The sequence below is a fragment of the Vidua macroura genome, chromosome 29 (genome assembly GCF_024509145.1).
Source record: "Vidua macroura isolate BioBank_ID:100142 chromosome 29, ASM2450914v1, whole genome shotgun sequence".
Taxonomy (NCBI): domain Eukaryota; kingdom Metazoa; phylum Chordata; class Aves; order Passeriformes; family Viduidae; genus Vidua; species Vidua macroura.
In genome coordinates this window covers 2,837,286-2,900,881 of record NC_071599.1, presented here as the reverse complement: position 1 = coordinate 2,900,881, position 63,596 = coordinate 2,837,286, and the positions used below count along the sequence as shown (strand labels likewise).

Sequence of the window (63,596 nt, the reverse complement as noted above, 5' to 3'; positions counted from 1 at the left end):
GGGCGCGGGCTGGAACAGGGGGTGCGTTCCTGTGGCTGAGGAAGGGTCCCGGGGCTGGGGCAGAGTCCCGGGAATGAGGAAAGGTCCCAGGGTTGGGCTGGATCAGGGTCCGGAACCAGGGCAGGATCCTGGAACTGAGTCCCGGGCCAGGGCAGGGTCCTGGAGCTGAGGAGAGGTCCAGAATCAGGACAGGGTCCCAGAACTGAGTAAGGATCCAGAACCAGGGCAGGGTTCTGGAGCTGAGGAGGGGTCCGGAACCAGGGCAGGCTCCTGGAGCTGAGGAAGGGTCCGGAACCAGGGCAGGGTTCTGGAGCTGAGGAAGGGTCCGGAACCAGGGCAGGCTCCTGGAGCTGAGGAGGGGTCCCGGGCCAGGGCAGGGTCCCGCTGTGGCGGCACAGCAGAGCTCTCGGGGCACGTGGGTTCCCTCCCGCCCCACAGCCGGGGGTCCCATCGGCCACGGGGCCGGGGCCGGGCTCGGTCGCGCCGTCCAGCTGTGTTTCATTTCCGCAGCGGCCGTGGCCGTGGCCGGAGGCGGGGGGGGTGGGGGCTGCGTCCCGCCAGCTGGGAAGGATTTGTGGGGACATGGGGGGGGGGGGAGAACACGGGTGACCTGCCCATGCTCAGGCCTCAGCCCCCCACAGTGGAGCCCCCCCCATCTTCTCTCCCAAATTGGGGTGACCCCCAACAGCTTTGGCTCCTGTGTGGGGTGAGGGTACCCGACACCCCCTCCCGGGGTGCATCCCGGGCACCGGGGAGGGGGGGAACATCCCCAAGCAGCCCCATCCTCCCAGGAGGGGCTCTGGGGCACGACAGCATTTTGGGGGGGGGGGGGTCCCACGGGGGTAGCGGGGCAGCCATGGAGCTCTGCCTGGGCTGGGGGAGCCCCGCAGAGTTTGCGCTCAGGATTTCTGCGGTTTGTGAGGATTTTTGCCGGGAAGGGGGGGTGCGGGCGGTGGATGGTGCCGGATGTTCCCGGAGGCTGAGCCAGCTGCTGCTGCCCTGGCACCGGCACGCGGCTCCCCACCCGCCTCCCAGAGAGAATCCGTGCCCTTCCCAGGGGTGACCGGCGCTCCGGGGGGGGTTATTTAGGGCCAGTGGTTCGCCTGCTCGCCCCAGGGCTCCACCGGGATGGGAGGGAGAGGAGGGTGGGGTGCAAAGGCTTTATCCGCCCTTCCCTGCAGAATCCCTTCCAGATGTGGGGCTGCCGGTGCTGCCGTTCACACCCCAGCACGGTGCCCAGCACGGGACGAGGGGGAGTTTGCAGGCAGATCCCACCCCAGACCCCTCCTCCCACTTATCCTGGAATGGAGATGCTTTTTTTTTTTTTTTTTCCCCATTTTCCCCAGATTTGGAGCAAACCCACAGCACCGCCCCTCCTGTGACTCCGCGATGGGGGGAGGCAGGTCCCTGGGGTGAAGGGGTTGGAGTGACCCTTCACCAGCACCCCCTCCCCGAGCCCCTGTCCCTGTCCCTGTCCCTGTCCCTGTCCCCTGGGCACGGCCCCGGCGCTGCTGTAGGTGAGGTTGTGTCAGTGCTCGGTGAGAAATCCTGTTCTTCAGGGGATTAGGGATGCGGCAAGCCGGGACTTGGCTCGCCGGCCCGAGCCGGAGGTTCTGGGGGCACGGGGGGGGATGTGGCCAGGAGGAGGGGGGCGACGGGGACCTCTGTGGGGCCTTTTCACCCCAAATCGGAGAAGAAGCCTCTCTCCTTCCATTCCAGAGCTCCTGCTGAACCAGAAACGCCATTTCTTGCTTTTCTTGCCCAGAACCGGCCCCGCGGCACAACCTGCCCTTCCCGCGGCGGTTCCCAGGGCTGAGAAACCTCGGGAAATCCCTCGGCGCTGTCACCTGGCTGGGAGCGGGGTGTCGCCTGCCCCTGGCAGCTCACCCCCAGGCCGGCTGCAGCCCCACGAGTGTGCACGGACACGGGCGTGAGTTTGTGTGTGATTCTGTGAGTGTGTGTGTTTGTGTGTTTGTGAGTGTGTGAGTGAGTTTGTGTGTGATTTTGTGAGTGTGTGAGTGAGTTTGTGTGTGATTCTGTGAGTGTGTGAGTGAGTTTGTGTGTGATTCTGTGAGTGTGTGAGTGAGTTTGTGTGTGATTCTGTGAGTGTGTGTGTTTGTGAGTGTGTGAGTGAGTTTGTGTGTGATTTTGTGAGTGTGTGAGTTTGTGTGTGATTCTGTGAGTGTGTGAGTGAGTTTGTGTGTGATTTTGTGAGTGAGTTTGTGTGTGATTTTGTGAGTGTGTGAGTTTGTGTGTGATTTTGTGAGTTTGTGAGTGATTCCGTGAGTGAGTTTGTGAGTGGTGGTGTGGCTTGTACATGTGTACAAGCGAGCACGGGCACCTGCACACGCCCGTGCCAGCATCTCACCTGTGCAAACACGCGTGCCCTGTGCACACTCGGGGGGTGCGGGGAGATTTGGGGGGTGCACGCGGCTGTGGGGGGACGCACAGAGATCAGGGGGTGCAGGCGGCTCGGGGGAGGGGGGTACAGACAGATTTTGGGGGGGTGCAGCAGCTCCTGGGGGCACAGCACATGTGGGGTGCAGGCAGTTTCGGGGGGCACGCTGGAGATTGGGGGGAACCAGGGAGATGCCCCAGCCTGGGGGGGGGGCGCAGGGAGGTCAGCAGGGTGCGGATCTCGGGGGGATGGGAGGAGTTTGGGGGGGACAGGCAGAGCGGGAGGTGCCTCCAGCCTGCGCCCCCACGGCAAATGGGGGCGGGGGGCTCCCCCTGGGCTCTCAGGCCGCAGGTGAGCGCGGAGCCCCCGCGCCGGGGCCGGGGCCGGGGGGTGGGACCAGCCCGGCGATAAAACGGCGGCGCGGGCGGGACGGGACGGACGGACGGAGGGAGCCAGCGGCGGGGCCGGTGCCGAGGGAGCGGCGGATCCCTCGAACCGCTTATTCCCCCCTCGCTCCCCTCCCTGCGCCCCCCAGGCCGGCAGCCGCGATGCCCAACTTCTCCGGGAACTGGAAGATGAAGAGCTCGGAAAACTTCGAGGAGCTGCTGAAGGCGCTGGGTGAGTGGATCCCCGCTCCCCCTCCGCGTCCCTGCGGGACTCCCTCGGGCTGGGGTGTTCCCCCCATCTCCCCGTGTCCCCTCCAAATCCTCTTCCAGCCCGGCAGTCCCGGTGCCCGGAGCCGCCGTGTGCCGGGGGGATCCCTCTGCACCCCCTTTTGGCAAAGCTCTCGCGCTCGGTGCCCCACTGAGGAGCCGGAGGCACGAGGGGGCCGGGCAGCGTGTCCTGCTCCCGAGGGATCCCATACGGCCTCTTTCCTGCCTCAGTTTCCCCACTCTGGTGCTCCCCCAAGCATGGACCCGCACCACCCCGGTCCCCTCCGCCCCCCATCCCAAAAGCTCCCGCGGGCTCACCTGCCCCAGGGACCCTGGGTACAGCCGGAGTCCCCAGAACCAGCCCGGGCAGGACCCCGCTGTTTTGGGGTCCCATTCTCCCGGGCCTCCTCTCGGGCCCCTTTGCCCCCCACGGCGGAGCTGGGGCTCGGCTGAGCGGGGGGTGGGGAGGGCCAGGACTCATGGCGGGGGCTGGAACTGGGGGGGGGGGGCACAGGCCGGGGGTCCCCGGGGCTTTGGGCAGGATCAAATCCAGCTCCCCCACTGCTCCCCTCCGCCTGACCCGCTCCTCGCCAGCCGGGGAGCTGCCGGAGCAGAATATTTTCCAGGTTAGGGGATACGTAACGAATATTTCAGGATAATTATCACTTTCTTGGGTTTCACTCCCGATCCCCCGTCGCCCCTTCTCCCCGCCCTGGCCCCGCTGATGGAACCGGCTCGGGGAAACCTCAGCAGGAAAATAAATCTGCCAGCCCCCCCGGAGCCCTCTTCCTTTCCCACGGCGCGAGTGGGGGCTCCCCCCGGCTGGTCCCTGCGGGGGCTGGGGGCTTTATGAGCTCCAGCCCCCCAGACTGACCCAGCCTCGGTTCCGCTCCCTTTGGGGGCTGTTTCTTCTCCCCCACCCCCGTCAGCATCATGTGGGGGGGTGTGGGGGGCTCGGTTTCGGGCGTCCCCCCGGTGTGAATCAGGCCTGGGGGTGTTCGTGGCCATCGAGGGGACCCCTCAGGGACGTGGCCCTTCCCACTGCAGGGAGGGGGTTCAGCTCCTGGAGCCCCCCCCCGGCCACCCCGTGTCCCCCCCCTTCCTTTGTGCGGGGACCCTCTCGGGGGGGTCAGTTCACACCCCGAGGGTGACACGGGAACAATGTCCCCAAAGAGCAGCTCCCCGTGCGACAGCCGGGGGCTCCAGGACATGATGGATGAGCCGCCTCTGGAGCGGGGACAAAGCCCCAGCTGCCCCGCGGTGGGCGAGGGGGCTGCGGGGGGGAGACGCGGGACCCCTCGGGGGGGGAAGGGGGGGGGGGGGGTCACGCAGGTCACCTAACACAGAGCTCGGACTGGGGCCCTTGTCCCCGCTGTCACCCCGCTCTGGGCGAGCCCTTGCCCCCGTCACCCCCGTCCCTTCCCCCGGGCGCATCCGGCGCCAAGCCCAGCATCCCCCCCCGCCTCCCGCCCTCTCCAGCAGGTAACGAGAGCCAGATGTGGCCCAGCGGTGGCCGGGGGGGGGGGCTCGGGGTTGCCTGGAGCCACCTGCAGCACTCGCTGGACCCGGGGATGTGTCGCTGCCAAGGGCGGCGCTGCGGCCGCGGCCCCCCCCCCGGTTCACCGGGGACGCCCCGGGTGCGGAGGGGAGCTCGGTGCCACCGTGCCGCTCTCCAGGCGTGAACGTGATGCTGCGGAAGATCGCGGTGGCGGCGGCGGCGAAGCCGGCGGTGGAGATCCGGCAGGACGGGGAGAGCTTCTACATCCGCACCTCCACCCCCGTGCGCACCACCGAGATCCGCTTCAGGGTGGGCGAGGAGTTCGAGGAGCAGACGGTGGACGGGCGGCCCTGCAAGGTGTGCGCGGGGCACGGGCACTGCACACGGGTGTGAGCGTGGGCGTGAGCGTCAGCGTGTGTGAGAGTGTGTGAGTGAGTGTGAGCATGTGTGTGAGTGAGTGAGTGAGTGAATGTGTGTGAGAGTGTGAGTGTGAGAGTGTGAGAGTGAGTGTGTGTGTGAGTGTGTGAGTTTGAGTGTGTGAGAGTGTGAGTGTGTGAGTGAGTGTGTGTGAGAGTGGGTGTGAGTGTATGTGTGTGAGAGTGTGAGAGTGAGTGTGTGTGAGTGTGAGTGTGTGACTGAGCGTGAGTGTGACTGTATGTGAGTGAGTGTGACTGAGTGTGACTGTGTGATTGTGGGTGTGTCTGTGAGTGTGACACTGTGACTGTGTGATTGTGACTGTGTGTGACTGTGTGTGACTGTGTGAGTTTGTGAGTGTGACTGTGTCAGTGTGAATGTGTCTGTGTGTGATTCTGCGTGTATCTGTGTGTGTGTGTTTGTGTTTGTGCAGGGACACGTGTCTGTGCACACACACGAGTTTGCACACACGTTTGGCACGAGGGCAGGAGCTCTCACGTGTGTGTGTGCACAGCCACCTTCTCCCCGCAGCTGCTTCCCCTCCTCCTGCACCCCAACCTCTCCTTGTGCCCCTCAAGCCTTTCCTGAGCTCCCCATCCCCTCCTGCATCCCCCAACCCCTTCCCTGTGCCCCCAAACCCCTTCCCTGTGCCCACAACCCCTCATTGTGCCCCAACCCTTCTCAGTGCCCCCCAACCCGTTCCCTGTGCCCCAATCCCTTCCCTGTGCCCCCCAACCCCTTCCCTGTGCCATCAACCCCTCATTGTGCCCCCCCAACCCCTTTCCTGTACCATCATCTCCTCGTGGTGCCCCCCAACCCCTTCCCTGTGCCCCCATCAACCCCTCATTGTGCCCCAACCCTTCTCAGTGCCCCAATCCCTTCTCAGTGCCCCAATCCCTTCCCTATGCCTCCAGCCCCCTTCCCTGTGCCCCCAAACCCCTTCCCTGTGCCCCCCACCCCCCCCCGGTGCCCGATGAGCCCGCACACCCACCTGGCACAGGGACGAACGGCCCCGTTCCGCTGCCGGGGGTGGTGACAGATGCCCCGGGGCGGGCAGGGGGTGCCCCGGCGGTGCCCACATGCCCACCCAGCGCTGCCCTCCGTCCCCCCGCAGAGCTTGGCCAGGTGGGAGAGCGAGAACAAGCTGGTGTGCGAGCAGCGGCTGCTCAAGGGCGACGGGCCCAAGACGGGCTGGTCCCGGGAGATGACCAACGACGGGGAGCTCATCCTGGTGAGGGGGGGATGCGGGGCCCCGGGGGCAGCGCTGCCCGCTGGCAAAACTGCCCCGGAGCGCGGTGGGGCGGGGGCAGGAGCGGGCACGGCCGCGCCCCTCACCGACCTTGCTTCTCTCCTTGCAGACCATGACGGCCGACGACGTTGTGTGCACCAGGGTCTACATTCGGGAGTGACCCCCACCCCCCGTCCCCGCTCAGCTGACCCCCTCCCCCCCCAAATCCGCCCTCCCCCACCCCGTGTCCCCTCAGTCGGTCCCCTGCACTCATCCCCCGGCCGCGGGGAGGGTGCTGCATCCCCCCGCGGGGGTACAGCAGCGAACCCCCTGTTTTTTTTTGGGGGGACACACACACGGATTTCCCTCCCTCTGCAGGGCGGGGTCCTCCGGGGGCAGCAGAGTCTCCTGCTCCGGCCCCGCTCCGCCGCGCTCGGGGCCTGGCGAGGTGCCGGGGTGCGGCGGGGGGTAACGCGGCCCCTCCCTGCCTTTTGGGCTGGTTTGAGCTGGTTTGGGTTCGGGCTGCTGTTGGTTCCCGCAGCCCCCAGCCCTGCCCCGCGACCCCTCCCCAGTATTTATTTGTGAATATGGTACCAGACGGGAACACCAAACCCCCCAGCCCGGGGCAGTGCCAGGTCCCAGCCCCCCCCCCCCCCCCAGGGTCCAACTTCTCTCTGTTACCTCCTTTTTTAATAAATGTCCTATGAACCCCCCCCGTGGTATCCCTGTCTCTCCTGCTGGCCCCACTGGCACACAGATCCCACACCGTGGGACTCTGGATCCCACATCCCAGATTCTGCGCTCTAGATCCTGCACCCCGGATCCCATAGCCTGCATCCTGCACCCCAAATCCCACACTCCAGATCCCACACCCTGGATCCTGTGCCCCAAATCCCACACCCCAGATCCCACACCCTGCATCCTGCACCCCAAATCCCACACTCCAGATCCCACACCCTGGATCCTGTGCCCCAAATCCCACACCCCGGATCCCACACCCTGCATCCTGCACCCCAGATCCTACAGTCTGAATTCCACACCCCGGATCCCACACCCTGGATCCTGTGCCCCAAATCCCACACCCCAGATCCCACACTCCGGATCCTGTGCCCCAAATCCCACACCCCAGATCCCACACCCTGGATCCTGTGCCCCAAATCCCACGCCCCAAATCCCACACCCTGGATCCTGTGCCCCAAATCCCACGCCCCAAATCCCACACCCTGGATCCTGTGCCCCAAATCCCACGCCCCAAATCCCACACCCTGGATCCTGTGCCCCACATCCGCTCCCCGGCCGTTGCGCAAGGGGCCGGGGGCGAGGGCGGCAGCCGGGCTGGCACATCCCGGCGTGGGAAGCGGGTGGTGGCTCTGAGGTGACCGTGGGGTGACCGTGGGGTGACCGTGGGGCAGGGAGGGCAGCGTGGGGCTGGGACGTGTGGCTGTGCCTCAGCTCTCAGCGTGAGACCCCATCCCGGCTGGGGCGGGGGAGCCGGGGGCACCTGAGGGTTTATTATGTGCGTTAATTAATTTTCGGGCTGCCCGATAATTGCCCTGCATGGGATGGCATTAATTAGCCCAGGATTCCGGGGCTGTGAGCTGGGGAGGTGCAGGGAGGCTCGGGGTGCAGGGCTGCCCTGCCTCGAGGTTTGGGGTGCTCCTGCCCCCCGTTCCCTGCCCAGCTCGGCTCTCCCAGAAGCGGCCGGGACCCCTCGGGGGCAGTGCCCCCCACCCGAGCCGCTGTGGGGCAGGTGGGGGGCACTGCCCTGAGCGCGGGATGGAGAAGGGAGCCAGGGCTCAGGGTTGGCTTCACCCCCACGCCCGGGGTGTGATCCTGCACCCCGGGAGCTCGTCCAGGAGCAGCGAGGGTGGAATTACACCTTCCCTGGGGAGGAGGAGGAGAAGGAGAAGGGGGAGGAAGGCTCCGGTATCTCCAGGTGGACACTTGGCAGGCTCCCATCACCCCTGGCGCCGTTCCCAAAGCGCTGCCAGGGCCGTGTCCCGGCTCTCCCGGGGGTGGGCGCAGGAGCCGGCCCCCTCCCCACTTCACCCGAGCGATCCCGGAGACCCCGGGAGCGCCAGGGCCGGGCGGGAGCAGCCGGTAATGGAATCCAGCCGCCCCCCCGGCTCCGACGGCCTCCCCTCGCTGGAGGAATATCCGCTTTCCCCCGCGAGCCCTGGGGACGGCTCCAGTTTGCCTCCGGCCGGGGGGATCACTGGGGGGGCTCCGGGACCCCGAGAGCGGGGAGGGGGGCACGTCTGGATGGGGAGGGGGCTGTGGCTGCCTGCGCTCCCCCCCCGCAGCGGCCCGGGGGTCCCGTTCGGCTGCTCCGGGGGGCTGGGGGGGGGCTCCGGGAGGGGCAGCGGCGGGAGTCGCCCCTTCCCCGCAGCACGGCCGCGGCTCGGCTGCTCTCGGAACAAAAGCGAATTCCTCTGTGCGGAGCTGGGGAGGGGGGGGCTGGGATGGAGGGGCCGCGAGTAACCCCAAAAGTGCTCTGCGGGCTGTGCCCCCCTCCCATGGCTCCGCGTGGGTGGTGTCGAGGTCCCCGGCGCCTCTAATCCGGCACTAATCCTCCCCGGTGACCCCGGTGGCCCCCGGGCGGCCCCGCTGCCCCCCCGAGCTGGGGAGGGGGCCGGGCTGGCCCCTCGCCTTTCATCTCCGGAGACAAAGCGGGGCCCGGCCCCCTCCCCGTTCTGTGAATGCCCGACCCTGGGGGGCCCTGGCCCCTCACCCCGGAATTTTTCCGTGCATTCTCTGGAAGCAGAGCTTGGGCTGGGTGTGGGGGAGCTGCATCTCATCCCCCCCTGCCCCGGAGCCATCGGGAGGGATGCGGGGGGGGGGGGTTCGATCTGCCTGAAGCCAGGGGGGTGCGCTGGCTCCTGCCCTGCCGGGGATGTCCCTGCAGGGGACAGGGGGACGGGGGGACAGGACTCCTCGGGCTGGCTTGGGGGGCCACCCCGCTCCGGTGACGCTGGGGATGGGGTAGAGGAGGGAGGCTGAGCTGGAGGAACAACACCCCCACACACAGCCCCTGGGAAGGGACCCAGCGTGACCCCAGCCAAGCTGTGCCCCCCAAGGGCTGGGGTCACCCCCCCGGGCACCCCCACAACCTCCGGGCCGGCCGCTGCCCAGCTCGGAGCCCACCCGGGCTGGTCCAGGCTGGCTGCTAGGCATCCTCCCCCCGCCCAGAACGGCCTGACAGGAGCTGGGCACAGGGAGGTGCCAGCCCCAGGGGGGGCTCGGCCCCTCACCTGCCCTGCTCTCCGGAGGGGTCTCTGGCTGTGTGACAAGCCTGGGGACCCTGCTCAGTGCCCGGCAGGGCTGGGGCAGCACGCAGCCATCGGGCCACGTGCCCAGGGGGGGCTCTGGCCCATGGCACAGGGTCCCTGCCCCTGAGGGGGGCAGCTCCTTGCAGCCCGGTCTCGGGGGTGCCCCCATCGAAGCGGGGTGACACGCGTGTCCCCGGGCTGTCCCCACGGCTCAGGGCAGCGGGGACGCTGACGCCTGGGTGGCTCAGCAAGGCGTGGTGAGCCCCGGGGGACAGCGAGTGTCACCTCCTCGAGCCCGGCAGGCCGGGGGCTGCGCAGGAGCTCCCCCCTTCCCCCCCACTCCCCTCGGCTGGCGGCCGGCCAGCATTGTTCTCCTGCCTCTGCCTCCTCCTCCTCCTCCTCTCCCCCTCCAGCTGCAGCTGGCGCCGGAGCTTTCCTGGGCTCTAGCGGAGGGGGAGCCTCTACCCCCAGCCCCACAGAGCCCCCCGGGCTGGGCTCCCCTGGGGGGGTTCACCCCCATCCCATGGAGGGGAGTCTGGTCCAGCAGCTGCATGTGGAGGGGACACGGGGGGGGGGTTATGGGATGCAGCTTGGCCCCCCCAGTAGGGTATTTTTTTGGGGGTTCCCCCTTAATAGCTCAGCAGCCTGGCTGTGTGCCAGGGCTGGAACCTCCGATGGGGTGAGCGCAGGGCTGAGAAAGGGGGGCTGAAGCCGTTTGGGGGGGGTCTCCAGGGAGGCTGAGACGATGCAGAGGGTCCAGGAGGGTAACTGGGGATGGGTTCTGGAAGTGACAAGGACCTGGGGGTATCCACGGGGTCAAGACTGTGTCAAGGACAGAGGGACAAGGGGGGGTTGCAGGGCTGGCAAAGGGGGGAAAGGAAGTGGGGCAGACCCCTGCCCAGGCTTGGGGTCCGTGTGTGCTCCCCTGCTGGAGCAGGAGGAGCTGGGAGCAGCCAGGGGCAGGGGAAGGCAGGATCCGGCACCTCCCGGTTGTGTAAGGATGGGGAAACTGAGGCACACCCGGGATCAAAGCGGGGCAGAGTCACTGCCCCCGGGCTCCTGCTGCCCCACGCTCAACCCCACACCCTGCCCCACGCTCAACCCCACACACCAAGTTGGGATTCGCGTTTAATGCCAAGTACAAAGTCAACAACCCCCCCTCACCCCCCAAAAAAAAAAAAAAAAAAAAAAAAAAAAAAGAAAAAACTTCTAAAATTCTTCAAAAAATAAATTAAAGAGAAGGGACGGGTTCCCCCCCAACCCCTCCTGTCCTGTGCAAAGAGAAAAGAGCCACCCCCTCTGCATCCCAGGCCTGAGCCAGGCTCCAGTAAGGAAAGAAATGGGCAAAGCAAGGAGCTGGGGGCCCGGGCAGCAGGCCCCCCGCAGTGTGGGGCTGGGAGAGGGGCACCCCCAAAGGGGCAGGCAGTTCCCCTCCTCCCCACGTTGGCTCCAGCACAAGCTTGGCCCCACCACAACAGATGGGGAAACTGAGGCAGGGGCAGCGGGTACCCCCTCCTCCTCTCCGGCCAGCGCTGGGATGTGCCCACCGGCAGCTGGAGCCCGCCCCACGCCCCCCAAGCCCCCCGCCCACGGCAGCCGCGGGGCTGGAGGCGAGGCAGGGCAGGGCAGGGCCCGGGGCTCACCCGGCAGGGCTGGGGGGGCTCTGCCAGCTGCCGGGGGGGGGGGGTGGGCAGGGGAGGTGAAGTGCTGTCGGAAAGGCGACCTATGTACATCCCTGAACGTGGTGGCTCCGCCAGCCCCTCCCCACCGCGCGGCCCCGGCCCTGCCCCTGCCCCCGGGGGCCTCCCCGCTATGAGGTCTGGCACTGGACGTGCTGGCGCATCCCGTCCTCGAAGTCGTCCTCGTGGTAAGCTTCTCCGGCGTAGGGCCGCCGGCCCGGCCCGCCGTGCGCCGTGTAATCGCTGAGCTCCACCTCCTCCGTGTCCTCCGTGGCCATCACCTCCTCCTGCGGCGGGAAGAAGGCCTGCAGCTGGCGCAGGCGGTCAGCGGGGAGCCAGCCCGGCTCGGGGAACTTCACCTGAGACCACAGAGCGGGCGCGAGGCCGCGTGAGTGACCAGAGAGTGGACGGCAGCAACCGGGGAAGGGCAGAGGTGGGAGCTCCCGCCGCCCTGCTCCAGCTCACCTCGAACTGCAGGATGAGCTTTCCTTTCTGAAAGGGGCTCCTGTAGACAGGCATCCCCTCGTTGGGGATACACTTCAGGTCCCCAGGCCGGATCACGTCACCTGAGAGACAGAGAGAGAGGTGAGGGTCACCCCGCGGTGCTGGCAGCTCCTGGTGTGTCACTCACAGGTGCCTCAGTCCCCTCACCTGGCGGGGAGGACACGAGCAGGGTGCGGTTGTCCAGGGTGCGGATCACCTGCCGGCACCCACACAGGGCGTCTGCCAGGCTGATCTCCCTCCTGACAATGAGGTCGTCGCCACTGCGCCGGAAAACAGGATGTTCCTTCTGATCCAGGACAATGATGATGTCCCCGGGCTCCAGGCCGGGCACCTGGTCCCCTTCCTCGTGGAAGGTGATTTTCTGCCCATCCTTCATGCCTGTGAGGAGCGTGGAGGAAGCTCAGAGCCCGTGGGGCACTCTGGGGTGACCCCGCTCCGCGCTCAGCCCCGGCTCACCTTTATCCAGGTGCACGCTGAGGATCTTCTTCTCCCGCACGACCTTGCGGCCGTTGCAGGTGAGGCAGCAGTCCCGGGGCCGGATCCACTCGCCCTGGCCCTGGCACTGGGAACACACGGTCTGGATCTGCTGGATCATGCTGGGCCCCAGCTGGTGGATGCGAACCTCCATGCCCGAGCCGTGGCACTTGGGGCACCTTCTCTGGGCGCCCTCCCGCACCCCGCAGCCTGTGCCGAGGGGGGCAGGGGGTCAGACAGCGGGGTAGGGGGTGCTGGGGCGGCCCCCCGGGCCCCGCAGCCCCTCACTCACCCCCACACTTGCGGCAGATGATGTTCTTCTGCAGGGACAGCTTCCGCGTGGAGCCGTTGTACAGATCCTCCAGCGACACCGAGAGCTGGTGCACCACGGTCTTCCCTGGGCACAGGGGAGAGCCTGGCTCAGCACCAGCCACGTGCCACCCCCCGTGCCACGGCCAGACGGGCGCTGGGCACACTCAGGCTCACCGGGTGAGCCAGTCCTGCTCCTTCCTCAAGGACGGAGGCCGGGACACGGACAGGGACAGTTCCACTCCAAGGCCGGATCCTGCCGGCTGCCCCGGGGCAGTGCCGGGTCCCCAGCGTGGGCAGGGCAGGGCTCCCACCCCAGGGCTCTCAGCTGCCCTCCAGCTGGAGTGGCTGGGATGATTCCCTCGGCCTCCTAATTGCCCTGCTATTAACTCGTGCCATCTCAGCAAGAAGCGCCGTGGCGAGTCACCCTGTCCCTGTGACCCAGGCCGAAGGCATGCCAACAGTCACCGGGCTGGCCCCGCACGCCCCGCGTCCTGCTGCCACCCCCGGGGCCCGTGACTCAGCCCCAGCCCCGGGGCCGGCGGGGGAAAGCCGGGACAGGGACAGGGAAGGGCCCTTTGAAGAGAGGCAGGTGGAGAAAGTAATGAGGGTGGTGAGGAGCTGCACCGGGCTGTGCCGCAGGGGCAGAGACAGCCTGGGGAGCCCGCTTGGATCCCCTGAGCCAGTGCCATGCTGGGCACCAGCCTCCTCTCAGCCCACGGTCCAGGCAGGGCTGTCACCCCTGAGCCAGTGCCATGCTGGGCACCAGCCCACCGACACACGGGGTCCCAGCAGGGCTGTCACCCCCCGAGCCAATGTCACACTGCGTTTGGGTGCCAGCCCTCTCCCACATCATGGCTCCCTGCAGTCCCTTGTCCTCCTAGCCAGGGCTGTGCTGGGCACCAGCCCCAAGAGGTGCCAGCAGGTTTGTCACCTCCTGACCATGCTGGGCACCAGCCCCCTCCCACCAAGAGGTGCCAGCAGGTTTGTCACCCCCCTGAGTGGGCACCGTGCTGGGCACCAGCCCTCTCCCACCCCGGGGTCACGGTGAGTCCCTCATCCCCGTACCTCTCCTGTCTGCCCGGCCGCGCATCCTCACTCCCCCTCCAAAGAAGAGGTCGAAGATGTCCATGGGGGAGCCGAAGCCGCCGCCTCCCCCGCGGCCACCCAGGCCACCTTCCTTCATGGCCCGCTCGCCACCGCGGTCGTAGAGCGCCCGTTTGTGGGCGTCCGACAGCACCTCGTAGGCCTGGGAGATCTGCTTGAACTGGGGAGGGGGAGAGGGGCGGTGAGGTGGGACACGGCCGCCTGGGGAGGGGGCTGGGGGGGGCCGCACGTACCCGCTCGCCCTCGCTGGGGTTCTTGTCGGGGTGGTAGCGCAGCGCCAGGCGCCGGTACGCCCGCTTGATCTCGTCCAGGCTGGCGCCCGGCCGCACGCCCAGCAGGTCGTAGTAGCCCGTCTCCTTCACCATCTTCCTGCCCGTGACGCGCTGGCACGGGACAGAGCCGTGAGCCTGGCGCCGCGAGCTCTGCGTGGCCTGGGACCCCCGACCTGGCCCACGACAGCCCCCCCCCCCCCCAAAAGCTGATCCCTGCTCTCCCCCTGCACAACCCTACCTCAGTTTCCCCCCCCACAGTGGGACAGGCGGTGGTGACAACAACGTGACGGCCAGCCCCCACACAGGGCTCCTGCGAGTGTGTGCACGCCTGGGGGCGGACCCCAACTCCCGTCCCACCGCGGGACCCCCCCAAAAACGCTTTGATCCCTGTTCTCCCTCACGCACAGCCCTGCCTCAAGCGTCCCCCCCCCCGCCGCAGCAGCATCCCGCGGCTGTCAGGGGATGTCTGACCCGGCTGACATCCCGCTCCGCGGCTGCGGGCACAGCCGGGCACCGCACGGGGCTCCGGCACGGAGGGGCGGCCTCGGGGGTGCCCCTGTGCCCCCCCGGCCCATGTGCCGCAGCCGATAAGCCCCGCGTGGGGCGGGGACGTGCTTATCTTGGGACGGCGGCGGAGCGCCCGTGAGCCGCGCACCAGTAAATAAATAAGCGCGTCCCACTCCGCACCGGTTCGCCGGGACCGGAGCCGGCTCCGTCCCCCGGCGACCCCCGGGGCGGGTCCGTCCCGCCGGGGCCAAGGCGGGATCGCCGCGGCTGGAGCTGGCGCTGTCCCCCGCGACCCTCGGCTGGTACCGGGACCCTCGGGGCTGGGTCGGTCCCGCCCGCTCCGACCCAGGACCCCCGCGCGGGGCGGCTCCCGGGGGTGCCGAGGGCGCATTAGCCCGGTGACATCCCGTCCGCAGCCGCGGAGGCACCCAGCCCCCGGAGCGGCGCGGAGGAGCGTGGCCCGAGCGCGGCGCTCACGGAGGAGGGGTCGCCCCGGAGCCCCGCAGGCCCTCGGGGTCATCCCGAGGAGCCGCCTCAGGGCTGCGCGGGCCGGGCCCGCCGCTGACACCGGCGGGGCGGGGCGGGCCGGCTCCCGCCGGGGGTCGCGGGGAGGGTGGGGAGGTGCCGGGGGTGGGGGGTCCGGGGGTCGCGGCGGGGTCCCGGGGCCGCCCCCCCCCTCCCTCCCCTCACTCACCGCCGCCGCTCCGCCGCCGTCTCCGAACTCTCTGGAAGCCGCGGGCACGCCCCCCGCGCCGGCCCCGCCCCCTCCGCGCCGCACGCCGCGCCCATTGGTGGAAACGCCCTCCTCCGCCCGCCCATCACCCCGCAGCCCCGGCGCTGATTGGTTGTGGGGGCCGTCCTTGCCCGCTCCGGGAGGCGGGGCGCCGCTTCGCGTTGCGATTGGCTGAGACAGCGGCAGGGCCTGGCCTCGGGGTTGAGCCCTTCTCCCTCATTGGCTGGGAGCGGGTGGCCAATCAGAGGGAAGAGTGGGAAACGCGGGTGCCGCGCGCGTCCGGCAGGGGGCGCGCGGGGCGCGCGGAGGGCGGGGCAGTGGGCGGGGCCGAGACACAGGGCGGGGCAAATAGGGGCGTGTCCACGAGCGCGGGTGTGGCAATGGGCGTGGCAGTGCCAGGGGTGTGGTCTGGGCGTGGTCTGGGGGCGACATGGGGGGGTCACCATGAGGGTTCGGGGGTGCCGGGGTGGGGGCACCGGGCGTTCTGGGGGGGCTGAGGGGTCACGGGGGAGGCTCGAGGTGGTCCCGGGGGTTTTGGGGGGGGTCACAGGGGCCGTCCCGGGGGTTTCGGGGGGGTCACAGGGGGTCCTGAGGAGGATCCTGGGGGTCCCGGTGAGGGCAGCCCGGGGTAGGAGTCACGGGCACTCCTTGAGGGGTCCCCTGGCAGTCACAGACCCCTCCCGGGGGGGGTCACAGGGTGGTCCCCGGAGCTCTGGGGGGGATCCCCAAAGGGCGATGGGGGGGGCCTGGGGAGCTGGGGTCTGAATGGGGTCAGAATTGGGGGCTGGGGTCTCTCCAGGGGTCAGAACTGGGGGGCTGGGGTCTGAATGGGGTCAGAATTGGGGTTTGGGGTCTCTCCAGGGGGCAGAACTGGGGGGCTGGGGTCTGAATGGGGTCAGAATTGGGGTTTGGGGTCTCTCCAGGGGGCAGAACTGGGGGGGCTGGGGTCTCTCCAGGGGGCAGAACTGGGGGGCTGGGGTCTCTCCAGGGGTCAGAACTGGGGGGCTGGGGTCTGAACCGGGGGCTGGGGTCCTCCGGTTCCCTTTGTCCCCACTCAGGGGGCCGTGGGGGGGGGGTCAGGGTCTCTCCTCCAGGGCTGCTCAGGCATTTCAGCCCCCCCAGACCCTGGTGCCCACCTGTGCCCCCCCAGTGGGCTCAGGCCAGGCTGCCGGGGCCGCTGACCAGTGACCCCCGGGGGGAGGAGGAGGAGGAAGGGGAGGGGGAGGAGGATGCCAGAGGTTCTGGTGGGGTTTGGGGGTGCTGGGACCCCCTGTCATCCCCTCCCCTCGCCCTGCTGTCCCCCCCGGCCGTGTTTGGCCAGGCTGGGCCCCTCTGCTGCTCCCGGGGGGCTGCGGGGCAGGCTCGGGGGGGTCCTGGAGGGGATAAAGCCCCCCCGGCCGAAACCCAAGCCCCGGTGGCAGCTGCTGCCCCAGGCCAGGGAGCCCCGGGCCAGCTGGCCCCGGAATGCGGCAGAATTCCGGCCACTGCTGCTGCCCCGGGGGCTGAGGCAACGGGCGGGGAGCAGGCTCTGGCACGGGCTCCCCGAACTGGGAACGGGCTCCCCAAACTGGGAACGGGCTCCCCAAACTGGGAACGGGCTCCCCGAACTGGGAACGGGGTCCCCAAACTGGGAACGGGGTCCCCAGACTGGGAACGGGGTACCTAAACTGGGAACGGGCTCCCCAGACTGGGAACGGGGTCCCTAAACTGGGAACGGGGTCCCTGAACTGGGAATGGGGTACCTAAACTGGGAACGGGCTCTCCGAACTGGGAACGGGCTCCCCGAACTGGGAACGGGGTCCCTAAACTGGGAACGGGGTCCCTGAACTGGGAATGGGGTACCTAAACTGGGAACGGGCTCCCCAAACTGGGAACGGGCTCCCCGAACTGGGAACGGGGTCCCCAAACTGGGAACGGGGTCTCTGAACTGGAAACAGGGTCTATGAACTGGGAACGGGGTCTCTGAACTGGGAACAGGCTCCCCGAACTGGGAACGGGGTCTCTGAACTGGGAATGGGGTTTCTAAACTGAGAATGAGGATTCTAAACTGGGCACAGGTTTCCCAAACTGGCAGTGAGGTCTCTGAACTGGGAATGGGGATTCTAAACTGGGAGTGGGGTTTCTAAACTGGGAGTGGGAATTCTAAACTGGGAGTGGGAATTCTAAACTGGGAGTGGGGTTTGTAAACTGGGCACATGGTTCCCAAACTGGGAATGGAGTCCCCAAACTGGGAATGGAGCCCCCAGCCCCACTGTGGACGCTGATGGGGACAAGGGACTGGAGCCGAGGGCCCTTCCCGTCCCCTCCCGTCCCTCCCGGGCTGGATCCGGTGACCAGCGGTGACTCAGGACTGGCTGTGGTCACATCCTGTCCCCCACCACGTGCCCCCGGGCTGGCACCGCGCCCCAGCCCTCCCGTGGGCCCTGGCACCGGATCCCGGGGCTCAGCTTTGGCACAGGGCTCGGGGCCAGCCCTGGGGTGGGGACACAGCCCGAATGTCCCAGTGCCACCCGTGCCGGGCTCCAGCCGTGCTGCCTCACCGCCACACTCGCTGTGCCCGCTCCTGCTGTCCCCCAGCGTGGGGGGGGTGCAGATGGGTGTCCCAAAATCGGGGGGGGGGGAGGGCTCTGGGGGGGCTTCTCCTCTCCCCATCCTTGGCTCATCCCCTTCCTGCCTGCGCCTGCGCCTTGGCAGGCTGCACGAGAAGGGAAACTGAGGCACGGCGCTGGTGTGTGGGAGCCGGCCGGGGTTTTGCCCTTTCCTGTGTGCCCGTGTGCCACGCCCCATGTGCTCCTGTGCCACACCCATGTCCCCGTGCCACACCCCGTGTGCCACACCCGTGTCCCCGTGCCACACCCCGGGCCGGGATTGCCGTGCCAGGGCGGGGCCGGGGCTCCCGGGGTGCCGCTGTCCGAGGGGGGGAAGTGTCCCCTGGCACCCCCAGTTGGGGGCAGGTGACGGTGCCGGGATGGGCTCAGGGGCGGGCTGGGACCCCGGGACCGGCAGGGATGAGGAGGGATCACCCCGGGAACGGGAAAGCATCGCCCCGGGGATGGGGGTGCATCCCCGGGGGTTGGGGTGCATCCCCGGGGATTGGGGTGCATCACTTTGGGGAACTTCATTACCCGAGGGATTGGGGTGCATCGCCCCCGGGGATCGAGGTGCATCACCCCAGGGATTGAGGTGCATCTCCCCGGGAATTGGGGTGCATCACCCCGGGGATTGGGGTGCATCACTCCGGGGATTGGGGTGCATCTCCCCAGGGATTGGGGTGCATCACTCCGGGGATCGAGGTGCATCACTCCGGGGATTGGGGTGCATCTCCCCGGGAATTGGGGTGCATCGCCCCCGGGGATCGAGGTGCATCACCCCGGGGATTGGGGTGCATCTCCCCGGGAATTGGGGTCCATCTCCCCAGGGATTGGGGTGCATCTCCCCGGGAATTGGGGTCCATCTCCCCGGGAATTGGAGTGCATCTCCCCAGGGATTGGGGTGCATCACCCCGGGGATTGGGGTGCATCACTCCGGGGATCGAGGTGCATCACTCCGGGAATTGGGGCGCATCACTCCGGGGATTGGGGTGCATCACTCCGGGGATTGGGGTGCATCACCCCTGGATCGGGCAGCGCTGTCCCGGGGATCCATCACTCGGGGCCGCCCCCGCCGCTGCTGACGGACGGCCCCAGGCGCGCATTCCCGGCGGGGTTGCCCCCGGGCTCGGCCCCAGGCATCCGCAGCGGCCTGGGCTGGCAGCAGCTGCCGCCGAGCCGGGGCACGGCCGCTCCGCGGGGTCACGGCCCGGCAGCTGGGCGAGCCCCCCGAGCCGGGCCAGAGCTGATTTTAGCCCGCGGGAGCTATTCCGGGCTCTGAGCCGGGTGAAGGGCGGGCCAGGGGGTGACCGAGCCGCCTCCCCCGCTCCCGCGTGTCCCTGGAGGTGCCACGGGAAGGGACGGTGCTGGTGGGGAGTGGCGATGCCCCCCTGGGGGTCGCAGCCCACCGCCCTGCTCTGCTCTCCCGTGGGGATTTTGGGGTCCCTAGGGATTGTCCCCGCCGCGAATCCCCCTTGGCAACGCTCTGGTGGCCCCGGCGTGGCTCCTGCTCGCCTGCATGTGGCATCCCCCAAGGGCTCGTTTTGGGGAGGGGGGAGCGCCCCTCCCGCTGTATTTTTAGTCCTTCCCTTATAAGGCTCCCATGAATTTTGGGAGCTGAGAGCGGAATGAAGTCATCGCTGAGGTCATCCCGCCTCATCCCCCTCCCCGTCCCGGCGCGGGCTCGCCCCACAGGGAGGTTTTTGTGTGGCCTCCATTCAAAGTCCCCTCGCCCAGCCTGGGAGGAAACAAAACCCTTCCCTGGCTGGCGGGGGGCCAGGCTGCGGGGGGTGGGGGGCTGCGGGGGGGACTCCAGGGGCTCTCAAAGCTCCAGCCCAGGCAACAATTGGCAGCTCCCCCCGAGCTGCAGCCCCCCAGGACCCCCTGCCCCCCTGCCCTCTGCACACCCCTGTGCCCCCCTGGTGCTCCTGCCCAGGTGTGAGCAGGGTTTGGGTGTAGGGCGCATCCATTGCTCTTTCCAGCCCCCCAAAGCAGCGTGGTGCCCCAAATCTGCCTGTGTGCACCCGGCTGGGGGCCCTGCTTGCGTCTGATGGAATTTGGGGTCAGGGGATTGAGCTGCAGCCCCAGCCAGGGCGCTTATGGGGTGACCCAGGCACCCGTGTCCCCCACAGGGTCATGTTTGGTCCCCCCAGGGTCATGTTTGGTCCCCCCAGGGTCATGTTTGGTCCCCCCAGGGTCATGTTGATCCTGTTGTGGTCACACAGGGCTGAGGGACAGTCCAGGTCCCACTGGGAACACTTTTTGATCCCACTGAGGACACGCTTTGTCCCGTCAGGGACGTCCTTCACCTCGCTGGGAACAGGCTGGGTGACATCAGGGACACATTCAGCTCTGTTGGGGACACACTCAGTCCCACCGGGAACACACTCAAGCCCTTTGGGGACGCACTCTGTCCTCTTGGGGACACTCTGTATCCCATCGATGACACCTTTGATATTGTTGGGACACGCTCAATCCCTCTGGGGACACATTTGGTCCCACCAGTGGCACCCTTGCTCCCGCTGGGACACGCTCAATCCCTTTGGGGACGCACTCTGTCCTGTTGGGGACATTCTCGGTCCTGTTGGGGACACACTTGGTGCTGGTCCCATCATACACAGCCCTTCCCAGATCCGGAGCCTCACCAGGGCTCTCTCCCGGGGCTGCAGCCCCCGCGGATCCCAAAGGCCCCGGCGATCTCCCCCACCCCCCGGCTGACTCCCAGATTTCGGCACTCCCTCCCTCCCCTCCTCCTCCTCCTCCTCCTCCTCCTCCTCGCGGGGAGGAAGGGGCTCCCCCTCCCCCCGCCATCTGTCCCCCCTCATCACTCTGTCAGCAGCGGCTGGAATGTGGATTCATTTCGGGAGGAATGTCACCCCCCGCATGGCGAAGCCTGGCCCGAGCCGTCTCCTCCTCAGCATCCTCCACCCTTCTCCGGGCCCGGGACCCCCAGCTCTGGGGACCCCTCGGGGGGCGCTGGGGGCTCCGGGGGCGCTGCTGGAGCCGCTGCCGGGCCGATGCTGCCCAGGCAGCCGAGGTGTGATTGAACGCAGGCTCGGCGCCTGATTAAACTCATCAGAAGGGGATTTTTTTTTTTTTTTTTTTTTCTTACGGGGTTTGGAACCGTTGGAGTTTCACCTTAAAAGGAATCTGTCGCCTTCGGGCAGGGGAGGGGGCCGGGGGCTTTCGCAAGGAGGAAAGCAGCTAAATGTTGGGTTCTTATCGGTCCTGGCTCTGAGCATCCCTGGGCACGGGAATCACCGAGCTAAATCGGGCACGGGGACAAGCGCCGGGGCCAGCCGGGCGGGCAGGGCTCGGGGACAGCGATGCTGAGCACACCCGTGGGGGCGAGGCTGGCGAGGCCCAGCGATGCCAGGGCCACCCGAGTCACCGTGTGCCCTCTCCCGCGGTGACTCAGCCCTCTGCCCGGCATAAAGGAGCCCGTTCTTCGCCTGCCGGCTGATTTATGCCGCTCTCCCCCACGCCCGGCTGCACAACGGGGCGATTGAACCCCCCCCACCACAGCCCCCCTTCGGCTCAGGGGGTCCCCACGGGGTTCCGGCAGCTCCCGGGGCCGGGATGTGCGGGTTGTTCCGCGGGCATGCTGCCCACATCGGGCAGGCACGGCGGCTGGGGCTGTTGGCTCCTGCCCCGGGGCACTGGGCTGGCATCCCGTCCGGGGGGAAGCTCCGGGCCAGCAGCGAGCCTTGAGTGGCATCTGTGGAGCCGCGGGGATGGGGGAGCATCGCCTCGGGGGGGTGACATCGCCCTGGGGGTGGGGGAGCATCGCACCGGGGATGGGGTCCATAAACCCGGGGGGCTGCATCACCCTGGGAATGGGGGAACATCTCCTGGGGGGCTGCATCACCCTGGGAATGGGGGAACATCTCCTGGGGGGCTGCATCACCCTGGGAATGGGGGAAGCTCCTCTTGGGGACATTGCCCTGGGGGGCTGCACCACTACAGGAGTGGGCCAGCACCACCCCAGGGATGGGGGCCACGTAACTCCAGGCACGTGCGTTGTCTCAGAGATGGGGCAGCACCGTTCCACTGACCCTGCCCCCAGCCCATGCTGCTGGATGGCCACAAGGGCACTTTCCCAGCCAAAAAGCAGCCTGGAAGAGCAACCCCCCCCCAAACAGTGCCCTCCCCTGCCCCCCCAGCCCTGCTTCCCCTGCCCCCAGAGTGAGGAGAGCCAGGCCCTGAATGGGAGGATGAGGCTTTATTAAATTAATGTCCAGGCAGTGGATACATCCAGCGTGGCTCAGCCCCCAGTGTCGGGTTGGGGATGGGGACCCTGGGGTGATGTAGCCCCAAAACGCCGAGTCCCAGGGTGCACTTTGGGGGGGTCCCTAAACTCCAGCTGGACGTCCTGCGACAAATACTGGGGGAACTGGAGGGGGAAGATTGCAGGGAATGGGGAAACACAGAGTTTAAATTAAATACAACCACGGCAACCCACCCAAGAGGAAGCCCAAAGTGAAGCAGGGGTCCCAGAGCAAGCATGCGAATTCGGGTGGGCTGCGGGGGGGGGGGGGAACGGAACTTGGTGCTTCTTCACTCTGAGAAGGGGTGCAAAAAATCCACACAAACATGTTAAAAACCACAAGGAGACGGGGAAGCAATAGGAGGGGGGTGGGACAAGTGGAGGTACTGGGTTTTGGCAGGAAGGGGGCTACCAGGAGGTTGCCCCGGGCTGCTGTCACTCATCCCCTGAGGACCAGGGCTCCTGCTCAGCCCTCAGCTGACACGCTGGTGGCTGCTCGGCCGTGAGGCACAGGACATCCTCCCCCAGAGCAGGGGGCACGGGGCTGGGCTCGGCTCCACCATGCTTCCCCCTCAGGGTGGCATCCCCCAGCTTGGTGGCGGTGCCACCTCCAGGGGTGGGGGCCCGCGGTGGCATCGCCAGCGAGGGCTCTGTGGTCTCTGTGGGGAGCTCCTGTGCTGGGGCTGCGCTGGTGATGCCGTTCAGCACCTCCTCGCTGAATTCAGCCAGGTCTTCCAGACTGGCCTCCCGGTGCAGCCCGTTCTCAGCCCGGGCCAGACCCTCCCTCTCCGGGGCCACCTCCGGCGCCTCCTGCACTGTTGGCTCCTCCTCGCTGGATGAGGCAAACGAGGAGTCTTCCCCTGCATCCCGGGAGAGCTCGGTCCTCCCAGGACCCTGCCCACCCTCTGTCACCCTCATCCCCATCAGCTCCTGGTTGAATTCCAGGGCCTGCTCAACTATTTCCAAAATATCCGAGTCCTTCATGATCTCCAGTGGCACCTCTGCAGGGAGAACGGCTGTGTCAGGGATGTCCGGAATCACCTCTGGGAATCCTCCCTGCCCCAGTGCAGAGCCCAGCTGAGGGGGGCTGGCCCCAGGGGGCTGCTCGTTCCCGGGTGAAGGGGGGCTCTCCCTGCCCAGTGCTTCCTCCTCCGTGGCTGGCTGCTCTTCCAGAGGCTGCTCTGCTTCACCAGGCGCTGCCTGGAGCCCTGCTGGAGGGGTGGCCGTGTCCTGGAGAGCCGTGCTGGGCTCATCCTCATCTTCCCCCTGCTCCTCCTGCCCTGCCAACCCCAGGGTGCAGCCTGGGAGGGTTGCTGCTCCACTGGCATCCCTCTCCAGCTCAGCTGTGGTGTGGAGCTCCTCGTCTGATTCAGCAGCCAGACCTTCTGGTCCCTCCCATGCTGCAGTGCCTGTGGCACCCTGGGCTGGCTCAGCAGAACCTCCTGCTGATGGTCCCATCACCCCGAGACAGCTGGGATCTTCTTCTGGGCCTTCCTCCAGCCCAGCAGTGTTGTCCTCATCCTCTGGCACCTCCAATTCTTCAGTGGGCATCTCCATATCCTCATCTGCTTCCGCAGCAAGCTCCTCGAGGTGCTCTTTGCCCTCTGGCACTGGAGGTGCTTCTCCAGGAGCCCCCAGATCACCTTGGCTGCCTTCAGTTGCTTCAACTTTAATTTCTTCAAAGTCCTCGGAGATCTCAGCTTCCTCTGAGCTCGACACCTCTTGGTTGGGAGCAGAGACCATGAAATAACCTTCCTCCTCCTCAGCACCCTCTGCCACAGCAGCCCCCTCTGCCCCTGCCTCCTCTTCAGGGCTCTCTGGCATGGTGGGAGTTGGTGGCTTGTCCCTCCCTTGCAGCCACCCTTCGCCCTCCTGAGCTGTGTCACTCACAGGCGCTGTCTCCGAGGTCTCCTCGGTGTCTGGGGGGTTTGGGCTGGGTGCCCCCCCAGCCAGCAGCTCCCCCCCGTAGAGGTGCAAGGGCGTGCTGTCTGGCAGTGTGTCCTCCAGCTCCACCCTCCTGCCGCTGCCCGCCGTGGCCTCTGGGTCGCTGGGGGCCTCCTCCAACGCCCACTCGCCACTGTCACCTGGCACCTGCCTCAGTGCCACCAGCTCTGAGCTCTCCAGCCTCCCCAGCTCTGAGCTGAGCCCCTCAGCAGCCTCCTCATCCTGCACCTCCTCTGGAGCCTCGGCCAGCTCCTGCCCGTCCCCTTGCTCGGGGGCACCTGGAGGGGCTGGCTCAGGCTCTGCCACGCTGCCCTGCTGCTCCTGCCACGCCAGCTCTGCTGCTGGCTCAGCCTCTGGCACTGCCTGCTGCTGGCTCATCTCCTGGCTCTTGGCATCTTCTTCATCATCTTCCTGGGCTTCCTCCAGCTCTGCTGGCGTTGTGCCATCTCTCTCCTGGCTTCGCAGCCTTCCTGCACTGCTCGGGGTGTCATCAGCCCAGGCTGGCTCTTCTGGCCCCAAAACTCCCTCAGTGTCCTCTGCTGTCACCTCCCAGTCCTCTGGACAGGGCTCTTGGCCATCATCCCCCTGTCCCCAGGGCTCCTCCTCCTCCTCCTCCTGTTGTTGTCCCCCCTCTCCTTCCTGCAGATCCTCAGGCTCCTCTGGGGCTCTGCTCTCCCCCTCCAGGGCAGCACTTCCCACAGCCTCTCCTGCCTCGGATCCTTCTCCTGCCCCTTGGTCTTCTCCTGCCCCTTGGTTTTCTCCTTCTTCAGAGCCTTCTCCTGCCCCTTTGTCTTCTCCTTCCTCAGAGCCTTCTCCTGCCCCTTGGTCTTCTCCTGCCTCGGAGTCCTCTCCTGCTGTGAGGTCCTCTCCTGCCATGGGCTCCTGTCCTACCCCATGCTCCTCTCCTCCCAGCACCTCCCTGCTGGCCTCTCCCTTTTCTCCCTCGCCATCTTCCACTCTGCCAGAGTCCTCCCCTCCCACAGTATCTTTTTCAGCTCCTGTGGAAGCCTCCTCTGCTGGGATGGCCTCATGGACACTCGAGGGTTTCTGCTCTGGACACAGCTCCTGTTCCCTTTCCTTCTCTGCAGCCGGATCCATCTCACACACAGGCATTTTCTGCTGCTCAGACCTTTCCTGCTCTGCATCAGCAAAGTCCTCTTCCAGGTGACCTTTTGTGGGCAAAACCAGGTGGCTTTCCACAAGGACAGCACGAGCAGCTTCCACTTCTCTGTGTGGACACTCCTCTTCTTGCACATCTGTTCCTTCTTCCTGGAAATCTCCCTTCTCCTCGCAGGGGCTGCAGGGTCCCCTCTCCTCCTCCTCCTCATCCTCTGAGGGGTGTGAAGGCTCTGTGCTTGGGGTCTCTGCCCTTTCATGCTCTGGCTTTTCCCAGCTGGTCACCGTCTGCCCAGCAAGACCCTTGTCCCTTTCCTGGGCCTCCACTTGTGAATCCCTTGGGCTCAGCACAGCAGGTACCTCCTCCTCCTCCTCCTCCTCCTCCTCCCACGCTCCCAGATCTTCCCGGCTCGCCGAGGCACTCGAGGAAGCGGCTGTGCCCGGGGGGGACCCGGCTCTGTCCTGCAGGATGCTGCTCTCCACAGCCAGCCCCTGGAGCACGACCTCCCCAGCCCTCTCCTCTGCCTCGGGGCTCTCACCACCCTCAGAGCCCTCAGAGGGCTCTTGCTCTTCCCCAGGCCCCTCTGACACAGCCTCCCCACAAGCTTCTGGGGGGAAAACGGGGCTGGGGGCACAGACATCCCGGGGGGCCCACGTGGAGCTGGGTGTGGGCTCCTCCTCGGGCTGAGCATCATCTCCCATCGCCTTGAGCGCGTCCTCCAGCGCCTCGCTGACCAGCTGGGCCGGGTACTGCAGCCTGTGGGCGGCTGCCAGGGGCTGCAGGCTGGCACTGGCAGCGTCCCCCGAGGCTCGGGACAGGGGACGCTCCGTCCCTGGGCTCATCGCTGCCCCGTCTCCTCCCGGCCAGGCGGGACCCTCTCCCCCAGAGCTCTCCTGCCCCGGCGGTGAGGGGCTGGGGGGCTCCGGGGAGAGGGGAGGGGCGGCTCTGCCTGCCTGGGAGGGGCTGGCTGTGGGGCAGGCAGGGGCTCCCGGCCCCCCAGCCCGGCCGGTAGCCGTGCCCCGCAGGACTGAGGTGATTTTCTGGAGCTCCCTGGCACTGGGGCTTTTGGGGGTCAGGGTGTCGCTTTGGGGTTTTGCTAGCTGCCCCCTCCCCTCTGCCCGGGGGAAGGTGGAGGGGCTGGTGCAGTGCTCCCGGGGCAGCAGCCGCCTGCTCTCAGCGCTCGCTGGCACCAGTTTGCTGCTGCTGCTGCTGCTCACCTCCAGTTTGAGATCTGCAAAGAGTGAGGTGGAGCCGTGAGCAGGCGAGGAGCCGCTCCGTGGCTCTCGCAGCCCTCCCCTGCCGCCTGGCTGCCCCTCGCTGCCCCCTCTCCTATTTTTAAACAGCTCCTTCTTGGAAAGTGGGAAATTCCTCCCTCCTGAGTGCAGCGGATGCTGCTGCTCCCAGGGGATTCAGCATCAGGCCGGGACAATGCTGCGCCCAGCTGCAGCCGCAGTCGGGTCCTGCTGCTGGGGAAAGTGTGCAGGTGACAAGCTTGCCTTGTTTTTTGTTTTGTTTGGTTTTGTTTTGTTTTGAGGAAAAAGGAAATGCTCAGCTTGTTACCACAGCCCTCCGTCCTGCCGGACAGATCCGCTCCTGCCCTTCCCATGAAAGGCAGGGAATTAAAAAACGAGGTGAAGGAGCAGATAAGCCTTCGGAAGGAGCAGATAAGCCTTATCTGGGCTGTGAGCCCCGTGCCGAGAGCCCCCGGCCGCTGTTCACACCTTCCTATCGCAGCAACCGCTGCCAGGAAAATGCAGGGAAGCGTGTCTAAATCCACATTTAAACACATCTAAACCCCTCCCCGAGCCCTCCCAGGGTGGCGCGGTGGTGTTGGGGTGCTGCTGGGGGTCCCTTACCTCGCACACCGTTGGCCAACCTGAATTCCCCGGCAGGCATCTGCAGGCGGGTGCTCTCCGCTTCCAGCAGCGTCCTGGAGGAGGAGAGGAGCTCGGGGGGTGCTGCAGGGTGGGTGCTGCGGGGTGCTGGGCGCTCCCTGTGCGCGCCGCAGCTCACCCCGCCGGGTGCCAGGGCGGGTAAACTGAGGCACGGATGGTTGCGCGGCCCTGTCACGGCTCGGCGAGGACGCGGGCGCACCGAAGGAGCCCCCCTTGCTCCTGTCTCCCCTCCCATCCCCCCGTGGCCGGGATTAGTGGCCGCGCAGGGTGACATCATGCTCTGCCGGGGAGGCCCCTCGGCCGGGCTGGGACAGCCCCTATTCTCATGCTAATCGTCCCCCCGGCCCCCGGCGGGCGGCCTTTGTGTGGGGCCGTCCGCGAGGGCTGCGGGAGGGGCACAGGGTACCCCTACCCGGACCTGCCTTGTGCCAACACCCCCCCCCCGTGCCCGCCGCGGTGCCAGGCCCGGGTTCCCGGCACAGCCGGCTCCGTTCCCAGCGGAGCCTCACCTGTAGGTCGCCACTTCCAGGCTGAGGGACATCTTGAGGTGCATGAGCTGCTGCCTGTCCTCCAGCACCCGGGCGATCTGCACCCGCAGGCTCTGCTGCTCCTGCTCCAGGGCCTCCATCGCCAGCTGCGGGGAGCACGGGGAGGGGGGGGGGTCAGGGCCACCCCCAGCCCTGCCTGAGCCCCGCCGCTCCCTGCGGAGCCGGGCCGGGCAGGTGGCTCGGCTCATCCCCTCGGGATGCCGAGGGACAGGAGCCCGGGCGCTCCTTTTAGCGCGGGGGGCAGAGGATGGGGCAAGAGGAGCAGGGCTGAAAGGAGACGGGAAGAGGGAGGAAAGGCCGGGGTGATTCACGGCTGCGGGACGCCAGCGTGGGAAAGAAACAACTTTCAGGGGAGCAGCCGAGGCGGCTGCCCCAGGACCCCCACGGCTGCTGCCAGGACCTGGAACAAAGAGAGACCCTTCCCCGGGCAGTGTTCACACCGCTGCCGGCGTTTCCAGCCCACCCCGCCTCCACCTCCCTCTGCTCAATGGCTTTTGCAGCCGGTGGATCGCGGCTGCAGCGGAGTCGGTGGGAGTTTGTCCTGCCCACACCCCGCCGCTGCGTGCTCCCCGCACCGGGGGCGGCGGCGGGGCTGTGGCTGTCCCGGGATCCCGGCCCTGGAGCCCAGCGGCTCACGGAGCAGCGGCCCGGGCCCGGTGCTGGGGGAGGACCCGGTGTCTGCCTGCTGCTCCCCTGCAGTTTGGTGGCCCGGGGTCTCTGTTGTTCCGGGGACAGAGATGTCCCCAAGCCACTTCGCTCTTCCTCCTGCCCTCCTCAGCTTCCTCTGCAGCTCATCCAGGGCCACAGTCCGTCCCTTCTATGGGGTTTTTCCCTCTGTTTGCCTCCTCCCATCCACCTCTCCCATCCCTTTGCTCAGGGACGTGCCCTGGGCACCCACCCAGGCACCCACAGCCCCCTGCCCTCCCCTCCGCGGGGACCCAGCTCCTTCCTGCCGCCTTCACTCGCCTGGAACTTTTCTGCCTCCCCGCGCTGCTCCTGCCACTGCCGGGCCAGGCTCTCCTCCAGCAGCTCCTTCCGTGCTTTGAGCCCCGCCAGGTCCTTCTCCAGGTGCTGCAGCTGCAGCTGGCTCTGCTGGTTGTCCTCCACCGCCTTCCACAGGTTCTCCTTGGCCTGGCAGAGGGAACCCTCCAGCTGCGACACCTCTGTCTTGTAGGTCTCCACCGCCCCTTTCCAGATCTCCGAGAGTCTCTTGGAGTAGTCCTCCACCTCCACCGGCTGGAAAGCCACCGGGGCGCAGCGGAAGCTCTCCAGGCTGTGGGAGAAACTCGCGATCTCCTGGTCCAGCCCCGCTTTCTCCTCCTCGTGCACCTCCAGCAAGGCTTCCACCTCCTTCTCCAGCTGCACAGCTCTCTCCTTCAGCCAGATCTGCGCTCTCCTCTCCTCCTCCAGCTCCTTCTTGCTCAAGGACAGCTGCTTCTTTGCTTCTTCTCGGGCTGCCTGCTCCTTCTGACACCTGCTTTTCACCTGCTGGACCTCCTCGTAGAGGTTGTCCCTGGCCAGCTCGGCCGTGCACTTCTCCCTGAAGGCGCGATCCAGCGCATCCCGCAGGGCTCGCAGCTCCTCCTCGTACTTCACCCGCCACGAGTCCCCGGCCGGGCTGCTCTTGGTGCTCTGGATTTCGGCTCGAAGCACCTCGTTCTCCTCCTCCAGGACCTTCACGCGGGCCAGGTACGCCTCCAGCCGCTTGTTGAGGTCCCACATCTGCAGCGATTCCTCTCCCAGGGCTCTCGCCCCTGCGAAACTTTCCGTGCTCAGCATGGGCGCTGCCGGAGGATGCCGGGGCTCGGGAGCCGCCGGGGCAGGAGGAGGATGCCGGGGAGAGCCGAGGCGCAGCGGGAAGGCGGGGAGGGAAGCGAGTGGCTGCGAGCAGAGGGGAGCGCAGCTATTCATACTCTGCGCTGTCGAGTGGGAGGCCCCCGAGACCGGACGAGCAGCCGGCTTTAACCCTTGCAGAGCCGAGCCGACTCCAGCCCACGTGGGCTCGACGCTGAGCTCCGATTTCCCAGCCCTGCGGAAGAGCAAGGTGCTCCTTCCCACTTCGGGAGGGTGACTTGAGGGCTTGGATCCTCTCCCGGCGTGGCCCGGCTGGGAATGCCCTCCCTAAAGCCTGAGGGCCATGCCAGGGAGCTGGAGGCTCGGCGTGGAGCTTGGGAGATGTCCAAGGGCACTTGGCAGATGCCCATCCCGGCTGCAGCATCCCTCGGTGGTGGCTTGTCAGCCCCGTGCTGCTCCAAAACCCGGGGGCAAGGAGCCCCAGAGGAGCCCACCGAGGGTCTCACAGTCCTGGCGAGGTGATGGCTGCACCGAGGACATCTCTTGGTGCCTGGGGCTGTTCTGGGCTTGTGCTTGAAATCCCTCTGCAGAGGGAGAACAGCTCCGCGCGTGGTCCCAGCCAGTGCCTCCTTGGGGCGCTGCATCCAGCTGTGTCCAGCTGCAATCTTCCCTCTTTCCAGATGTCCGTGGCGGGATGTGCGGAGCGGAGCCGGGAGCCCAACGGGAGCAGCTCCTCCGGCAGCCTCCGAAACTTGGCAAGCGTCGGCTCCAAGTTTGGTTTCCGTCAGAGCTTCCACCCGCGCGGTCGAGCAGCCACGGTCGAATATTTGGGGATTAGGATTTTTGATTTTTCTCTCTTTATTTACCCCAGATGACTTAGCTGGGGGAAGGGCAGTGCGCTGGCGAGGGGCGGAGATTGAGAATTTCAAACTCGGGAGGTTTCTGCGAACAAAAGGAGCAGGAAAATGTCGCTCGGGGAGAGACTTGTTGCCAGCGTTTTCTCCCGGGAGACGGGGATTTTTCCCACGGGAGGGTCCCTGCTATGTCCTCACCAGGGCAAGGAGGACAGGAATGTCTCCTCCCGAGCTGTCCCACGGGACAGGCTCTGGGCGAGCGTTTCTGGAAAGACAAGCAACAGTCCCCTCTGCTGGCAAAGGCCGCCCAGAGCCGCCCCCGAGCTCCTCTCAGCCTCGCAGCGTTCGGGAGCTGCTGGGGGTCCCACGCCCCCCATATGGGGGAGCAGCAACAGCGGGGTCCCAGCGACCCCTGGGAGGGACGGGGTTTTCCCCTGGTGCCTGGAGGAGGGGATGGCGGGGGGATGACCCGGCTCGGGGGTCCCCAAAGGCATCATCTTTCCGGCTCATCTCCGGCCAGACATCCTGTCTGGCTCCTTGGCCCGGCTCTGCTTTGCCTCTCACAGCCAAGATTGAAATGCCATTAAGGAGCACAGGGAGTGCTGGGGCTGAGTAATTGACCTGGGGTCTCCAGAGCCCTGGGCACTGGGGTGATGCTGCATGTCTTTATCTTCCTCCTCCTCATTTCCACAGCACATCTGCTCCAAAGCTGGCCTTCCTCACTGCCTGCCTGCTCCCGCTTTCCTCCTTTCCACCTCCTCTTTGGGATGTCCAGGAGCCCCCAAAACTGCTGCAAAAAGACCCCCAGTGCTCATGGCTGCGCTGGGAGTGAGCATTTCCTTCCTCCCTGGCCTCGTCCCCCTCTTCCTCCTCCTGCCTTTTGGGGTTCCCCGTGGTGCCTGGCCCCTCTCTCTCAGCCAAGAGCAGGGCTCGGCAGGATGGCCCAAATCCTGCAGCCCAGGGAGGACTCAGGATGCCCAGGGGTGTTGAGAAGTCCCAAGCAGTTCCCTGCCTGGGGGATCCTGGGGGCAGAGCTGGGGACACCCTGGAGTGCACACGTCCATGTCTCCCTTCCTTCTGGGGTGGTGAGTGACTTAGGATGGGGACATCTGCCTTCCCGGGGCATCCCGGGGGCAGGGGACTCGCAGAAGGGGGATGTCCATTGCCCTGAGGGGCACCCATGGTCAGGAGGCTCTCAGGAGGGCGATGTCCATGTCCCTGGGGGATATTTGAGTTCAGGATACCCCAGGACAGGGATGTCCATGTCCCTGGGAGATGTTTGAGTTCAGGATGCCCCAGGATGGAGATGTTGGTGTCACTGGGGGATGTTTGAGGTCAGGATGCCCCAGGATGTTCATGTCCATGTCCCTGGGGGATGTTTGAGTTCAGGATGCCCCAGGATGTTCATGTCCATGTCCCTGGGGGATATTTGAGTTCAGGATGTTCATGTCCACGTCCCTGGGGGATATTTGAGTTCAGGATGTTCATGTCCATGTCCCTGGGGGATATTTGAGTTCAGGATGCCCCAGGATGTTCATGTCCATGTCCCTGGGGGATGTTTGAGTTCAGGATGTCCCAGGATGGAGATGTTGGTGTCACTGGGGAATGCTGGGGATCAGGATGCCCCAGGACAGGGATATCCATGTCCCTGGGGATATTTGAGTTCAGGATGCCCCAGGACAGGGATGTTGGTGTCACTGGGGGATGTTTGAGTTCAGGATGCCCCAGGATGTTCATGTCCATGTCCCTGGGGGATGTTTGAGTTCAAGATATCCAGGATGTCTGGACCTCTGGGGAATCCCTGGGGTCACAACCCCCTGGCAATGGGATGTCTGTGCCCCCAGGGAGTTCTGGGGGTCAGACCTCCTTGGGCATGAAATATCTGTGTCACTGAGGGGTTCTTGGGGTCAGGACTCCCTGGGATGGCACCACTGAGGGGCTCTCAGGGCCAGGACCCCCTGGGAACTGATATCTGTCCCCGTGGGGCGCTCAGGGTGGCGATTCAGCAGTGGCAGAGCTTTGTGGGGGTGACAGTTTGAGGGTGCCCCGCAGTCCCAGGGTGGCAGCTGGCACGTGCTTGGCACAGGGTGCATGGCACGGGCTGGTACGTGACTTCGAGCAGGGCTGGAGGAGGAGGAGGAGGAAGCACAGCTGGGCACTGAGGCCCTGCCAGCCTGAACGCAGCTGGGGCTGGGGGGGCTGTGGTTGTCGGGGGTCCCTGTGGGACCAGATGCCTTTCCATGCCCTTGGCTGCTGGGGAGGGCCGAGCCCCAGCATCTCTGGGGCTGCAGGAAGGGATGGGGATCCTCTGGGGTGTCTGACTGGGGCTGTGCCCTGCCCCTGCCTTGCTTCTCTGCCTTCTCTCTCTGACACAGAGAGCAGCACACAACCTGCCCAGGCATCGCCTGGGAAAAGGCTGTGAGGAGATCAGAGAGAAGAGCCAGAAACAATTCTGATCTCCACTTGCTGCACCCGCTCTTGTGAACACGGGGAATGTGTTGTGGAGATCTGGATGTTATGGGTTTTACCAGAGTGCTTTCTCAATTGGCCAGTGGTGATGGAGTTTGGGTTGGAGGACCAGTTAGGCCCAGGTGTATCATAACTGTCCATGAAAGCAATGGGTTCTTAATAGTAATATGTAATAAAGTTAAAGATTGATCAGCCTTCTGCGAATCATGGAGTCAGTGCTAATTATTACCCAGCCAGGACCCGCTGTGACGACAAAGGATTCACCCCATCGAGGCCAAGAGCCAGGAAGGAGCAGGAGCTGCCCTGGGAAGGAGCTGGCACAGCAGCAGCCCTGGGAAGTTCCCTCTGAACCCAGGCCCAGGGAACATTTGCTCCTGTGAGAAATGCCAATCACTTGGTTTTTAAAATTTTAAAAGTTTAATAATAATAATAAAATGGTTATAAAACAGTAATATAATTAGAGTAATAAAAATTTAGAGTTAGGACAATTACAAGACAATGAAAAGCAAAGAATTATGGACACAAGCATGCCTGGTGAACAAAGGAATCACCCTTAAAAACCATACACTGTTGCATATTCATATATTCTTCATGGTTATGCATACATTCTATTTAAAACAAGAAACTCTCTCTGTTGTATGTCAACTGTTCCCTTTAATCCCCACGGGGTCTTCGAGCCTGAGCAAGGCCTGAAGAAATTATCTTCTTCTGATAAGAGAACCAGAAATTCCTCTTCTCTGGAAGATTTAGGTGTTCTGTGATGGTTACCTCGAAGTGAGTATCTCATTCCTTAAAAAAACCCCACGTACATAGTTTCTATTTTAACATTAATGTTATAACCTAAAACTGTATTTAACACACCACTTAGGAGAATTCATGCAGCACAACTTTCTAACCTTACACACACAATATTCACGGTAAGATTTGCAAAAAGCCAATCTATAAAACACCCATTTTTCACCCTCCCAGTGAGGGTGGGGAGGCTCCTGCTGAGCAGGCACTTCCCAGGCCGAGCATTTCTTGTGTGGATTCCCCGTCCGTGGGTGCAGGACGGACCCCGGGGGTGGCTCTGGGGAGGGGGGGCTGGGGCAGCCCTGGGCCTTCAGCCCTGTGTGTCCCGGCCTGCAGTGAGCAGCGAGTGGGAGTGGGAGTGGGAGTGTGAGTGGGAGTGGGAGTGGGAGTGGGAGTGGGAGTGTGTCTGAGCAGCAGGAGTGGGAGTGTGAGTGCGAGTGGGAGTGTGAGTGTGAGTGGGAGTGGGAGTGGGAGTGGGAGTGTGTCTGAGCAGCAGGAGTGGGAGTGTGAGTGCGAGTGGGAGTGTGAGTGTGAGTGGGAGTGTGAGTGTGAGTGCGAGTGGGAGTGGGAGTGCGAGTGGGAGTGTATCTGAGCAGTGTGAGTGTGAGTGGGAGTGTGAGTGTGAGTGCGAGTGTGAGTGTGAGTGCGAGTGGGAGTGCGAGTGTGAGTGTGAGTGCGAGTGGGAGTGGGAGTGCGAGTGTGAGTGTGTCTGAGCAGTGTGAGTGTGAGTGTCCAGCCCTGCGGTGTGAGTGTGTGAGTGTGAGTGTGAGTGTGCAGCCCTGTGAGTGTGAGTGTGTGAGTGTCCTGCACTGTGAGTGTGAGTGTGAGTGTGAGTGTGAGTGTCCAGCCCTGTTAGTGTGAGTGTCCTGCAGTGTGAGTGTGAGTGTGAGTGTGAGTGTGAGTGTGCAGCCCTGCGGTGTGAGTGTGTGAGTGTCCTGCGGTGTGAGTGTGAGTGTGAGTGTGAGTGTCCAGCCCTGTGAGTGTGAGTGTGAGTGTGCAGCCCTGTGAGTGTGAGTGTGAGTGTGAGTGTGAGTGTGACTGTCCGAGCATCACCCACTGCCCCCCCCCCCGAACTGCCGCGCTGCCCAGGCCGCCTCTGCCGCCGGCAATTATTTCCCAGGGCGACAGATAATTAATTCTGCTCAGGAGCTGCGGCTCTCTGCAAACTCACCCGAGCAATTCCCTGGCAGGCTCCGCGCCGCCCCCCCGGGCGGGGAATGCTCCGTGCCAGGGAAAGTTTCAGCGAGATCTGCTTTTAAAAAATCCCCGATGCCAGCTCCTGGGTGCTGCCAGCTGCCCACCAGACCCCACGGGGCGCCCAGGTCCCCGCCATTCCTGCAGGAGCAAAGATTTTTAGGCATTGCAGCCTAAAGATGCGTAAATTATCCTGGCCCTGATGCGGGTGCAGGCGGGTAAACTGAGGCACGGCATCTCTGTGCCGGACGGAACTTGGCTGCGAGCGCTGTGCTGGCGGGCCGGGTCTGGCTGCCCCCACCACCCTTTCGGGGCTGGCAAAGCCCCTGGGTTCCTCCAGGGGTGCCTCCACCCACCTCGGCCCCGCAGCAAAAGAGCTTTTGCATGACAAAACCTCTGCTGGCTAGCGGGACCCCCGCCCGCGGCCCCCTCCCCGCCCGGCTGGAGCTGCCAAATCCCAGGATTTGGCAAATTCCCGTGCCACGGCGGGGTCCGTGCTGGGGACACCCCCGTCCTCTGCTCCCCCACTTCTGCTGCACTGGGTTAACACCGTGCCCGGGCTGAGCATCCTCCTCTCGTGCGGGCTCTGCCAGCTGCCAGGAGGGAGGGACGGGGAGGGACGAGGAGCCTGCCAACACGGTAGTATCTTTTTTTTTTTTTTTTTTTCCTTCTTAATTAGGGGAAGGAATAAATATAAAAGGAGGAGGGAAAGGGGAAGGGAGGGAAAAAAAAAAAAAAAAAAAAGCGGAGTGGAGGACACGGACACACGCACAGAGAAGCCTCTTTTCTCGGTGCCTGCACTTATGCCCGGTGCAGCTCCTTCGCAGCCCTCCTGCCAACCTGCTGCCGCCCGCTGCCCGCGCTGCCCCGGAGGAGCCGCAGCTCAGCCCCACGCCGGGACCCCGGGCCAGGGGAGCCCCCGCCGGCGCTGCCGTCCCCCCCGCCGCACAGAGCGGCCCCCGGCGCGGGGCTGCCGCCACGCACGGAGCCAGGTGGGCTGCGGGGAGCGCCCGGGGCCGCCGGTGCCCCGGGCCGGGCGCTGCGGTGCCCCCGGGGCGCTGCCGTAGTGCGCTTTCCGCTCCGATATCGCGTTTCGCCTCCGCACGGGGCAGAAAGCGAAACGAGACCTGAGCCGGCGCGGGGATGCCGAGAGGTTTCCCGGGGCTTTTCCCCGCGGGATGCGGGCGCGGGGGGCGCGGGGCATCGTCCTGTCCTGCAGCTCGGGGCTGCGGGTGCCGCTTCGGGGAGGTTTGTCCTTGTCGCCGACCCTCCCGAGCGCGGCACCGCGCTGCCAGCTTCTTCTAAAGGGGGCAGCTCGGAGCGGCTCCGCAGCGCCGGAGGCACAGCGGGGGCTGGGGGGGGGCTCTTGCGAAGTTGGAAGGAGAAAGGACTTTGGTGCTGCCCGGCTGCTGCAGCCTGGAGCCCAGCCCGGCCCGCAGCCCCTCCAGCAGCGGGGCTCCGAGCGGTTCGGCACAAAGGGAATTTTCCGGGCTCTTTCAGCAGCTGGTCCCACAGGAACCTCGTTTTGGGAGAGGGGCCAGGGATCCAGGATGGGGCTGGTGTGTTCCGTTTGTCCTGCAGAGTGTCTGGTCCTTGTCCCAAGGAGGCTGCAGTCAGGGTAGCAGTGCAAAGGGAAACTGAGGCACGGAGCTGGGTAGGGATCCGGCTCCCCCCACTCCTTCCCGCTCGTGTCGCTGCTCCCCGTGGGGGTGGGCTGGGCTTAGGGGCAAAGCTGCCCGGTGCCGGGGGGGCTGGGGCCGAGCCCGAGGTTTGGGATGGCTGTAGGGGCTCTCCCTGTCCTCCCCCAGCTCTCTCTGCTGGTGTCCCAGTGCAGGAGGCAGGAGGGGCCGGGGGGAAATTGTTCAGGATTTTCATGGCTTTTCCCAACCCATCAGCCCCACTGTGAACCCCAGATCCACCGGGGGTGTCCCGGGGAGAGGGAATTTCCCTGCAGCCCTCTTCCCCTCCCGCAGCCCGAGCATTTTAGTCCCCAGGATGAAGGGGCTGCCCTTGAGCATCCCTGCCAGGGACCTCTGCTCCTGTCACGCCGACTTCTCCGATCTCAGCCCAACCCAGAACCTGTTGCTCTTCCTTTTGGCCGCCCGGGGGGTGGGAGAATCCTCGCTCTGCCCAGCCTGGAGCCTTTTGCAGCTCCTGGGCTCAGGCACGGCAGGGAGAGGGTGCGCAGGGTATTTTAGGGAATGGTTTTAGACTGGGGAGACTGGGAGATGGGGGGATGTTGTGCTGGGAGGGGGGAGATGCGAGTTTGGCAGTGGGGCTGGCTCCCACCTGAGCTGCAGTGCTGAAATCAGGGACCCCCACCCTCCACCCCGCACTACCCGCCCCACCTCGTGCCTCAGTTTCCCCGCCAGAGCCTGGGAAGGCGGGGATGGGCGTGCAAACCTTTCACGTGTGCGTGTGACACACTTACCCAGGGCTACACGTGCTGCTGTGTCCCTGGCGGCTCCTGCGGGGTCTGCTCCCCCCTCCCCGCTCCTCCGTGCGGGGCTGAATCTCCCCAGGGACCCTCCCCGTGCTCTCCCGGACCCCCCTGCAACAAGGAGTCCCTTTCTCCCCGTTCGGGGGGCGAGGGGTCCTGGCAGCTGCAGGGAACCCCCCTTCTCCCCACCTGCTTCCGGCCTTTGAGCTCTGCCAGCAGCCGCTGCCAAGAGCCCGCCGGGCGCTGCCCGCGCATCCCTGAGCTGGCATGTGCCTGGCACGGCCCCGCTCCCACCGGGGACCCCTCCGAGGGCCGCACCCCACCCGCCCCGCGGGGCTGGGGACGGATCCTGGAGGCAGCGCCGCTCTGCAGCTCCGGGAGGGGGGACGGACACGGAGCCGCCAGGAGCGAACCGCGGCCGGGGCTGCGGGGCCGGGGCGGCAGCGGCGTGTCCGGAGCCCTTTGCTGGTGGGGACGGGGTTGGAGCGGGGCCAGGCTGTGCCGGAGGCTGCTGACTCATTCTGCAGCTGAGCATCCCTGGAAAGCCACCGCTCCGCTCCGCTCCCTCCTCCTCCAGCTCGCTGCGGGCTGGCAGGGCACCTTGGGAGGCGGCATGAGCAACCATCACGCGCAGGGGAGAGCGGCCGCGGAGAAGAAAACCCCTCTCCGGACATGAAAAGGGACATCCGCTCGCAGCAGCTCCTGTGCTGAGCCCCGGACCAGCTGCTGCATCCCCAGGTCCTGCAGGTGCCGTGCTCAAGGAGCCAGCTCTGAAAGCAGGGCCGAGCTCAGGGGAGAAAGGAAGATCAGTCCCGTCCCAAAATAGATTTCAGCTCCATTTTCCAGCTGGTTTCCCACAGAAATGGAGGTTAGCTGGCCCTGCCACGTGCGTGGCTGTGTGTCTGTCTGATCCCGGCAGCTCCTGAGCTCTGAGGTCTCTGGGACAATTGAGCTCACTCGAGTTGCTGCCATTATAACCATTCAACCTTTTTTGGCTGCTCTTGCCTAGCCCTGCTCTCAGCTTTTCCCTCGGAACTTGTGGGTTGAAAGATTTTCCATTTGTGGCAAAACAGGAAAAATAGCCAGCGCAAAAATCCAACCCCAAACCCCAAACTTGACGTCTGAGAGTCTCTCGCCATCGTGGGACTCCAGGACCTGGGGCCATCACCCATGGGCAGGCTGAAACTGGGTTTAACCCTTTCCACACCCCATTCCCAGTGCCAGCACACAGTCAGGGATGGGCACAGGAGGAGAGCAGACCCTCCAGCTTGCCCAGTTCCTGTGGAATTTTATCACTTGGATTTCCTCCCCGGGACTTTCACCCCGCCACCACGGCGCCTTGGGGACGGGAAGAAAAGGTGCCAGTGACAAAAGCCTCCCTCGCTTGGCTGCCCAGGGGGTGGCACCAGCCCCCGTACTGGAGCCTGGCCACGGCTGCCACGCAGGAGGGTTTTGTCCCTTGGTCCAGAACCATGGGGCTGCATTCAAAATATCTGTCTGGAGCACAGAAAGCCCCTGGCTTGGCCCTGGCACCACTGGCCAGCTCCTGGGCACTCCAGCTTCGGCTGCTCCTGCTGGGAAGGGGACGTTTGTGGTCTGCACTGGATGGTCGATGCCCACGGGGTGTGGTGCCAGGGGTGTTTTTTTTTTTGGTGTTAGGAGCTGTGCATGCGTAGTGCCTTGTGCTGTGGGCTAGACACCCGTGATGTGTGGTGCCAGGGATGTACACCCGTGGTTCCAGGGGCTCTGTACCCATGGTGTGTGGTGCCAGGGATGTACACCCGTGGTTCCAGGGGCTCTGTACCCATGGGGTGTAGTGCCAGGGATGTACATCCGTGGTGCCAGGGTTGTACATCCATGGTGTGTGGTGCCAGGGACTCTGTACCCATGGGGTGTAGTGCCAGGGATGTACATCTGTGGTGCCAGGGTTGTACATCCATGGTGTGTGGTGCCAGAGGCTCTGTACCCATGGGGTGTGGTGCCAGGGCTGTAGGACCATGGCTCCAGGGGCTGTACATCCGTGGTAATTGGTGCTGGGGTGTGCATGCACAGTGTGGGGAGCCCAGGGCTGGATTCACACCCTCTCCCCGGAGCAGTGCTCCCCTGGGCACACTTTGGGAGCACAGCTCGAGGAGGGACACAGGTGACCAGGGCAGCATCCCGTCAGGCTGTCCCCGCAGCCAGCCACTGCACCTGGCCCCAGCTGCTTCTGTGGCTGCTGAAATCAATACAGCACAAAGAGCTCATCAATTCCAAACTGCTCCGAGCCTCAGGCTGCTCTGTCCCCAGGCAATGGCACGATGCATCCCTGGCACGGGAGGCTGAGGAGCCCCAAGGAGCCTCTGCAGAGGGGTGAGGGGGTATTGGAGCAGTGCACCTGGCAGGGACGTTTCCCCACATTCCCAGCAGCAGCCTCCTCTCTGGGCGGCTGCAAGAGCAGCCAGACTGCAAGGACACGCAGAGCCTCCCACGATGTGCCTGCCACCCCCTGTGCTGCTCCCCGGAGAGGGCTGGGTGATGGCAGCGCTGGCCACTGGGCTCTCCCTTCAGCACGGGTCCCCAGCCCAGCGGTGAGAGCCCTTTGTGCCCGGCAGCCTGAGAGAGGCACGGGACATAATGGCTGCTTTGGTCAGCCCTGCTTTTCCCAGCCCGCGCACGGGGGAGCCTCCGGCGTGAGCTGAATGGCAAAGAAGCCGTCCTGCTCCTTCCCTCCCCCTCTGCCCCGGGCTTTGTGTGCTCCGGGCTGTCCCTCCCTGCTCGCTGACCTCAGCTCCCTCCCCAAGCCACCCCTGGCAGGGCACGCGTGTGCACACCTGCAGCAGCGCGAGCACACCCGTGTGCCCTGCTTGCTCCCTCACCTCCCCCAGCACCTCTCTCCTGAGCAAACACCTGCTGAGGTTTCCTGGCCCAACCGTCCCTGAGGTTTCTCACGGTGGCACCACGGGCACACGGCCCCGGTGCTGGCACTGCCTCCCTGCCCGCTGCAGCCAGCGCTCGGGCTGAGCCCATCTCTGCTCGCCAGGCCGGGCTGGACTCTGCTGTCCCCAGGGGACCCAGCTCCCAGGGAAGGTCAGAGGGGCTGGATGGCACCCAGTGGCTCCCAGCCAATGCTCCTGGTTGCTCATGTTGTCTTCTTCCTCTTGTGAACCAGGGCACTTTCCCTTCCCTTCCCTTCCCTTCCCTTCCCTTCCCTTCCCTTCCCTTCCCTTCCCTTCCCTTCCCTTCCCTTCCCTTCCCTTCCCTTCCCTTCCCTTCCCTTCCCTTCCCTTCCCTTCCCTTCCCTTCCCTTCCCTTCCCTTCCCTTCCCTTCCCTTCCCTTCCCTTCCCTTCCCTTCCCTTCCCTTCCCTTCCCTTCCCTTCCCTTCCCTTCCCTTCCCTTCCCTTCCCTTCCCTTCCCTTCCCTTCCCTTCCCTTCCCTTCCCTTCCCTTCCCTTCCCTTCCCTTCCCTTCCCTTCCCTTCCCTTCCCTTCGTGCCCCAATGCCACATCCATCACCCCATGCCCCCCTCACAGTCTGGGGGATCTCCCCAGCCACTTCCCCTCCCGCAGGGACGGGAGATTTTTGGTGCTTTTATGGATTCTAAGCACACCTGGTGCTTTTTGCTTCCCCCTGGCAGGGCAGAGCATGGCCCCAGCCCTCCCACCACCGCTGCTGCTGCTGCTCTGGGCGTTTGTCCCCACGGCGGTCCCGGAGGCGTTTGGCCCCGGAGATGGCACAGGTAACTCGGCATCACGCGTGCCCCATTGATGCCCTGTAGCGGGGGTCACACCAGCCCTGCTCACGGCTCCTCTCTTCTCCCACCCAGAGGACCTCAAGGCTCTGCAGGTGTCCATCCCACGGCACCCAGCCCTCGACGCCGTGCTGGCAGGCGACATCACCATCCCCTGCCTCATCAGCTACCTTGGCCCCCAGCCCACCGCCGTCACGGGCGGCCGCCGGGCGGTGCTGGGCACGCCGCGGGTCAAGTGGACCTTCATCTCTGAGGGCAGGGAGCTGGAGATCCTGGTAGCTCGGGGGCACAGGGTGAAGGTGAGCGAGGACTACCGGCTGCGCGCCTCCCTGCCCATCTTCCACCAGCGCTACACCAACGCCTCCCTGCTGCTCACCGAGCTGCGCCCCAACGACTCGGGCATCTACCGCTGCGACGTGCAGCACGGCATCGAGGACGGCCACGACATCCTCCATGTCAAAGTCAAAGGTACTTCAGGGTGGCGAGCGGTGGGATTTGGGGCCGCTTGGGGCCCTCTCCTGGCTCTGCAAACGCTCCCCTGGGTGCACTGGGCGGGGGGCTGCTGTGAAGCCCCTTGCCCACGGCCGTGTCTGCCCCCAGGGGTGGTGTTCCACTACCGGGAGGGCTCCATGCGCTACGCCTACACCTTTGCCGAGGCGCAGGAAGCTTGTGCCAGGATCGGTGCCAGCATCGCCACCCCCGAGCAGCTCTACGCTGCCTACCTGGGGGGCTACGAGCAGTGTGACGCCGGCTGGATCGCCGACCAGACCGTCAGGTGGGCACCGCAGCTGCCCAGGCACTGTGCCCGCGGCCTCGCCCGGTGGTTCCCGGGCGAGTCACCAGCTGCCCTGTGCTTTCCTGCCTCAGGTACCCCATCCAGACACCCCGTGAGGCCTGTTACGGAGACATGAACGGCTTCCCTGGGGTGAGGAACTATGGAGTGGTGGACCCGGAGGACATGTACGATGTGTACTGCTACGCTGAGGACCTCCCAGGTGCCCGTGGTGCCACCTCCTGCCCTCCTCTGCTTTTGCTCCCACACTAACTTGCCCCCATAACCCGTTGCAAACCCAAGTGAAAAAGCTGCCCTGAGCTGCAGGTTCTGTCTCTCGGGTGCGGGGACTTGCTGTGCTGCTTCCTAAAGCATTCCTGCTTCACTTTGGTGGGGTGTGGGGCTCTGTCCCTTGCAGCAGGCAGCGCTCAGGCTGGGGTGTGCCCGCAGTGATCTGCCCCAGAGCAGCAGCACGCTCTCTTGGGTGGTTTGGGCTTTGGTTGTGCATGAGATGCAGGGCTGCCTGGGGGTGGCTGGTCCCTCCTTTGGGGCTCCCCACTGGCGGTGGCAGCTGCTGTGGGCTCGGTTGGGTGGTGCCAGGCAGGTGGCAGGGGTGAGGGACAGGGAGGCAGGTGCAGTGGTGGGGGTAGATCCGTGCCGTGCCTTGGGGCAGCGGTGCCCAGCCCTCCTGAGCGTGCAGCCTCACCACGGTGCTCGCTGGGCCTCCTTAGAAATGTGCCACGCGTGGATTGCTCAGTGCAGGGCGTGGACCTGCTCCTCTGCAGTCCCCTTCAAAGTCTCAGCTCTGCTTGCAAGGGTGGGAATCAACCCCACGTGGCGTGAGAGCTCCAGTGCCTGCACTGTGGCTTTGTGCATGGCCAGGGAGGCAGGGAAGCAGGCAGGGATGCAGGCAGGAAGGCAGGGAAGAACTCAGGAAGGCAGGGAAGAACTCAGGAAGGCAGGGAAGAACTCAGGAAGGCAGGCAGGAATGCAGGCAGGGATGCAGGGAAGCAGGCAGGGATGCAGGGAGGAGTGCAGGCAGGAAGGCAGGGATGCAGGCAGGGAAGCACTCAGGAAGGCAGGGAAGAACTGAGGAAGGCAGACTGGGATGCAGACAGGGATGCAGGCAGGGAAGCACTCAGAAGGCAGCTCTCCTCCAGCCCCCGGTGTTCCTCCACACACTGCAGTCTCCATCTCCGCTCCTGGGGTCACGCAGAGAGTGGAGGAGCTGCGGGGGCTCCCGCAGCCCACGCCCCCCTCCCCAGCTCTGACTCCCGTCTCCTTCCTCCCTCCGCAGGCGAGATCTTTTTGGAGACGGCCCCGGACAGGTTCACGCTGGAGGAGGCGGCGCAGCGCTGCCGGGCGCTGGGCGCGGAGCTGGCCAGCCCGGGGCAGCTGTACGCAGCCTGGAACGCGGGGCTGGACGCCTGCAGCCCCGGCTGGCTGGCCGACGGCAGCGTCCGCTACCCCATCGTCACCCCCCGGGAGCGCTGCGGCGGGGCTCTGCCCGGCGTCAAAACCATCTTCCTCTTCCGCAACCAGACGGGATTCCCCGATGCCCAGAGCAGATACGATGCGTACTGCTTCCGAGGTAAAGAGAGGCACGCCCGGCCCGCTGGTGCTCCCAAGCAGGGACCGGTGGGAGGCCTCGGGAAGCCTCCGGGCGGGGCTGCGCGTCCCCGACGGGTGCGGCAGGGCCGGGGTTGTGCTGGGATCCCTGGGTGTTCCCTGTGCCGGTGCTGCGCTGTCGGGGCAGAGCAGGGGTGTTTGATACCGTCTGAACCCGCCGTGCTGGGACAGGGATGCCTTGCATGCCGATAGACCCTGACAGGGGAGGCATAACCTGCATGGTCCTGACACTGCATGCTGACACCCCTCGGTAGGGCAGGCTGCATGGCTCTGCAGTGCATGCTGACACCTCTCCATAGAGCAGGGATGCTCTGCAGGGCCCCAGCAGTGCAGGAATGATCTGCATGGCTCCAGCAGTGCAGGGATGCTCTGCATGGCTCCAGCAGTGCAGGGATGCTCTGCAGGGTCCCAGCAGTGCAGGAATGATCTGCATGGCTCCAGCAGTGCAGGGATGCTCCGCAGGGTCGCAGCAGTGCAGGGATGCTCTGCATGGCTCAGCAGTGCATGCTGACACCTCTTGGTACAGCAGGGATGCTCTGCAGGGTCCCAGCAGTGCAGGGATGCTCTGCATGGCTCCAGCAGTGCAGGGATGCTCTGCATGGCTCCAGCAGTGCAGGGATGATCTGCAGGGCCCCAGCAGTGCAGGGATGCTCTGCATGGCTCCAGCAGTGCATGCTGACACGCTGTGGCAGAGCAGGGAGGCCCTGCCTGTCCTCAGTCCTTGGTGCCACTTCACTGTGACAGAGCAGGGGTGTCCTGCGTGGCACGTTGGTCTGCATGGGCTCCGTGGGCACGGCTCCAGGAGGGTTCATGCCCCAGGGCTGCTGGCCTGGGGAGTGCTCCTGGGTCCCTGGGGCTGTGGCACACAGCCTGCCGGGCTGGTTTGGGGTGATGGCGGGCAGGAAGGAGACCTGTGGGAAGCAGCAAGGTGCTGCCTGTGAGCGGTGAGGCAGGACAGAGGCTGGCAGGATAACGGGCGCAGAAGGAAGAAGAGTTTTCCCTCCACTCCTCCTGCCTGACCCCACATCTCCGTGTGTCTGCTCAGGGCCCTGGGGGCTCACAGTGTGGGGATGCTGTGCATCTCTGCGCCTCGGTTTCCCCATCTCTCAGCAGGGAAAGCCATGGGTTAGGCAGGATGGACCCGTGCCGTGATTCCACACCCCCTGTAACCCACTAACTCCCCGTGCATGTCTGCCCTCCCCGGGGTGGGGATGGGGGTGTAGAGAAGGATCCCCACAGGGAGGGGGATGCAGGGTTTAGGATCTGGCCCCACCACGTGCTGCTGGGCCCCACGGCTCCTGCTGGGGCTGTTGGCTCTGCCAGCTCTGCAAAGCACCTGGGAGGGCCTGATCCTCCCCCATGCTGGCCCCATCTAGAAGGGGAAGGGGAGGCTGAGGAGAGCTGGGTCCCTACTGGGGTGCCAAGGCTCCAGGCCTGCTATGGGGTGAGGTCATCTCTGAGTGCTGCGGAGCCAGGACAGGGCAGTAATATCCCACTTTCTTTCTGCCCACAGAAGGGACAAACTCTTTCCCTGAGGCTGCAGGAAAATACCAAGCCCAAGAGCCCGAGGAGAATCTCCTCCAGGAGATTGTCACAGTGGCAGAAAAGCTGGAGGAGCTGCAGCTGCCCAGAGCGCACGTGGAGATTGAGTCGCGAGGGGCGATTTACGCCGTCCCTTTCTTTGAGGACACTGATGTGGGAAAGCCGAGCCAGTCCCCTGAAGACGCCCTGGGGCCAGGGCCCCGGCATCCCCCACTAGCTACCTCCGTGTCCTCAGGTCACCCCGCCTCTGCCTCCCCTTTCCCCAGAGCCCTGGCCACCCCCGAGGCAGGTGTCCCATTTAAGCTGGGGAGCCCATCCCCTGCGGAGGAGGATGGGGGACAGCGGGGGACTGTCCCGCGCTGGTAGGTCCAGCAGCTGCTGTGGTGGTGCCAGGGCTGGGACACAGAGAGCAGCCACAGAACGGAGGCACAAGGAGAGGTCAGAGGCCCCTGAGGGTGCCTGGGTCACCCCAGCTGTCCCTGTCCTTCCCCTGGAGGCAGCACCCGCGGCCGGGGCTCCAGTGTCGTGCTGTAGGGCTGTGCAGGGACAAAGGGACATCTGCGTGTCCCAGCATGCAGGGTCTGTGCTGGACCAGGGTTTAGCAGCGCCAGGAGCTGGAGAAGGGAGCTGGCAGCTGGAGGGACACGAGCTGCAGCGCTGAGGGGCTGAGCGCGGCTCCCAGCGCAGCGAAGTGGGAGCGCTCAGAGCTCAGTCAGCCGCGCCGGTTCAGCGGGGACAGCGTCACACACGGGCTCGGGGCCGCTCCCATCTTCCCGCACGCCTTTGTGCGAGCAAGATCGGCAGTGCTGGCGGGTGCCCGCAGCCCTGTGGTCCGGCTGGCTCACTGCCTTTCTGCCTTGCCCTTTGCAGAGGAGGAGCAGGGAGCAGCGCCGGGCAGGGGCCCTGGCAGCGCATCGGCGGAGAGCCCGGGCGGAGGGCGAGACCCCGGCCAGCCCATGGAGCCAGAGGGACCCACCGGTGCCCCAGCAGGTGACACGGAGCCTCCCGAGGGCTTTCCTCGTCCGCCCAGCCCCGTCGCCCCCACACAGCGCCCAGACCGTCCGCGGGACGCCTTGGGGCGGCCGGCCCACCCTGCCAGCCCTGGGCCACCCGGGCACCGCAGGACATCGCCAACCAGTGCCGCTTCTGCCACCTCGACAGAGAGCCGAGAAGCCGGTGGGAGCCCCCGCCGCGGGCACAAGTCCGGCGGGGCGAGCACCCCCTTTTCTGCCGCTGAGGACGCCGAGCTCTCCGGAGACGTGGTGGAAAGCCCCGGGGCGTCCCCGCTGCCTCCTGCGCCCTCGCAGCCGCAGGAGGAGGGAGAGGAGCAGTCGGGAGCCGTGTGGCTCCCCTCGCCTGCGGCCCCGGGGGACCGGAGCACTGTGCCCGCAGTGACACCGTGGCACGCAGAGCTGCCTGGCAGCAGCAGCGCACCGGCCCTGGCAGGAGAGGAGGCTGCACCGCCACCGCCGGGCACACACCGCGGGATGCCTGCTGCAGCTTCCGAGGAGGAGGAGGAGGAGGAGGAGGAGGAGGAGGAGGAGGAGGAGGAGGAAGAGCAACCCGCTCCCTCCATTGCCACCGTGGAGGGTTTCCTTACAGCCGTTCCCGGAGAAGCAGGTGGGACCCGCAGGGATGGCCTCAGCTCTCCCCGTACTGACACCTCTGGGGTGCTCCTGCCGGGGACCCCAGTGGGGGACCCAGCCCCCAGCACGGCTGTGCCCCTGCCCGCCCTGCCCACCGAGCGGGCCAGCGTCGGGGCGGGCGCCTGCTCGGCCCGGGGTCCCCGCCGTGCCACCCTTGCCCTCGGGGCAGCCGTCCTGGCCGCTCTCTGGCACTAGAGATAGCCAACACCTTTCCTTCACGCTGTGCTTCCCTCTGTCTGTCTGTCTGTCCGTGTCTCCTCTCTCTCTCTCTCTCCTCCTCAGCTGGGTAAGGGAAGGTTACAGGTCTGGAGAAGCACATATTTGTCAAACAAATTGGTCCGATCTCTGCATGCACTTAAATCTCTTCTACTTCTGTGAAGTGTTTTAATGACTGTTTCCATGAAAAAGCCCAATAAGCAAAAGGCGGCCCCAGTCCCTGCTCTGACTAACCGTGGTACTAATAAAGGGAATTAAAAGCTTTGTAGAACAAGCATCTCGGCGAGCCCTTCGTCCTTGCGCCTGCTGCCCCTGCGCCTCTCCCACTGACGAACTAATCCCCCGATCCCGGCCCCGCCCGCCCCCGGGAGTGGGGTGCCAGGGACACCTGGGAGGGCTGGGAGGGCTGGGGCTGCTTTGCACCCTCCATGTGGCCCCCCGGGACTGACCCTGCACTGCCCCGGGAGGAGGGGTGGGGGCTGGACGCTGCGTGGCAGGAGCAGGGGGAGACGTGGGGGACACTGATGGCTCATGGGGTGCAGAACCCCCCCCCCCAAGACCCCCCTGCCTCGTGCGGCTCTCAGTGGCCAAGCAGCCTGGAAGCACTGCGGTCCCCTGTGGCCCCCAGCCCCCCCGCAGGGTGGGTGGGGTGGGCGAGCAGAGGGGAACACGACCTGCTGCGGGTGGGTGTCACCCACCAGCCCCACCCTGCCCCCCCGGGCTGCTCCCAGTGCCCGTCCCGCTGCCAATGCCCTGCCACCTCTGCCCCATCCCGCTCCCTGCAAGGGGATCTGCAGCGGGGGGCACATTGTGGGGTCCCTGCCCCCCCCACCCAGCTCTGGCAGTGCCCTGCCCAGTCCCGTGGCACGAAGGAGGCTCTGTGGAGGGCGGCCAGAGCCCGTGGCGTGGCTGCCTTTGCCTTGGCAAGGAGAGATGCCCAGGAAGAGCCAGCCATGCGACGTTAGGGCCCTGGATCACTCATCCTCTTCCACGCCTCGCTCTGCTGGGGATGAGCTGCACATCCCAAGCGAGCCACCGGCACCTCGTGGGGAGGTGACGCTCCCCGGGGAGGGGTGAGGGTGGCAGCATCACCCTTGTCACGTCTCCACAGAGCCGAGGACCATAAAATGAGGCATGATTAGGCTGGAGTGGGTCAAGGACTTTGAGTCTGCGCTGGGCTGGTGCTGGCAGCAGCCCTTCATCACCCTCGTGAGCTGGGCTGGGAGCACACGGTGTGCTCTGGGTGCACTAATGACCGTAACGGGCTCGTGGGGAAGTGCTGGCTGAGTTCTCAGCCTTGGCCAGGCTGGAGGTGACACCAGAGGGACAGGCCTGCAGTCACCTTGCTGCCAGGCCAGGGACATATGGCTGGGATGTGCCAGAAGCTTTCATGGTCGGCATGCTTCCCTCCCAAAAAACACTGCACCACTCCAGGGAAGAGCAGGAGCCGGCCCTGGGCAGGGGGAGTGGGCCAGGGGCTGGCGTGGCAATGAGCCCAGCGAAGGGGAGAAAAGAGCAGCCAGCTCTCATCTCTGTGCTCCAGGGGGAGGCCAAAACCCCGGGTGTGGCCAGCTCTGGGCCAGGCCTGCTGGGCCGCTCACACCCGGTGGTGGAAGGGCAGTGTGGGATTGCTCCGGGCACATCCTGGCACACCTGAGACCTTCACCTGCGCCAGAGCCGGTGGCCCCAGGAGCCAGCTCAGAGACCTGCTTGCCGTGGGGCGCCGCAGGGATGAGGCTGCGGCGCTGCTGGGCACTGAGGAGCTCCCTGAGCTCTGCGGTGAGCCCTGCGTGTGCCTTGCAGGTGGCTGTGTCCCCAACCCCTGCCTGAACGGAGGGACCTGCGTGGAGGACGGCGCCCAGCTCACCTGCTTGTGCCTGCCTGGCTACGGAGGCAGCAGCTGTGAAAGACGTGAGTCCCCTGGGTGCCACCCTGGCCACGCTGCCCAGCTCCCGCTGCTGTCTGAACCAGCAGCCCGGGAGGCACAAATGGGGGCAGTCAGGAGTTTGGGGGGGAGCTGGGCTCCACGCTGACCCTCTCCTCTCTCCCCCGTGCTCCCCGGCGTGGCTCAGCCCTGCGGAGGTGCAGCCCCGGCTGGGACAGCTTCCAGGGAGCCTGCTACAGGCACTTCTCCACCCGGAGGAGCTGGGAGGATGCAGAGAGCCAGTGCAGGCACTACGGGGGGCACCTGGCCACCATCCTGACCCCCGAAGAGCAGGACTTCATCAACGGTATGTGACAGTGCTGCATCCCTCCTGCTGTGCCCTTCAGGGACCTTCAGGGCTGGGCTGAGCTCGAAACAAGGTAGAGCCCAGCCCTGCAGGGCTGAATGGACACACGGACACGCAGGCCAGAAGATGGATGGTTCGTGCAGAGACATGGGAGCAGGCAGGTTCAGTCCTTGGAATGTGTCCAGAGGAGGGAACAGAGCTGGGGAAGGGGCTCTGGAGCACCAGGAGCACCTGAGGGAGCTGGAAGGGGGTCGGCCTGAAGAAAAGGAGGCTCAGGAGGGACCTTCTCACCTTCTACAATTCCCTGACAGGAGGGTGGAGTCGCCTGGGGGGCGGGCTCTGCTCCCAGGGGAAAAGGGACAGGACCAGAAGAAGTTGCACCAGGGGAGGGTTAGGTCGGATATTGGGAAAATTCCTCCATGGAGAGGGAGGAGGGACTGCCCAGGGGATTTAAGAGACCTGTGGGTGTGGGCACTTGGGGACAGTGGTGCCCTTGGCTCTGGGCATGGTTGGACTCGATGATCTCACAGGCCTGTTCCAAGAAAATGCCACGATCCAGTGACAGGTGGACAGACCAGCAGAGGGTTGGGTGTGTGCACATAAATTTGAAGGCAAAGCCATAACCTGCCTGAAATCAGCCTTGGAGGGATGGGGGGAAGGCAGAGCAGGGGACAAGTGTCGTGGGAATGGGACAGAGAGCAAAGAGGCCTGAAGGAACACGAGGGTGGAGGAAGAAGGGGCAGGGAGAGACCTCACAGGAAGCTGCAGGGACAGGCAGGGACTGGCTGGACCAGGAAAAGGACTGGTAGAGCCAGGTAGGGACTGATGCAGACAGGTGGGGACTTGCAGGGACAGGTGAGGACCTGCAGGGACAGGTGAGGACCTGCAGGGACTTGGCAGGGACACGTGGGGACCTGCAGGGCCAGTTGGGGACCAGCAGAACCAGGTGGGGACAAGCTGGGACAGGTGGGGACCAACGGGGAGACGCTGGGACCTGCAGGGCCAGGTGAGAACCGGCAGGGCCAGGCGGGGACTGGCAGGGACAGGCGGGGACAGGCGGGGACAGGCGGGGACAGGCGGGGACAGGAGGGTCCCGGGGCTCTGCCGCCCTCTCCCGGCCGGCCCTGTCCCGCCTCTCCGGGGGTGAGGGGTAAAGCGGTTCCCCGATGTCCCTTTCGGGGGTCCCCCTTGTCCCCAAACCTCCCAGCACCTTCCCGCTGCAGGGCGAGGGACACCCCCCCCCCCCCCCCAGGTCCCAAATCTCCCCGAGCTCAGCCTCCAGCAGCCGCTCAGCCCCCTCCTGACAGGTGGCACCTGGATGTGTCCCCGTCCCCAAACGCACCCCCTGTCCCCCAGACCAGTACAGGGAATACCAGTGGATCGGCTTGAACGACCGCACCATCGAGGGGGATTTCCAGTGGTCCGACGGGAGCCCCTTGGTAAGTGGGGCTGCCAACCCCCGTGTGCCCTCGCAGGGGGGCACCACCCACCCCCCCGGCACCTCATTATCCTTCCCCAGCCCCGGGGTGCAGCCCTGGGGCCGGGCTTTGAGGCTCCCAAACAAGAGGCACTTGCCTCGCCTGGCTGAGCGTCCCCAGGGGAGCCAGACCTGGCATTTGGGGTCCTCCGTGCCAAGGGGCAACAGCAAAACTGTACGGCAAAGGCGTGCCAAGGGGCACGGAGGCGGCACCTTATTCCTGGCGGGGATGGCACGGCCGGGAGGCTGCCGGGCCACCCCCAGAGCTGAGGGGTGCGCTGGGATGCCCCGCGCACCCCGTCCCGCCTGTGCCCCCAGCTCTACGAGAACTGGCACCCCGGGCAGCCCGACAGCTACTTCCTCTCCGGGGAGAACTGCGTGGTCATCGTGTGGCACGATGGGGGCCAGTGGAGCGACGTGCCCTGCAACTACCACCTCTCCTACACCTGCAAAATGGGGCTGGGTAAGCTGCGCTGCCCCGGCACCCCGGGGAGGGGCTTCACCACCTCCACAGCGGGGAAACGAGCCCTGCCCGGGCGAGCCTCAGCCTCTTTGGGCTTTCTGGGGTTCGCTCCGGGCTGGGGGGGGGGGGCTGCACTGTGGCGAGCGCTGGTCCAGGACGGTCGGGACAGGCGGAGATGAGAGATCTTTAGAGCCCGGGCTTAGGATATCTGGTTTATTGTGGGGGCCCCGCTCGGAGCTGCCGGGTGCAGCCCGAAGCAAGCCCCGAGGAGTGGGGGCAGAGCGAGAGAGCGAGAGGGTCCAGGAGAGGGTCCAAGAGAGGGTCCAAGAGAGCAGGGAGGGAGGGAGGCAAAAGAGAAAGAAGAAGGAGACGGCCCCGGCTTCTCGGGTGCACCTCATCAAGGGGGCTTGAAGGTGGGTGTGGAAAAGGACTTCGGACCAGCGGCATTACAGACACATCATACTTCAGGGGAGGGTTACAAGCGTGAGAAAAACTCTGCGTTTTTGAGGAATGAGACAGAACACTTTATCTGACCCTTTGCTTTGTCTGTGGGTCAAAAAAGGGAGTTTTCTTCCGCCAGCTGCACCACTGCCCACCAGCTACTTAGCAGCCAAGGTCTGTCATCTCAGAGCTCCTTTTCGTCTCAATCTGGCTCGCATTCTCCGCGCTTTCCCGACCCCCCCGCTAGGCAATCGTACCTATCAGGCCTTCTTGTTTCATCTTCCACTGCAATGAGCCGACCCCCATTCCCCCCCCCTCGCCCTTGCAGTGCAGTGCGGGCCCCCCCCCGCCCTCAGCAACGCCCGCGCCTTTGGCAAACCAAAGCAGCGCTACGAGATCGGCGCCACCGCGCGCTACCAGTGCCGGCACGGGCTCGCCCCGCGCCGCTCGCCCGTCATCCGCTGCCGGGAGGACGGCACGTGGGAGCCCCCGCAGCTGGCCTGCCGTCCTGGTGAGTGGCGAGCTCCCCCCCCAGAACCCCCCCCCCCCCATGGAGCTCTCCCTTCACCTGGCATTTGTTGTGTCCCCCCCCCCAGGCGTGGCTCAGCCGCCCAACAACTGAGTGAGTCCCTGGGCGAGCGGCCGCCGCCTCCCCAAGCCCCGGACTGGTGTGGATGGGGACGGCACTGGGAGCCCGACGTGGAGTGGAACCTCGCTCTTGGGTGTCTGCCCCCTCGTTTGTTTTCTACCTGTACAAAGAAATCCTAAAGATTAAAGACCCCCTTGAAAGGAGCCGACAGTGACCCAAAATGCAGCACAGCAGGAGTTCTGTCCCCAGAGTCACGGCAGAGCTGGAATCCAGGGGGACAGCGCGGGCAGGGGACGGCAGTAACGTGCCAGCATCACCCCCAGCCTGTTGTCCTCGTCCTGGGGGGTGACATGGGGACATCCAAGCTCTGCTGCAGCTCGGCACCCATGCAGAGGTGTGGGGGGGGTCTTCTGCACTTCGCTGGAAAGGCAGAAGCTGCTGCAGCAGGCTTGGAGTGGGTGCGTGCTGCCCAAACCCCCTCTCCGTGCTTCTGTGGGTATTAAAACCAGTAAAGAGATGGCACAGAGTGGTGACCTGGTTATTCGGGGCGGGGGGGGCTGGCACAGGGGTGGCACTGGCGGGGCTGCACAGCCCCAAAGCATGGAGCGTGGCAGCAGTGGAGAGACACCCCCAGGGGGCTCAGAAACAGGGAGACACCACCCAAAGTGCCCCACATCCCAGCAGCACTGGGTACCAGTCAGGGCTTGGGATGGGACACTGCTCCCAGCAAATAGACGGGACTGGGAGAGCACATCACTGGTGCCAGGGCACCTCCCTGTGCTGTTATTCCCCCTGCACTGTGGTGATCCACAGCTTTTTATCCTTCTCCCGGGCCGTGTTGGACAGCAACACCCATAAAACCCTGAAGTGGAGTGGCCGGAGCACAGATAACCGCTGGAGAGGGCGCTGAGGGTGGAAAGTCCCGGTCAAATTCCCCTCATGGAGAGGCCAGAAGTGCCAGGGGAAGGAGCCAGGCAAGCGTGTGCCTTTGCCATTCAGTTTTGCTGTTGCTTTATTAATCGAGAGGGCAACACGCCATTAGTGACACTCGTTAGTGCCCAGCCCGAGTCCTCTGCACTTGCACCAGCCAGAGGCACCAGGCAGAGTCCTCATGGCTGTGGGGAGCGAGGATGGGGCGAGGGATTCACCAGGGCTGGGGAATGGGCAGCCTGTGCTGTCTGCTGGGGGGCTGGATTAGACGCCCCTTTCCTGGTCCAGCAGTGGGGTCTGGCTCCTCCAGTACGTCCCAAACACCCCACAAGGAGTCCTAAACACCCCACAAGGAGTCCCAAACACCCCACAAGGAGTCCCAAACACCCCACAAAGTGTCCCGAACACCCCACAAGGAGTCCCAAACACCCCACAAGGTGTCCTAAACACCCCACAAGGTGTCCCAAACACCCCACAAGGAGTCCCGAACACCCCACAAGCCTCATGGGGTGGGACACGGGCACCCTCTCCACCAGGGGATGCACCAAGAACCCCACACCCAGCTCTAGCAGAGGATGCACGAGGCACCCAAAAGCGCTGCGAGACCACCCCTCCTACCCCGCCTCCAGCTCTCTGCCCAGGTGATGAGGACTGGCGTCCCACCGCTGTCCCCTGTGCTCAGCCCGGCCTCCTCACTTCCCCACGAAGCAGTAGGTGCCGTAGGTCCTCATTTCCTTGCTGGGGAAGCCGAAGCTGCGGACGCCGGGGTCGGGCAGCCCGCCGCAGCGCTGCCGGGGGGTGGTGATGGGGTAGCGGACGCTGCCGTCCGCCAGCCACCCCCCGTCACAGCGATCCAGCCGCGAGAACTTCCAGGCGGAGTAGAGCTGGCCCACTTTGGCAAGGGCAGCCCCGTGGCTGCGGCACGCCTGCCCCGCCTCCTTGAAGTTCAGGTGGCCGCGGATGAAGTAGACCTGGCCTGGGGGACGGAGCGGGGGACGCCGCAGGTGAGCACCCTTCCTGCAAACAACCTGCTGCAGGTGCGGGCGGGCAGCAGGGCTCGGTGGCGCCGTGGGAAGGACAGGGGAACGCAGCACTACCTTGAAGAGCAGAGGTGAAGCAGAAAGCATCGAATCTGTCCTTCTGCTTGTCCCTGGCGCCGTAGGTGCGGACGCCGGGCAGGAGGAGGCGGCCGCCGCACGGCTCCCGCGAGTTGATGATGGGGTAGTGCACGGTGCCGTCCAGGATCCAGCCAGCATTGCACCAGTCCAGACCCTCCGTCCAGGCTGTGGGGCGAGAGGCAGCTCAGCACCGGCGCTTCCCTCCTCCCCATCCCCAGACGGGCGCGGTTTTGGGCTGAAGAGGAGCTCTTTTAGGAATGCTTCACCTTTGTACAGCTGCTGGTAGGTGGCGAGGCGGGAGTCCTGCTGCTCGCAGGCTCGCTTGGCTTCGTGGTAGTTGAATTTGTAGCGCCCGTTGCTGGGCTGGTAAGGGAAGACGACGCCTGGAGGGACAGAGACGGGGTGAGGGCAATGCTGTCCCCAAAGGAGGCTCTGACACAACACCCCAGGGGATTCAGCGCTGAGTTTGCGGCGGGGGAACAGGCCCGTGCAACGGGGGCGGAGGCACAGAGCCACACGCTCCATTCCAGCGGAGCGCCCTCCTCCTGCCACATCCCGCAGGGACGCACGCCGAGCTCACCCTCGAGGTGCAGCGTGAGCGAGATGCTCTCATCCTCCAGCCCGTTGACGAGCTGGCAGCGGTAGCGGCCCTCGTCCTCCAGCGCCACGTCGGTGATGGTGAGCGAGGCGTCGTAGCGGTGGCTGTGCCGCAGGCGCACCCGCGGGCTCAGCGGCCCGTAGTTCTTGTGGAACAGCCCGTTGGTGATGATGATGATGCTCTCCCCGTAGTTGGCTGGCTCCACCTTGCTCCACTTCACGCGGTAGTTGCGAGGCAGGGCGCGCAGCACGCAGGGCAGGGTGGCCGTGGCGCCGCGCTGCGTGTGCACCGTGGGGTGCAGGGGCTCCAGCAGGTACTGCAGGTGCAGTGGGGCTGCAGCCCCCCGGGCAGCCTCAGCACCATCCCTCCGACACCCCCCCTGAGTGTCCTCAACCCTCACCAGCCCCTGATGGTTTCTATCATCCATCCTGGCTCCTCTTCATCTCTCCTGCACCTTCAGGAGGCACAGCTCAGGTCCTGCCCTGGCTGGACCCGCCCAGCACCACCTCCCCTCTCCAGCACCGACTCCAGGCAGCAGTGCCCAGTCCTCCCTTCAGGCCCTGCTCCCTCCAGGGGCTCCACATCCTGCCCCCCCCCAGGCCCTGCTCCCTACCTGGGGTCCCCGTTGGCCGCTGGAAGATGCTGGACCCTGGGGGTGCTGCTAGGAGCCAGAGGCAGCCGAGCGGGAGCAGCCTGTGCATCCTCAGAGCCGGGGGCAGGACGGAGCCTGGGGGCAGCGCAGGGGTCAGGGAGGTGCAGTGGGACACAGCCCAGCTTTGGAGGGGCCTGGAGGGTGTGGCCCTGCTCCGCCGGGGGCTCTCTGACATTTATTGTGCTTGCAGGACACCGACCCCACAGACTGTGCCAACCCTCCTTCCTGGCACCCCCCCCCTCCCCAGTCTCTTACCGTCCCCAGCCACGTCCTTCGGGGAGCCGCCGCGCCCATCCAACGCCCCCTGCCCACGTGCTGCCCCGGCTCCTGCTGCTTCCCTTCTCCGTCATAAACACCCCGTGGAGGGGCCAGCGGTCCTGGGAAGGCCAGACCTACGCCACGAGGAAGAGGTGACACGGGGACACGGGGACACGGGAGGTGGCGGGCAGGTGCTCCCAGCCAGCCCCCTCCGTGTCACCGTGCTGGGGCGGGCGGTGTCCCGGCAGCCCCGCGGCCCCGCGGGCCCTTGATGCCCGCTCCCATGGTGCCGGCCGTGCCCTCGCTCCCTGCCCTGTCACCGTCTCTTCCTGCTTTCTTCTTTTTTTTTTTTTTTTTTTTTTTTCCCCCTCCAACACCTCCCCGAGGAGCGCACAGGGAGGAGGAAGCACAATTTCCCATTGTGAGTGTCTTTCTCTTTATTGTTCTGCTCGGCAAAACACAGTGTGCCCGGATAACAAACATCCCTTTATCTGCAGGCCACAGCTTTGGGAATTCAGGGAAAACGACAGTTCTGCATCGGGCTCCAGCAGCCTCTTGGGCTGGCAAACCCCCCCTTAGTGCTGGGACGGGGCTCTCTGATCCCACAGACAGCAGGGCAATGGTTAATTTCATTCCCCTCTCCCCGACCCTGATGAAGGGATGATGCTCCCACCCCTTGAGGCTCTGGAGGGTTGTGCAAGGGGGCTGCCCCACCACTCGAGTCCCACTGGATGTATCCTGCCCTCCAAAAAGGCATCGGAGAGGCCTCCCCACCATCCCCTGGGGCCAGGAGCCAAGCGCAGGCACACAATGGTGCTGTGTGTTCCGGGCTGCCACAACTTCTTCCTCCCCCAGGGTCCATCTCCAAGGGTGGAGGAAGCTCTAAAAGGAAGCACAAGACAAGCAGTGACTGTCCCCAGCACCACCCTGGCCTCACCATGGCACACGCACCACAGCAAACAGCCCCCCCAGGGGACAAAGGCATCCAGGTGCCCTCATCCCCCACCTGCTCCCCACTGCTTCCAGCCCCTTTTCAAGAAGGGGAACCAATTCTGATGGCAGCAGGCTGCACTGGAAGCCTTCTTCCAGCTCAGAACGGTCAGAGCTTTGGCTCGTGGTGATGAGCAAAAGGCGCCCATAGCTTTGCTCTCCCCGGGCTGAGGGAGGCTAAACTGGAGCAGCAGCGCTGCAGGCTCCTCCCTCGCAGCTCCCCACGGTTATCGGGTGGGTCCGGGGCTCTTCAGAGTCTGTCATCTCCCTCCCTCACACTTCCTGTGCCCACGGCTGCAGCAGCACATCCTGTTCTCCCCCAGCAGCAGCTCCTTGGCTGCAGGATGCTGATTCCCAGCTCTGCGCTGTCACAAACGAGCTGTTTCTCACATTTTTCCCAAGTGAAGGCACCAGCTACAGTCCCCAGCCCTCACAAAACCACAGCCCGAAGCAGAACACTTGCAGGGGCTCCCGTAAGTGACTCACCCCCCTTCCCCATCCCGTTAGCATCAGGGCATGACCCCAGCCCACCACTGCTTATCTGAGTTCAGAGCTTGGCCCAGTGCTGTGGGAAGGAGTCACCCAAGTCATTTCCCAAATATACACTGCGTTACTTCTCTGCTCCTTGTCTCTTCTTCTCCCTTTTTGGGATCTGCACCCACTCTACAAACACCTCTGCAGCAGCAGAGGCAGCCAAAGAAAAGCCAAGGAACCCCTTGTGCTCAGCTCTGCCAGCTCCTGGCGTGGGCTCCATCAGGAGCCTCTGACTCTGCTCCTTGGTCCTGCTCTTCAAAGCTCAGATTCTCCTTCTCCCCTCTCGACCTCACAGGAAACCTCACCCCCAAAGCCCCCTGAACACTCCTTTTTCCTTCTGACCAGGGAATTTGAGCCTAGCTTTGTGGGACTTGGCTGAGCCAGCACCTCCAGAGCAGGTCAGTCCCACCAGTTGTGCATCACCCTCCACCCGCTCTGCCTGACCCAGTCCCCAAAACCACCGTGTTTCTGCAATGCAGAGGCAGAAACCTCATGCATCCCCCCCACAGCTCCTGCCTCGCCCCAAATCCGGCCCCCCCACCCCAGCAGAGAGGGACGCGGACCCCACACAGCCCACACACTTCCCAGCACAGTGCCTGGAGCCACCTGATGTGGCAACGCCAGGTGTGGAGGTGTGCCAGGGCATCCAGCCCCGAGTTTCCGTGTTGGCAGCGCTGTGCCGCTCCCGGCAGTCCCTTGGAGGTGAGGGAGACACCTGGCAGGCGGAGTTTGCAGCCCCAGCGTGGCTCTCCCCATGCACCCACCCCGTTTGCAGGGGTTCACCTGCCCCGGCTGCCCCCCGACATGCCTGAGCACACAGCCGCCTCGAGGCTCCGGCTCTCCGGGCTGTGCTTCCTCCTGCAAATCCTCAACATCCTCCTCTTCGCCGTGTTCGTGCGGTACAGCCCCGAGGGCAGCGCCGGCCCGTGCCCCCCGCAGCTGAACTGCAGCCGCAGGAACGAGGACTCGGCTTTCCAGCAGCCCCGTGAGTACCCCCATGGCCGTGGGTGCAAAGAGCCCTTCTGCTCAGGGGATGGCGCCGGGTGTCACCGCTCAGGCGGCAAACCTGTCACAGACTCCGGGGTTAACAGAGAGGGAGCGTCGGGCTGCAGGGTTGGGGCTCTGGTGCTTCCCAGAGGGGGTAAAGCAGACCTGCTGCAAGGATTTCTGGAATGCTTGGACAGAGGCAGCCCCAAAAGAGGGATGTTTGGGTCTGGGACACGTGTTAGAGCTCGGAAGGGATCACTGAGTGCAGTGAAAAACTGGGGATCATCATCCCATGCCTGGCATGGAGCACAGCAGCTGCTCCTGGCACTTTCGGGGCTGCAGAGCTCCCCACGGACCAGCTGGGAGTTTGCAGTGCCGGGGGATTTACACCGAGCCCCTTCCACGCAGGATTTGGCTCCCTGGGTGCTACCACAGGGTGCAGCGGGGTCTGGGCTCTGCCCCGCCGGGAGCACCCTGCTGCATGCTGGGCGTCACCGCACAACTCCTGCCGGGATAAGGGGCTGCCTCTCGCTTTTCTGAGCCACAGACAAGGTGGTCAATGCGACAGGAGCTTCAGAGTGGCCCGGCCGAGAGTGGGGAGCGAGTGGAGCCGCTGGGCAGGGAGCTGGCAGCCGGCAGCCGGCAGGTTTTCCCGGTTTCACCTGCCCACGTAACCCCACCCAGTGAGTCACGGAGGAGGCCGGGCCGCAGCTGTCACTGAAGGGGTGCAAAGAGCGTCCAGGCCAAGCAAGGATCGAGCCCCCCCATCCTCTGGTTTGCCACCAAACGGTACCAGACCGATCCCAATTCTCTGCTCATCCTTTCTCCTCATCCCATGAACTGGGACATGATGCTTTCAGGGGCAGCAGCGAGGTCCCAGCGGTGCTGACATCTCAGAGCCACTTTCACGCTGGCCTAGTGGGTGCAGACACCCCAAGAGCTTTCTGTGCTGTGGGGTGAATGTCCTGAGATACCTGCACAGGGCAGCTGCAGATGGGGTGGCCAAGAGCTGCTGCAAAGGGTCACACCAGGCAGGGATGGCTTTTACTGGCACTCCCCACTGCAGATCTCCAAGGAAGATCTTCCACCGTGGCTCCAGACACGTGTCAAGTGGAGCGAGCCTGCAGCTCCCCAAAGCCTCTTAGAGTAGGAGTGTCTTAGTCCTGTCTGAGTCCCCTCAGGGACCAGCAGGAGGGTGGCTGCCCGCCCTCAGCACCTCCAGACCCATCCTTGTGCCTCTCCTCCAGCAGGTTTTCAGGGTGTCCACGTCCAAGTGCTCCTCAGCTTTGGGCTCCTGGTGGTGTTCCTCAGCCGCTACAGGCCGGGCAGCGCGGCCATCAGCGTCCTCATCACAGCCTTTGCCATCCAGTGGGCTGTTCTCACCCAGGGCGTGTTTCACTTCTTCCTCAACGGCAAAATTTACGTGGGAGCTCAGAGGTAAGGCAGGAGGGAGCCGCTGCTGCCCAGGCAGCTCATCCCAGCCCAGCCCTGGCACGCTGGCTCCCTCCTCTGTAAAACCCACGGCTCTGCTTTGGAGGAGGATTGTGAAGACAAGTGGGACGGGGTTGTTTGAGTACTGCCCTGTCCAGGGCTGTGTAAGTACTGCCAAGGCATTTGGGGGGGCACCCTGGCCCCCACCTGCCTCCAGCCCAGCCATCCCTTTGTCACCAGCATCACAAGGCTCTGCCTGTTCTGCTTGCAGGAGCAGTGGGCTGCAGGCTCAGCTCCTGCTCCCTCCCAGCTCTCCCCAGCGCCTGTGCTCATCCCTGGCAGTGCCAGCTCTAATCCCACACTTTTCCTCTCCTTCCCAGCATGGTCAGTGCTGACTTCTGCACCGCAGCTGTTCTGATCTCCACCGGAGCTGTTCTAGGCAGGGTAAGCCCTGTCCAGATGCTGCTGCTGGCCCTGCTGGAAGTCACGCTGTGCACTCTCAACGAATACATCCTGCTCAGTCTCATGGGGGTGAGTCACCAGAAAGGTTTGGGCTCCTCGTGTCAAGTTCTGCCACATCTGGAGAGGCAAACCCCTCACCCCACTTCCTGCACAGTGCTTTTCCACACTCCCTAGGTGAGCGACAGTGGACGCTCCTTGACCGTCCACACCTTTGGTGCTTATTTCGGCCTGATGGTTTCACGGGTCTTGTACCAGCCCCACAAGGACAAGAGGAAGAGGGAAGAGCAGCAGGATAAGGGGCACCAGACAGATGTCTTTGCTGTGGTTGGTATGGAACTCAGATCCTACAGCTCCCTGGTGGAAGGGTCGTCACCAATGCGGGGGTAGTGAGGCTGTGGCTTTCACCAGGAGATTGCTGCAGGCCGTCAAGGACAGATGTCCTCCACCTCCCCAGGGACCTGTAGTGGGGCTGCACCACCCTCTCCTAGAAAAAGCTTTTCCTTGTGTTCTACCTGAACCTCCCTTGCTGCAAGCTGTGGCCTCGTGCATCTCTTGGCACTCGCAAGAAGTTTCTGTCCCACAAGGGATCAAGTCCAGCACCAAGACCTGTTCTATTCCCTGCAGGAACCATCTACCTGTGGATCTTCTGGCCCAGCTTCACCTCCACCACCACCACTGTCCACCACAATGATGAGAACTGGGCAGTGCTCAACACCTACTTTTCACTGGTGGCAAGCACCGTGTCCACCTTCATCCTCTCTCCTGTCCTCTACGAGGAGAGCACCCCGAGGATGGTAGGTGCTCTCCTGGGACAAACCCAAGCTTCACGCCCTTCCCACATCCTGCCCTGTAGGAACAGTAAGCCTAAACATACCCAGGGCAAAAGGGGAGGCCTGTTAGGCTTTCTTGGGTTCATTAAGAGCCAGTTTGATCTCTGAGGAAGACAACCCCCCCCTCCCAGTCCCACGCTGATGCTCTCCATGGAGCCACTTCCCCTGACCGTGCCCTGCTCCATCAGGTCCAGATCCAGGATGCCACCCTGGCTGGCATGGCCATGATGGGCATGGCTGGGGAGATGCTGGTCACCCCCTTTGGGGCCCTCATCGCGGGGTTTCTGGTTGGCCTGATCTCCCTGCTTGGCTTCAGGTTCTTCACGGTGAGTCACCTTGGGACAGCCAAGGACGCTGGTCCCAGGTCAGGGGATCTGCCCCCAAACCTGCAAACACGGGGCTGCAGCACGGCCTCCCTGGGCAGCTGAGCCCCACACCAGCTCTTCCCTGTGCTCTCCCCAGCCCGTTCTACGCTCCAGGCTGAAAATCCAGGACACCTGTGGGGTTCACAACACCCACGGGCTGCCTGGGATACTGGGGGCCTTGCTGGGGACGCTGCTGACGCTGCTGGCCACCGCAGACACTTATGGTTACAGGTGAGAGGAGCCAGAAACGGGGATGCCAGTGACTTGATGCACCAAGCTGAGACCACCACAACCCCTGAGATCAGGGCTGCTCCTCTCACCCTGTTACAGCAGCCCTGTAGAAGGCATTACCCAGAGCCACGAGCCTGTGACCAGCTCCCAAAACAAGCAAACTCCCCAAACAAACAAGATCCCAAAAGCCTGTCCCCTCTCTGGCATGCAGGCTGGAGCTTGTATTCCCACTGGTGGCCCAGGGCAGCCGGACAGTCGCTGACCAAGCAATCATCCAGCTCAGTGCCCTGCCCCTCACCCTGCTGCTTGCAGGGCTTGGGGGCTGCCTCACAGGTGAGTTTTGCAGTGCAGCGGGATGGAGGGTGTGAGGGGCAGGGGAATTGATGGATTCTGGGGGGAAAGGGCAGGAGCAGCCTCAAAACAAAGCATCCCCATCAGGCAGGCCCGGCAGAGCCCAGGGGTGCTCAGCACTGTGCAAACCCAGCCGAGGTCGGGGCTACCCCGGGGGCCAGGGCTCCCCTTGGGGCCGGGTTTCCCACACGGGGCCGGGGTTATCCATGGGGCATTACTCCCCTCTGGCTGGGGCTCCCCCCGAGTCCGTGCTCCCCCCTGCTCTGCGCTCCTCACTGTGTCCGGGGCTCTCCTTGGGGCTGAGGCTTTCCCCAGGTCCGTGCTCCCCCCGGGGTCGGGGCTCCCCGCCGGGCTCTGGGCTCTCCCCGGCTCCCGGCTCCCCCCGGTCTGTGCTCCCCGCTGTGTCTGGGCTCCCCTCGAGTCTCGGTTCCCCCCGGTCCCGGCTCCCCCTGCTCCCGGCTCCCCCGGGGTCCCGGCTCCCCCCGGTCCCGGTTCCCCCGCTCCCGGCTCCCCCCGAATCCCGGCTCCCCCCGGTCCCGGTTACCCCCGGCTCCCGGCTGCCCCCGAATCCCGGCTGCCCCCGAATCCCGGCTCCCCCCGGTCCCGGCTCCCCCCGGTCCCGGCTCCCCCCGGGTCCCGGTTCCCCTGGAATCCCGGCTCCCCCCGGGTCCCCGCTCCCGCTGCCCGCCCGGTGCCGCCGCTAGATGTCAGGGGAAGCCCGGGCAGCGGCCGCCCCGCTCTCAGACGCCCTCGCCCGGCTTTCGATGTCCTCAGGAGCCGTCCTGAAAATCAAGGTGCTGAGGTGCTCCCCGGACGCGCAGTACAAGGAAAACGCCGTCTTCCGGGAGGTAAAGCTGGGGAATTGTTGGTGAAAAAGGGGTTTATGGGTCTCAGGCAGCAGCAGGGGTTGGATATTTCCCCCCAGCTGTTCGTACCCTCCCTCCTCTTGCAGCAGCATTTAGGGCAGGACAGCTGCAGTAAATGCCCCTGGCCATGGACTCAGAGATTCCCTGACTCGTTTTAGGTTGGAAAAGCCCTCTAAAAGCACCAGGTCAAATCGTTCCACTACTGCCAAGGCCACCACTAAGCCATGTCCCCAAGGGCCACATCCACAAGTCTGTTAAATCTCTCCAGGGATGGTGACTTTACCACTCCCCTGGGCAGCTGTGCCAGCGCTGGACGATTCCAGGGAAAGAATTTCCCCCAGTATTCCATCTAAACCTCCCTGGTGCAAGCCGAGCCCCCACGCAGCCCCAGTGTGCCCATTTCTGCCTCTCTCGTGTCTCTGGTGCAGGTGGCTGAGGAAGGATCTGAGCCCAGTGCAAGTGGAAAGGAGGAGCTGGGCATCAGCACCTTGGTGTAACGAGCCCGAATCTCCAGTGAGGTCCTGCACCAGCGATGGTCTGGCGTGGCCAGTGCCAGCTGGCTTCTGGCAGCCTGAACTTCCCACAGCCACGCTGGCTCCCACGCAGGAGCCAGCTGCTGGTCCCAAACGTTTTGGGAGCAGCTGGGTGTCCACAGGCCTTTGCAGGGTGAGGAGGTGCTGTGCTATCCCTGTGCTTGTTGTGGGAGCAACACGGCTCTTGCTGCCAGGGTCACCTCAGGGTGTCCAGGCTTGGCTCAGCCACTTCCCCTCCCTGCTCCTTGCCTCAGTTTCCCCATCAGCTCTGGAGGAAGGCAGTGGGGAGAGGAGGGATGACTGTGTTGGAGAACAGGCACAGGAGGCTGAACAGAAAGCAGCAAAGACTTTGTACAGACACTTCTGCGCACAGCAATTAAAATATATGGATTTTTTTGTAGCTTCAGGATTTGCCCCTGAATTCTCATGGCAGCTGCCCAGCTCTGCTGGCTGTTTCCTTCAGGTGTCATCCAGGGAGGAAGGCAAAGCCCCCCACAGTTTCCCCTGCACCCCAAACACTGCTGCCCATTTGGTTTCATGGGTTGTGCCACCCATCTGAGCATGGTGCAGTCTTTGGGGTGTGGGACAGCACCCAGGAGCAGGAGCAGGGTGACACCGGGGTCCCCAGCACGGGGGTGACCCCTGCCTTCCCCTGACCACTCCTCACCTCGCACCAGGGGCTCCTCTCAACACATAAATGCCCCCAGCCCTCAGCCCCGCTGTGACAGAGATGCTCCTCTGGCCATTGCAGCCCCAGCACTCAGAAGCCCGGCCCCA

The 63,596-nt window shown here is 65.1% G+C and overlaps 6 protein-coding genes across 8 annotated transcripts; 3 read left to right on the top strand and 3 right to left on the bottom strand.

The window, feature by feature from the left end:
- The first annotated feature begins 1,676 nt into the window (after window positions 1–1,676).
- CRABP2 (cellular retinoic acid binding protein 2) lies at window positions 1,677–6,897 on the top strand. The gene is made up of 5 exons (XM_054001212.1): window positions 1,677–1,930; window positions 2,934–3,016; window positions 4,728–4,906; window positions 6,078–6,194; window positions 6,322–6,897. The coding sequence occupies exons 2-5, from the start codon at window positions 2,947–2,949 to the stop codon at window positions 6,370–6,372; spliced, it is 417 nt and encodes a 138-aa protein (XP_053857187.1). The 5' UTR covers window positions 1,677–1,930; window positions 2,934–2,946; the 3' UTR covers window positions 6,373–6,897.
- Window positions 6,898–10,665: 3,768 nt separating this feature from the next.
- Window positions 10,666–15,052, bottom strand: LOC128820385 (dnaJ homolog subfamily A member 1-like). Its single transcript, XM_054001129.1, has 8 exons — window positions 15,007–15,052; window positions 13,767–13,916; window positions 13,495–13,693; window positions 12,410–12,514; window positions 12,100–12,327; window positions 11,791–12,021; window positions 11,605–11,705; window positions 10,666–11,498 (listed from the first exon to the last, which is right to left on the bottom strand). Exons 2-8 carry the CDS (start codon window positions 13,896–13,898, stop codon window positions 11,271–11,273), a joined length of 1,224 nt encoding a protein of 407 aa, XP_053857104.1. The 5' UTR covers window positions 13,899–13,916; window positions 15,007–15,052; the 3' UTR covers window positions 10,666–11,270.
- A 6,784-nt stretch (window positions 15,053–21,836) lies between these two features.
- NES (nestin) lies at window positions 21,837–29,249 on the bottom strand. Its single transcript, XM_054001010.1, has 4 exons — window positions 28,371–29,249; window positions 27,366–27,490; window positions 26,818–26,891; window positions 21,837–26,192 (listed from the first exon to the last, which is right to left on the bottom strand). The coding sequence occupies exons 1-4, from the start codon at window positions 29,181–29,183 to the stop codon at window positions 22,336–22,338; spliced, it is 4,869 nt and encodes a 1,622-aa protein (XP_053856985.1). The 5' UTR covers window positions 29,184–29,249; the 3' UTR covers window positions 21,837–22,335.
- Window positions 29,250–35,252: 6,003 nt separating this feature from the next.
- On the top strand, window positions 35,253–52,205 carry BCAN (brevican). 3 transcript variants are annotated; one of them, XM_054001048.1, is made up of 15 exons: window positions 35,255–35,499; window positions 40,564–40,665; window positions 40,753–41,145; window positions 41,278–41,452; window positions 41,545–41,672; window positions 42,747–43,040; window positions 44,592–44,855; window positions 45,491–45,610; window positions 45,782–46,240; window positions 48,286–48,393; window positions 48,555–48,713; window positions 50,070–50,152; window positions 50,509–50,653; window positions 51,423–51,605; window positions 51,691–52,205. In XM_054001048.1, exons 2-15 carry the CDS (start codon window positions 40,572–40,574, stop codon window positions 51,714–51,716), a joined length of 2,631 nt encoding a protein of 876 aa, XP_053857023.1. In that variant the 5' UTR covers window positions 35,255–35,499; window positions 40,564–40,571; the 3' UTR covers window positions 51,717–52,205. The 3 variants fall into 3 exon arrangements, with proteins under 3 accessions (XP_053857022.1, XP_053857024.1, XP_053857023.1); XM_054001047.1 differs by having other exon boundaries at window positions 35,253–35,499; window positions 45,491–46,240; XM_054001049.1 differs by lacking the exon at window positions 44,592–44,855 and having other exon boundaries at window positions 35,254–35,499; window positions 45,491–46,240.
- Window positions 52,206–52,677: 472 nt separating this feature from the next.
- Window positions 52,678–55,565, bottom strand: HAPLN2 (hyaluronan and proteoglycan link protein 2). Its single transcript, XM_054001147.1, has 6 exons — window positions 55,237–55,565; window positions 54,943–55,056; window positions 54,312–54,662; window positions 53,998–54,114; window positions 53,711–53,896; window positions 52,678–53,589 (listed from the first exon to the last, which is right to left on the bottom strand). Exons 2-6 carry the CDS (start codon window positions 55,028–55,030, stop codon window positions 53,306–53,308), a joined length of 1,026 nt encoding a protein of 341 aa, XP_053857122.1. The 5' UTR covers window positions 55,031–55,056; window positions 55,237–55,565; the 3' UTR covers window positions 52,678–53,305.
- A 1,885-nt stretch (window positions 55,566–57,450) lies between these two features.
- RHBG (Rh family B glycoprotein) lies at window positions 57,451–63,219 on the top strand. The gene is made up of 10 exons (XM_054001124.1): window positions 57,451–57,748; window positions 58,998–59,187; window positions 59,562–59,712; window positions 59,818–59,971; window positions 60,268–60,437; window positions 60,662–60,799; window positions 60,936–61,069; window positions 61,281–61,402; window positions 62,195–62,268; window positions 62,715–63,219. The coding sequence occupies exons 1-10, from the start codon at window positions 57,568–57,570 to the stop codon at window positions 62,781–62,783; spliced, it is 1,383 nt and encodes a 460-aa protein (XP_053857099.1). The 5' UTR covers window positions 57,451–57,567; the 3' UTR covers window positions 62,784–63,219.
- Window positions 63,220–63,596: the final 377 nt, after the last annotated feature.

Bases quoted from the DNA above. Each gene is read 5' to 3' on its own strand.
- LOC128820385 (XM_054001129.1), bottom strand. From the start codon at position 13,898: ATGGTGAAGGAGACGGGCTACTACGACCTGCTGGGCGTGCGGCCGGGC. The intron at 12,515-13,494 runs GTACGGGGATGA...CCCTGTGCCCAG, and splicing joins CGGCCGGGCAGACAGGAGAG to GGAAGACCGTGGTGCACCAG. The intron at 11,499-11,604 runs GTGAGCTGGAGC...CTGTGGTCTCAG, and splicing joins AGCTCATCCTGCAGTTCGAG to GTGAAGTTCCCCGAGCCGGG.
- HAPLN2 (XM_054001147.1), bottom strand. From the start codon at position 55,030: ATGCACAGGCTGCTCCCGCTCGGCTGCCTCTGGCTCCTAGCAGCACCC. The intron at 54,115-54,311 runs GTGAGCTCGGCG...CTGTCCCTCCAG, and splicing joins GCTCACGCTGCACCTCGAGG to GCGTCGTCTTCCCTTACCAG. The intron at 53,590-53,710 runs GTAGTGCTGCGT...TCCGTCCCCCAG, and splicing joins CTTCACCTCTGCTCTTCAAG to GCCAGGTCTACTTCATCCGC.
- CRABP2 (XM_054001212.1), top strand. From the start codon at position 2,947: ATGCCCAACTTCTCCGGGAACTGGAAGATGAAGAGCTCGGAAAACTTC. The intron at 4,907-6,077 runs GTGTGCGCGGGG...GTCCCCCCGCAG, and splicing joins TGGACGGGCGGCCCTGCAAG to AGCTTGGCCAGGTGGGAGAG. The intron at 6,195-6,321 runs GTGAGGGGGGGA...CTCTCCTTGCAG, and splicing joins ACGACGGGGAGCTCATCCTG to ACCATGACGGCCGACGACGT.
- RHBG (XM_054001124.1), top strand. From the start codon at position 57,568: ATGCCTGAGCACACAGCCGCCTCGAGGCTCCGGCTCTCCGGGCTGTGC. The intron at 57,749-58,997 runs GTGAGTACCCCC...CCTCTCCTCCAG, and splicing joins CTCGGCTTTCCAGCAGCCCC to CAGGTTTTCAGGGTGTCCAC. The intron at 59,713-59,817 runs GTGAGTCACCAG...CACACTCCCTAG, and splicing joins TCCTGCTCAGTCTCATGGGG to GTGAGCGACAGTGGACGCTC.
- BCAN (XM_054001047.1), top strand. From the start codon at position 40,572: ATGGCCCCAGCCCTCCCACCACCGCTGCTGCTGCTGCTCTGGGCGTTT. The intron at 44,856-45,490 runs GTCACCCCGCCT...TGCCCTTTGCAG, and splicing joins AGCTACCTCCGTGTCCTCAG to AGGAGGAGCAGGGAGCAGCG. The intron at 50,654-51,422 runs GTAAGCTGCGCT...TCGCCCTTGCAG, and splicing joins CACCTGCAAAATGGGGCTGG to TGCAGTGCGGGCCCCCCCCC.
- NES (XM_054001010.1), bottom strand. From the start codon at position 29,183: ATGCTGAGCACGGAAAGTTTCGCAGGGGCGAGAGCCCTGGGAGAGGAA. The intron at 27,491-28,370 runs GCGAGTGAAGGC...TGCTCCCCGCAG, and splicing joins GGGAGGCAGAAAAGTTCCAG to CTGGCGATGGAGGCCCTGGA. The intron at 26,892-27,365 runs GTGAGGCTCCGC...CTCCTCCTCCAG, and splicing joins CTGGAAGTGGCGACCTACAG to GACGCTGCTGGAAGCGGAGA.